This window comes from Pholis gunnellus (genome assembly GCF_910591455.1).
Source record: "Pholis gunnellus genome assembly, chromosome: 16".
Taxonomy (NCBI): Eukaryota; Metazoa; Chordata; class Actinopteri; order Perciformes; family Pholidae; genus Pholis; species Pholis gunnellus.
Window position 1 is genome coordinate 9487941 of NC_136543.1, and position 53777 is coordinate 9541717.

Genomic DNA, 53777 nt, shown 5'->3' on the forward strand with positions numbered 1-53777 from the left:
AGCTGGCACCCGGACGGACGGACGGAGCGAAACACCACAGCGCAGTGTGCTCTCCACCGCCGAGTGAGTTAAAACGCCAGAAGAGGAGCTCCGGTTTTTCTTCACTTTTTGCTTTGAACAGAGGTACGAATTAGTCCAGTGACGGGGTGTAAACCTCTTTTTTTGATGGGAACGCGGCGAGGAGCTCCGGTAGCTGTCCATATCCGCCCTCGATAGACTTGAGATCCGCACGGAGCTTTCCGCCAGTTTTTGGTGTTTTTTTTTTTTTTTCTTCCACCGACCCAGCCCGCGATGAGTTTCTGCGATCGGGAGAAGTTAACGGACGAGCCCCCCTTTTTTGTGCTTTAAATGATTTGTAATCTTCGTTTTCTCACCGGACACACCGATTATAAACAATGATCCGTAGAGATTAAACCTCGCCTTGCACCGACAAAACAGAGACTTCTTCGCCCTCCCCTGCGAGGGATCTACACTTTATTTCTACCATCCCCGCCAGAGGAAGCGCCGCTGGCTTTGGGTTTCCTCTCCAGCTCGTCCGCTCGTTTTGATCTCTGCATGAAAAGTCAAGCGGAAAGTCTCGCAGCAGCATGCCGAGGAGAAAGCAGCAAGCACCGCGGCGGTCAGCAGGTAAGCCCCGGCTCTCCATAAACAAACAGAAACACACGCACTTTATTCTCACAGTCACGACAAAAAAAACAGCCAGGAAATCACGCTCTGTATGCGGACAAGTTTACTCCGCCGTTGTTGTGCCTCATGCAGGACACGGTATAAGGCTAGCAGACTTCGAGGCGGTGCGAGTATTCGGTGTAGAGGGCAAAGCCGAATCTCTCATCAGCCCCGCAATACGTTTATTTCTCCTAATCTAAGGCGTGTTTTGACTGGCGCACAGTGTTCTTTCTTTTACGCAGCCATGCCTGCGATGCCCGTTCTGCCTCTTGGAGGAATGAATGCGCTCATGCTGCACTTCAGTTCCAACGCTTTGAAAGCGGACCCTCCACTAGGTTTCCAGCATCCAAGTTCTCCAAACAAACAAAGCTCATTTTTTTTTTACAGGCTAACGGGATTTTGATGTGTTGGTGCCAGTCAAACAAAAAAAGAAAGAGAGAGAGAGAGAGAAAAGCAAGAAAGAGAAAGAAAAGTGGCATATTTTCAGTTCCGCTCTGGGATTGCCTTCCTTGATTTGATGCTTGATTGATCGCCTGTCATGCGACTGCCTTTGATCTATTCATTCCTGATAAACATCAGTAAATCACTCGCCAGAGAGAGAGAGAGAGAGAGAGACGCATGCGCCCCGGCAGCTGGACTCCCTCAAAGGATAACTTTTTGCCCCCGCCGAGGAGCAAAGAAAAGACAAATTGAAAGAAAAGTTCTCAAGCGGGATAAATACTTTGCGATTAATACCCAAGGGGGAGGGAACAAGGGAGGAGGGGTGCTGGGGCGTAGCGAGATCACAGAGAGGCATCTCGCACAGGACTAGCCCCCCCAAAAACACTGCAGGGTGAAGTGGGGAGGTTACCTCCTAATGGTCACTTCAAGCTCTTGACCTGACCTCTGTGTTTATCTCTTAAGAAAAGGAAGTGTTGTTAATCTGCCGTAAATGTTTTAAGAGGCAGGATGCAGCAGCAACGTTACATGCACCTAAACATTAGAAGGCTATACTAAGTATGTTACAAATCACTGTTTGGTACCACAAACTTGCTTGGCACTAAATAAAACGTTTTAAAGTGCGTTTCAGACGAGCATCTGTCATAATAAGAGCATAGAGTTACGACTTAGGCTCTAATTTGTATTTAACTGGCTTTTTCTCTTCAGAAAAAAAGGACCTCAACCAAAGTAAATAATTACACATTTTCAGAGAAATTCAATGCCACAGTCTCTTTTCCAGCTCCCCACATATCGCCCCCTGACAGTCCTGTCTCCATGTTGTCGTTAAGTTGACCAGACGTGAACTGTTCTGAGAGGGAATCACATGTTTGCCTGAATCCATTTGATGTCCCTGGGCGATGTGTGTGATTGACATGCATTTCCAAATGACGGGGGGAAAAAAGAGGAGCCTTTGAAGTTGGTGCAGTAATGACCAAAGCCGAATAAAACAGCTGTAGAATGTTAAGCAGGCGGTGGAAATGTGAGGTTAAGCAGACTTAATCAAGGTTGTGACAGAAAGACTTTGAACTCGGTGGGGCTGTAATTTCTAATTGACGCCAGGCTTTGGTGATGGATAGAGGGAAATGTGTTTGAAGAACAAGCCTGAGAGTGAATGGTGTCGGCTTATACCTCTGCCACAAGCAGTGGTGAAATCCCCCAAAAGGGAGCATGAAACAGAAAGTGTTTTCCTGTTTTTCCAGCCTCTTCTTCTGGTCCCTCAGCCTGAGCTGTGAAGGGGCCCCCATTCAGGCTCAGCTTTTGAATATTGATTTTATTGTCTGCTTTTGTGACAGACGCATACATCACAGGCAGTAATGGTTAATCCCAACTTGGCAGCCTGTGTCTCTACATTATTTCCAGTGCATGACATATGGTCAATCTAAAAACTTGAACACCTCTACTGAAGTGTGTGTGTGTGTGTGTGTGTGTGTGTGTGTGTGTGTGTGTGTGTGTGTGTGTGTGATCGAGACGGTTCCCTCTGTGAAATTGTGTACACACCTTTTAAACACAGGCTATTTTTACAATGCATTACCAGATATTTCCACAACCTGGATTTGTCACTTAGGAGTTGCACTAAAGCAAAATGTTGCATACGCTCCTCAGAGAGAGAGAGGGAGAGAGAGAGAGAGAGAGAGGGAGGATTCAATGGCTCTTTGTATGCCATTTTAAATGGGCTCTGTTTCATCAGTCACAGTGATGATTTTAGACCCTGTAATGGCGCTGTACCCTATCTAGTTTATGACCAGTGACAATACATCAGTGTTCTTTCATTTGGAACCACATTACTGCATCTGTTAGTTTTGGCAGTTGAGTTCAGTGCAGTGCAATTTGAGCAGCAGAGACTTTTGCTGCAGTCATTTGTTGTCATTTCCTGTTTTTTTTTTTTTTTTTCTCTCCTCTCACTGAAGTGCTGTTGTGTTGCGAGGTATTTCTCACAGGACCTCGAGGTAAACAATGCAGTAAAATCTTGTAAGCTAATTATAATGAGAATTCAAATGTAGTGGGAGGTGAAGTATAAAAAGTGAGGTTCTTCAAGCGAGGTTTTGTTTCTCTCTTTCTGTGATGAATTTTCTTTGTTTATCTCGTGTTGACCATTCCAGGTTAAGGCAACAACGAGGTGTACAACTCATGTTAATGCCTTTGACTGTGTGCAAAGTTAGTGCTGAAATTATTACTCAATCCACAGAAAATGTATCTGCAACAGTTTTGGTTGTAAATGTATCGTTTACGTAACATATCCCGCAAAGACATTATCGTGTTCTAGCTTATCAGATGTGAGGATTATGCAGCTTTAACGTTAAAACATTCTATTTTTGTTTTTTCTATGAATCAAAAACAGTTGTAACTGCTGTAATCAGCACCTATTTGTACTGCTGTGCTTAGAAAACATGTGCATGATATCGGGCTGCTTGCATCGGTAGCATTAGCATGTTTACATATGGCAACATGCATTTGCAGCTAGATAACCAGTGATTAGTTGACTTCATGTTGTATACAAGATATACAACGAAGCCATAATTCTGTATTTGCTTTGATACCGAGGTCACAGGTTTGATCGTTGTTGGGAAATCACTGGCATTGCTGCACTCTCGCTTTTAGTTTGCCTGCTACAATATCTTAAATCAAACACCGTCACTCCGAGTAATGAATCTGTCAACTAATCATTCACCACGTCGGTGTGATTACAGTGTGACTTTGCGTTGAATTTATTCCAGAGGAGTTAAAAAGGTCTACCTGCCAAAAAAAAAAAAAAAAAATACAATTTTTTTTGATTACCTATCCTGCACAACATTTAGTTTTACTGACACAGAGGAAGAGGCGGGGCAAACTGTGGCTGACCAATCCACAAGGGGATGGATCAGCATACCGCTCCATTGGAGTGTATAGACTTACCAGAACTCACTCTTCTTAGGTTGAATTAAGCAGGGAATCTGAAATTCACTCAGTTTCTTTTCACTCTTGGGTGTTTAAGTTCAGAAATGTTTGATCCTGTGCTGGATTCTCATCTCCGCTGACAGCAGAGAGAGCCGTTTCTACACTGACAGAATTAGCGCAGGCCATGAAGGCAGAGAAAGTGACACGCTGTGATACTGTTAAACATGACCATGTGGAAATGTGTTCCTTCCCAGCTGAAGACCGTAATTAGCTTGCCTTTGTCTCCTCTCTTGATAGAAATGTGAGGCAACTGGCTGGGTTTGGGCCGCTCACACACACACACCGATGCCACTAATTAAAAAAAAAGTTTAGCGCTCTAAACATAAATCAAGCGTTCTGGTTACAGTCGGGGGGCCGTGGATGCTGTTAATTTCTTTAATACGTGTGATTCAGTGTCTCCAATAAACGGACTTCAGCTCTACATTTTAATGATCTGTCTGTGTAGCTTAGCTCAGCAGGTTTAATTAAAGCGCTCTGCAATATTTGCCCAGATTGAAGCCACAATGAGGTACACACTGAGCGGTGCCTTGCCTTATGAGCCCGCCCCCCCCATTTACTGCTGCTATAGCTACCTCAATGCAAAAAGGAGTCTCTTAATTATGACTTGTGAGTGGGGGAGAAGTTGAGCTTCCCTTCTTTCCCGACGGCGTCGTTAGCCACGCTCCCTAATTATCCAGGTAGCTGACGGATCAGTGACAGGGCCCCACCGATTAATGCTTACAAATTCAGCAAGGTGTCAAGTCTGCAAGCTGCCTTGATATAATCAACTCGGCGTTAGCCACTTCTCATACACCCCCCCCCCCCAGTCGTTCCAGTGTACACTTAACAGCAGTGTTTGCCTGCAGTGTGACGTGAGGAATCAAAACGTGGGACGTGTGAAGCCGACGCCGTGCTGGACACAAACACGCCTGTGACGAGGTTATGAGTGGTTGTAGCCTCAAGTCTGGATGTAAGCTTATGTTTAGTACATGAACTGGTGCTGTAAGTAAGACGTACCGTGTATGCAGTGGGAGTAGTTTGTCATAGTGGAAGACGAGCTGAATATGGGGGGCTTCCATTGAATGTGAAATATTTTGTCCATACCTCTCCTCTGACCTTTCTGCTAACCGCTTTTGGGCTTGTTTGACAGAAAAGGAACAAAGTCCTAAGCCAAGCAGCATTAGTACATTTTGTTGTTGTTGTTGTTACTTTGCATTGTATTTACTCTACAGAAATTTAGCTCACGGCACCTGTCGGCTAAGAACCCCATCGAATTGGAACCTGGCGTTGGTTTTATCGGGATTTTTCCGATAAAGTATTTAATGACATTTGTCAGGAGCTGAAGCTGCGCTGTGAGAAAAAAAATGGTGTTATTTGAAGTGAAAAGTCTGTAGATGAAAACTGTGTGTGTGTGTGTGTGTGTGTGTGTGTGTGTGTGTGTGTGTGTGTGTGTGTGTGTGTGTGTGTGTGTGTGTGTGTGTGTGTGTGTGTGTGTGTGTGTGTGTGTGTGTGTGTGTGTGCAAGTCACTGAGCAAGGCGAGTTTGTGCAACCCTGTGCGTGCGTGCGTGCGTGTGTGTGTGTGTATGAATGTGAAACATTGTGATCCTGTGATAAGGCAGTGTATGTAAAGTGCCATTAACAGGTGACATTGACTGAAGGAGTCGGTGGATATATTTGCTATCCCACACTCCGCTACACCCGCAGTTTCATTTGCATGTGGTGTCACAGCCAGCAGGCCTTCAGGAAATCAAAGACACACGCTAATGCACACACTCGCACAACTACACTCTATGTCCTCATCTTCGTGGAGGTTAAGTGACAAATGAAGATCGATGACTGCTCTTATGGAAAAGAGAGGGCCGGATTGAAAATATGTGGGAATTAGGCTCGGCAGCAGGGTGACGATGTGAAGGCATTCAGCGCCGCAGCAGCGAGGTAAAACTATCCCACAGCTTAATGAGGTTCAGAGGAAGCAGGAAAGCCTGGATTTTCACTCAAGCGCGACACAAGGAGCCTTTACAAAGAAGTAAAGAAAACAAGGAATGAAACTCGCTCGCACCCTCGCTCTTAAAACACATCCTGCGTGTATTTATTGTCTCTGACTTTCAGTGAGTGTGTTTTCCATTCACAAAGATGTCTTGGCTTTGATTCAGAACAGCTGCACAACAACCGCCACAATCTGCAGTGGGGTTGGAAAATAAAAACAAGAATTATAACAAGAATGAAATCATCCACATGATTAACCCTTGAGGGGTTTACGGCCACCGGTTGCTTATTTTTGAGTAAAATTCAGCTTTATACGTTTACACGAGCGGAAAACTATTTCACACTTGTATCCAACCATATGTGACTGTGCGCTTTCATTTCAATCAATCAATTTCTTCCTCAATTAATCAAGACTTGCTTTGTTCATAGAATGTCAGAAGATAGTAAAAATATTATAACTTCCCGAAGCCAGAGATGACATATTTAGACGTTTTGTGCATATATTCAGTTTATCGTCATGTATGATGTAGAAATCATCACACTTGAGTCTTAAAAAGTAACAAATATTTATTAAATAATCAAAATAGTTGCTGATTAATTTTCTGATGATTGACTTATCGATTATTCAACTAATAATTGCTCCATATAGAGATTTAAACATAGACCGTTCTTAATTTTCCACATGTTAAGAAAATGAAAATTCGCCGTGATGCAACTCAAACTATTCTTGAAGCTGCTTGTAATATTTTCACTATTTCTGTAGGCTGGAGCAAGGCAGCAAGGGATTGTGGGCAACCAAACATTCCAAAGAGGCTGCGTTTGCTCCTTCACACAAACATTTATCTGACAGTTTTCTGATAATTCAAGCTGTTTAAGACTCAGACGAGGGAAGACACGGCGAATTAGGCTAAGAGTGAAAGAAAAGAATGCAGAAAATAAGGATATAAAATGGGAAGCGATGATTTAAGGCAAGGAGACAGGAGGTCCATGGTACACTCAGAGGTCAGTGTGTCCTCGGGGAAGCCTCCAGTCTGGAGTGTGTTTTCTGTTGTTTTCCCATGTTTCCTTTGCAATACAGCCGTTTTATATGTCTGTCATCCAAGTACTTTCGCATAAATCCACTTTATGGTTTTAGTCTGTATGTATCGTGTGTGTCCCTGCGTGATTGATGCTTTATACGGCAGACAGACGCCACTATTGGAGAGACAGAGTTAGCCATTGTTGGTGTGCTGTGATCTAATTCGTCCAAAGGCTAAAAGTCTGCATTTTCCTTGGGTGGAAGTACTCGCCATCATTTTTTCTTTTCTTTTTAGTGCTACACTTGATGTTTTAGCAATTGCCACTGAGGCGGCGCCTGTTGCGGTAATCGTGGTGATCATACTAGAGATAAAGCTGGAGATACACAGCCTCCATAGCCGGCGCAGTGAGGTTTGAATTACTCCCCGTACTCCTTTTATATTGAATCTCTCGCTGATACTTGGGTCAAGAGCTCAGCCAGTTAAGCTAAGTCTGAAAACCTGCCTTTGATCCACAAAGTACACATAATAAAAAAAACAGTGTTGAGGTAAGTGAGCTGCCACCGGAGGCCGTACACGACCCGGCCCGGAAGTTGCGCCGCTTCTGTTAACCAGCCTTGAACATCTGGGTTGAAGCACGGCTGGGTACGAGAGGGTGTGGGTGAGGGGAAGAAGACAACAGAGGGAGAGAAAGAAGGGTGCTGTGAAGAAAAGGTATTAAAAGTGACAGATGAACAGGACTTGGGTAGACGTTCTCCCGCAGCAGCTGTGACTGCTGCCATTGCTCTGACAGGTGTCAATTAAGAATTACTGCCGAGGCCCTGCAGTCATTGCCCAGCTGTCTGTCTCTGTGCCTTTTTGAGAAATAACACTTTACCCTTGTCACTGCTTTAGCGCTTAGCCGCGGTCGCCCCCAGAAAATGAGAGCATGGCGGGCACGCTAATCGATAACCAGTGTATTAGCAATTATTTTGCCCATTGATTTACTGTGGGGCAGCGACTCCCATCGTGTTATTAGCCGCTGATTACATGCGCCTGTGTTGTACTGCAGAGCACCGCACTTGCTTTGCTGTTGCCATCCTTGGAGCGAAGTACACATGGAGTGCCAAAAAGGAAACGCATATTTCATTCTTTATTATATATTTTACAATGAAGAACAATGTCATTAATTTTCTTTATCAACAGTTAAATTGGGTGTATTAAGTTGTACCAAGTCTGGTTACAGAAACCACTTTCACCACTAAAGTGTCATGTGACTGCCACAGTAATACAGAATGTATCTCAACGCGTAGCTCTCTGGCTGAAAGTATTGTACGTGTAATTCATGCTTTCTAGTGATTTGAAGCACTTTCCTCTTGTACGCATCCTGTCGGCTTCCCATAATCCCAGCAAAAGAAACCTGCAAACAATTTTACAGCTTTAGAAACCACCGACTTGTCAGCTTGTTGCTTAAAGACAACTTCATAGGCTCCTGAATAAACAGAACACATGCTGTTTTAGCTACAGAAGCGCCAATCCAATTGGCATTGTAACCTGCTATACTGACCTAAATAAGCAGATCAGTTATCGGCCGGACGGGACAAATCCACGTTAAACAGTTTTCTCATCGATGGTATCGGGAGAGGAAAAAGTTGGATCAGGGCATCCCTAGTTTTAACAATGTCAACTTTCCATTTACTTTTTAATTCTTTAACAGTTCTCTCTATATGGGATTCAGAGCAATAATACAGCAGCAAACCGCTGTTTGCCACGTAAAGACAGAGTAATGTCTTTGAGCAGAGAACTAAGTCTTTCTCCCTCTGTGTGTGTTGTAATCGGCGCACTTTTGTAACTTTTGCTGCCAGCTAAGCAGTCACCATGTTGAGAGCCGTGTAGAGGCAATGCTTTTATTTCAAGTGAAAGAGGCTAGCAATATGTAGAAACTGTCTAGTGAAGAGAAATAAGAGTCATTTCAAGGCACTAACTGCTGCAGTACCTTTTGGCTGAGGATTGTGTCTCAGCAGAAATTCCATTAAAGTTCAGAGCAGGAAAATGAAAACTTTGTAATGGAGAGTTGCATCAATTCTTCACACCAAACTATAAAGCAACCCTCCAAAGGCTGGAGGCTTACAAATAGAATTTGTGTATTTTCTTTTTTTGTGGTTGCCAAGGCGAAAGCTGGAATATTTCTGTACATGATAGCTGTACGCCGATGGTGTTTTGAATATAATCCCCCTTTAAATATCAGGAGTGCATAAACATTAATCAAACGAATGCAAACTGAGCAGCAGCTAGTGGTAATGTTTTCCTTTATAGCTCTAAAGAAAGCCTTTGCTTTTTGCATGTTGCGCATGTTGGCAAGAACCAGTATCATATATCATGAAAAGAAAGATACTTGTTTTTATTAGGTGGATTAAAGGCCTCAGGATATCCAAACTGCAAGTGGACAAAAGTCGGAGGGGGGGGGTCGCAAATATTTCTATCCCCAAAAGGAGTGTTTCTTTAACTGATAAGGTGGGTTTAGAAGCAATGAATATCATTTTTAGACACTAGATTGCTGCAGATAAGCCATCTGGGAGTGGATACAGTTAACAGATGACACTTTGTCCTCGAGAGCGGACGCGGAGGAAGGTCATGCTGCAGCCTGGTCTAGTGTCACTGCCACCCTCCCCTCTTCATCTTCATATCAGCCTACTCCTTTTTGGGGATTACTGGCCCCCTTTCTCTCTCTCTCTCTCTCTCTCTCTCTCTCTCTCTCTCTCTCCCTGTAAGCCTTTTCTCATCTTCCTATCTGTCATCAATCTCTATCTTACTGACTCAATTCTCCTCTACCCTGCTCATATTTTCTTTCATCTTCCTCCCTGTCTCTCGCCCTCATCTATCGTTCTCTCTCTCTCTCACTGGATGCTCAAGAGTCAGTGAACTGGTTACAAGAACATGAACTCGACATCTGAAAAGGAGAGCGTAATATATATACCATTTCAGGCCCGCTGGCCTCGTTCTCACATTTCCAGAGCCTCTTTTTTTTTGTAATAGTTTGATTTCAGCGACATCCAGCAGTCACACGTCTTGTTGTTGTAAAAAATCTCAACGGTCACAGGGCAGTTAAATCTTGTGTCATCTGCTTTGAAGTCCAAACACATGACTGTCACACATTTCCATCCCCATGAAGTATGTTGCACGGGAAAAGAATCAAATCATATTGTGTGCTGTTCAGTTCTGTTTGACTCGTACATTTATAAGAAACCCACTGACCACAATTTCCTCGGGGTTGCACAAAGTAATTACTTAACAGTTGTCGGCTTGACGGGCAGTTGAAAAGGGATGTAATGTCTCCGGATCCCAGTCGATTCAACAACACCACATGCTGCCTCCAAAAGTTCCTCCCAAATCCTTCCCTGAGCCGCCGCGTCGTCTCAGACGGTGCCAATCACAGGGGGGTATAAGCTCAGCTCCGTCCCTCTAAGTCGTCTGTCTCAGAGAGAACAGCGGGAGGTCTCTTGTACACCCGAAACGTCTCCTCTGTCAGCGCGTCTCTCTCGTCACTCTCAGCCCCTCGCGCAGCAAACGAGCTCTTTCCGTGGAACTCGCTGTCCACCTGAGCATCTGTTTCTAATCACCTGTCTCTGGCTGTCTGAGACTGTTGTCCTGTTTACTTTGTCTATCCCCGGTCCATCTCCCTCTATCTCATCATCATAAAACCAACGAGACATGACGTGTTGATTATTGAGCTTGAGAGGTGCTCGTAGATGTATTTTGTTACCATCGAACAGAGCCATGCTAGCTGTTTCTAGACCTAATGCTAAGCTAAGCTAACCACCTGCTGGCTGTCACTTCATATTTACCGTACAGACAGGAGACCTTTTTGAAGCGCCAGTGAAATGGAAGTTGGAGCGTGTTTTAACTTCTGTACTGTGAGTGTTTCCCCCGTGAAACGGAATATTTGAACGCTGTACAGTTACAAAAGGGATTTTGAAATCAAATCCTTTGCATTTGATTGGACCCCTAAAAAATGGGCGGGCTTAGAGCGTCGCGGGATAAGGAGCTACAGAGAACTGTGGCTCCACACATACCTCCCTTGTCGCTAAAATTTGCAGATTGATTGATGGATGGATGTCATATGATTGGTTGAACCATTAAAATGATGCTTACACATCAGTGAGATAGATATATATATATATATCTATCTCACTGATGGGGGCCTGCATCTTGAATACTTTTATTTTTCATACTTCAGCTTTTTTGACGCTTTGGTTGATGTGACTTTTTGACTGCAGTACTTTGAATTATGTAATGCATGATTATAATAATGCAGACATTTTACAATAGGCTATAACTACTTTTACTTTATTTACTACTTTTAAAAGAAAATTGAAAAGAATACTTTCGTTTACCACTTGTTCATAGCCACTACCTGCATTTTTTTGGACCCTAAACACTGTCTATCCATCTGTCTGTGTTTGCTCCCTCAAGCTAAATGTCGTCCATGAAAGGCTTCTGGATCGTGTCTAACTGGTCCATTTTTGTCCATTAAGTAGCATCTGTGTGTGCCGTTGACGATACCTTTTAGTTTGGGTACCGCTTGGTGTCTGAACTATGTGAAGGTCTGTGCAATATTTCTGTCAACTTGTTGATCACTGACAGTGTATTTGGCCCGTTCCCAGTGTGTGTGAGTCATTTCTAGGTGTGACGTACTTTTTTTTTTTTTACAAAACTACTCTGGTTTTCTTTTCCATTTCTCAGTTTGTCACTTCATTCCTTCCCTGCCTTGCCTCATAGTTGGAGCCTTGTACGTAAACATCTCTATTTTAACAATAACTGCTGATTTAGGAAACAGAAAAAATGAACCTAGAGAAAGTTATGCCATACACATTAAACTGGAAGTGATGACTCTGGTACAATATTTACATCAAACTGGGCAGAAACCATCAGCTGGAAATGTGCTTCACGTTTTCCAAAAATATGCTAATAGGGCGGCAAACCATCAATTGATTTGATTATGGATTTTTTGATTTATGTGTACAGCGTCCACATTAATAACAGCATATACAATATCCATTGTGAAAAGGGTCAGATGAATGCACTGATGAATTCACAATAATGAAGTATACAAACTGATTTAAAGTTTACGTTCCGGGTCAACATGAGTTCAATCATTGTTCTACGCAACAAACAGGAAGAAATGAGTGCAGCTTGCTTGAGGGTTCTCTGGCAGACCCAACAACAGGTTGTTTGTGATAGTTCAGTCTGAATAAGAACAGCTTTGGGCTCTGTCTGGACTTTTTCTTTAATCAAAAAAAAACCGTATCCGTGTGAGAAACAGGAGCTGCAGCATCGGTGTTTATGATTCGAGTTCGCTGTTTAAAAAGAGACTCTCGAGGTGCATTGCAGGCCTGGAAAGGTTTGGACCGGCTGTAAAATGACAACAGCGTAATTAACAACCATGTTAATTTGTCTCGTTACTTTATTTACACAGGAAGCGCCGAACAATATCCGTAACGTTAAGTTCCCTTTGTGTGCACAGGGCGCAGCGTTTGTCAGTGGGGAGACTGTGCATGTCAGGATCGGTTAATTAAACTCGGTCTAACTAAACAAGATCAAGGAGCAGAATGGCTCGCGCTGATTAACATCAAGTTGATCAAGTTCAGTCAATTATCTCCTTCCGTTTTCTCCTCCAGTAACTTCACCACGATGTATAACCGGCCGAGAGAGAATACTCTACATTTCATTTTTAAATTGGACTTCCGTGCATAGATGCTGACCTGTTTTATAGCAATCTGAATTGAATACAAAAAGAAACCTGTTTTCTGTATTTTCTTTCTGAGGGACAGAGTGTTACAATGTATTACAAGGCTGCATTTCTTTTTTTTGTCCAGGACACTTGCAGCTTACTGCCATTTCCAAAAAAAGACAAGATGTGACATTGTGCTTTGAGGTTCAATTATAAAAGTGCAGAACACCTACAGTAAGAGCCTGAAAACTTGTGCTAAGCCGTTAAAAGTGCCCTCCTTGGGACAGGAAATTAACACACACGACTGGACAGGCCTGTCTGAACAGAAGTTGGTTAAAAGAGACATTTTCACATATTCATTAAAACTATTTTAAAACTAGAGTCGGCCTCGCGGTGCCAGACAGTGGAGCCACTGTGGAAGCGGTGCTGATGGCACAATCCTGAGCGGGTGATAATGTGAACCCCCTCCTCTGGATATTTGGGATCTATTATGTATGGAGGAGCTGAGTGTCTACATGACCGGGACCAGAGAGCTAGACAAGACTGAGTGAGGCACTATTGTGTGTGTGTGTGTGTGTGTGTGTGTGAGGAGGGGCATTAAGGGGTGAAAAAAAGGGGAGAAGAAGAGAGTGACAGCAGACAAAAAAGAACCAGGGAGAGAAGAGGAGGAGGCGGGGGGGGGCGAATGAGGGAGGGATGAGGGAGTGGAAAAAGAGGAGGCAAAGCAACAGAGGAGTGAAAGAGAAATGACTTGAGGGGTTGAGGGATGGAGAGAGAGAGGTGAATAAAGCGAGAGAGAAAAGTATCAAGGCAATGGAGAAGAAAAAAAGAGAGAGAGGGAGAGACAGTGAAAGCAGTTGGATAGTGGAGGAGAGAGAGAGAGAGAGGGAGAGAGGGGAGGATGTCACCCATGGCTGCCACTCATCACTCACAGCTTAATGACGCTGTTTTTTTCCCCTTCTCCCGCTTCTTTTCCGTGGGAGAGGAGGGGGAGGGAGGGAGGGAGTTCGGCCCAATCAAACAGGGTCATGCAGAGTTCACAACCTCCAGGTGGGACTGTCCTCCACCAGGGAGGCGTCTGTGCATATGTGTGCTGTGTAGCTGTAAGGATCGTCTGGACCTTGAGATAGTTTAGCGAGAACCTTTTTTAAGAATTTGTTACCAACGATACTGGCGACGTTTGGTATAACGTCTTTAAACATGGTTATGGTTTTGTTTTGCCTGCCTGTCCGCTTTTTTTTTAATGTTGGTTAAGGTGCAAATGCCTTGTCCAAAGTTTGTGTTCGTGTGTTTACATGTGTGTACGTCTGAAGCATGTGTGTTTACGTGTGTGTACGCACATGTTTGTTTTCAAGAAATCCACTCCGGCTGTCTGTTGCTTCCTTCTGGGATTGGCTTGATTCCTATTGGAGTTTTGATTCAGTGTGTGTGTGTGTGTGTGTGTGTGCGTGTGCGCTCTCAGCTCCACTTGTCCTCTCACTCCGTCCCGTTTCTGGGAAGCATCAGTCGTTTAAAACTCAAACGGCAGGATTTTATCCCTCGCTCTCCTCCTCGCACCAAATTTGGGGAACAGCTGGGGCGGCCATGACGATGATTTGTCTCCCTCTGCCCGTCCGCCTGACAGGTTGAGAGCAAAGCGCACGCACGCACACATGCACGTGTACACAGACACTCACTAATAGGCACACACACACACACACACACACACAATTAAACATGCACTCAGTATCACAGACAGACAGGCACAAACACACAGACGCATACCCCTTATAAGAGGCCATGTTCTCAGGGCGCTGCCAAAACACTCTGATTTCCTTTAGCCCAGGCGGCCATACATCAGCTCGGGGCCTCCCAGCCCGGATGGCAGGGGCTGACAGAATGACATGTGTCATTTATCAAACGAGGGGCGCCAGGCCTCAGGAAAAGAACAGACCGCCGCGTGACAAAGCCCCCCGAGAGCTCTCCTCCACTCGCAACGAGGGGAGTGTGTCAAGGGATAGACACTGACAAATCTGCGGAGATAGAGCACACATGGATACACGCTGACACAAACACACAGGCAGAGGAAACACACACTGAGAGGCACTTCCAGCACAGATACAAACCCAGCGATAACTCATTATATCCAAGCTGCATTGTGGCTTTAAAAAGCTTTTTGTTTGCTTGTCTTTTAAAGAAAGAAGAGTCAACTAAAGCAAAGAAGTATATTTTCTTGATTTCTTTTTTTTTTTTAACGTGCTGGCCGTGGACCCACAAACACACATACCCACACATACACCCACATATACGTTTCCCTTGCAGGCAGAGAAGCCGCATGCCAAAGCTTCTCCTGTTGCCAGCAGCAGGCCTGTCTGTGTGCCCGTCCTTCTTAATGAACGGTCACTGGCTGCCGAAAGGAACTCTCTCTTAGTTGGCAACGCCGCTCCATCTCCTTCCTTTCATATCCATGCCACCACGTACTCACAATATCCTTCTTTTCTCCTTCATTATGTCTCCCTCCTCTTCATTCCTTCCCTTCCCTTCGCTCTGCGCTCTCTCTCTCTCTCTCTCTCTCTCTCTCTCTCTCTCTCTCTCTGTCGTGATCCCCCTCCACCCCCGTTTACTCTTTCCATAGCCTGTTCATTTGTCTTCATAAGCCTAATTTATTTTCTCTGCCAGATGCAAGCTGACAGCCATCAGTCTCTCTCCCACACACACCGACGCACACACAAACACACACCTGACCCCCTGACATGCAGACAAATACACAACCGTACGCTCAAATGCACGCAGCTCTTTTCTCGCTTTTTATTCATTTACTCTGTCTCTATTACACACACACACAGCCCGTATTACCTCACACTGCTCTGAGGTCAGCCCTGCAGTCGCATACCCTCTGTTTTACCCCTGTCCTCCACCCCCTTCCAACCACCAAAACCCTCCCATTAACATTACTGGAGATGGATGTGTCTTCATAGCCCAGATTGATTGCGGATATAGAGTTATGGTGCCATTTATGTGTGCGTGTGTGTGTGTGTGTGTGCGTGTTAGTGTTAGATGGAGGGCACTTTGGGAGGCGGCGTTTGGAGCTGAAATGTGAGGGAGGCAGGCTTCTCTCGTTTTCCAGAACCTTCCAGCCGTTAGTTGTCTGTCCGCAGTCTGATATTGTGTTCTGTTGAAGGATTGCTTCCTCTCTTCCTGCCTCTCTCTCTCTCTGACTGTGAAGCTGTTCATAGCCATTGTTCGCTCTCACACACACACACACACACACAGGCATGCATAGTCGCACACAGACGCAATCAGGCTGAGATGGCTACTGATACTAGTCCACTTTGAGAGCCCAGTACATAATTTACTGACTTTCTCCAGGGACCCTTTTTTTTTTCAGCTCCTAATCCCTCCTCCCTCCCATCATTTCTTCTTTTGTGACTTTATTGCCGTGGTCATCAGGAAAGGGAGAAGAAGAAAAAAGGTCCACACACAGCACCGATACACACTCCAAACTATGGTGCGGTTCAGCTTATGCTTTTGTTATTTCTTTTTTTGTTACACCCCTATGCTATTCATCAGGCTTTAAATCCTAAACTAGTGTTGAAACGAAACAGTGGAACTTTGTTTAATGGAGCGCCAGACTCGGGCACTAACTCGTCACTTAAGCGGGCAGAATGAAAAAAGAAAATGTGGCGATGCATAAAGGATAACAGTTTTGATGGCGCACAATTGCTGGAATTTCCCTGGCGACACGTGCAGTTAAAAGCACTAAAATGTTTGAGGACATTTGCTTGTCCTGAGCAGCTTCTTGCCCTGAAGGGTTTGCGGTTCTATTTAATTTCCCTGAAGTGACTTTATGGTTTTTAAAGTTCTGATTTCTTTGTCTGTCTCTGAGGTCATGTTCTCACAAGGTCCTCTGCATTCTTGTGTTCAGTCTTGTGTTGCTTATCTGGTTTGTGGTTTGTTTTGAATGTCTTACCGAGAAGTAGATAAGGGTGGAGCAGGAGCTGATGAAATGTTTTGATCCAGAAAGACAAAAAAACGTGTGTGTGCGTGTGTATGTGTGAGTGTGCCACCCCTCTGTCGTAAATCAGACTGCCCAGTAGTCACACTAGCTTTTTTTTTTAAAGGCAAACTTCCAACAGCAAAACCAGTCAGTAGAGTTGCAAAATGTTATTTATTAATTTATTAAATGAAATTATGAAAAATGCCAGAGGGAGTAAACGGCCTATTGTAGAGAAAGTAGAAAGAAGCCCTGAGAGCTATTGTTACTGACTAGCATTAGCATTTTAGCATTAGGCTGGCTAGCTTGTGAGAGGTCACCAACTAACCCTGCACGTGTTCAGCCGGTCAACAAGCTCCTCGAACCGCACGTTTTGCAAAGACGTGGATGAATTTCACCGAGTCGTTTTTCAGTGTAAGTGGGTCGTTAAGGTGCCTCCTTCCCTCAGAGAGTAAAGGATCAGATTCGTAGAACTGTGTACTATGTATGTGTGTGTTTTTTTTCTCTCTCCCTCTGTCTGTTTTCCTTCTTTATGTTTTGTTCCTCAGCAGTGTACAAAGTGGATGGCCTCTGTGAATTGAGGGGAGGTCTGACAGCGTGGAGAAGGTTGATTGATGGCTTATTGTGCAGCCGGACTCGGCTAGACCGAACCGGTTGGGTTGTGACCCTGTTTTGGCCCCGCGCCCTCTCATTTTCTCCTTTTTTTTTTCCGTTTTTTATTCTCTCCTTTTCCCCTGTATCTCACAGACTACCTCCGTCCCCTCCAACACACTCACTCACACACACTGCGCATAAATAAACACGTATGTTCAGACTGTAAACACACTTCCCCTTTGTGCCTCTTCTCCTCCTCCCCTCCCCCTGTCCCCCTGTCCCCCCGTCCCCCGTCCTCGTCTTCTTTGCGGCGCTAAACTCATCATTGTTGCCATCATTCATTCTTCGCTGTTTCCTTTCTTCCTTCCTCTGCCCACTTTGTTTTCTTTGTCCCTACTCCTTCAGGACAGGTTTAGTCCCATGAGTCATTTCATCAGGTTTCATTTTACAAACCCTATTCATACAGTCTGAAACACTGGCCACTCTGAAGAAAAGCTCAAAACGACCCCAATAGACAAATCCAGTGCCACTTTTGATGTGGTTCACCGGCCGGTGCTTGCCAACTGGGGAATCTACAGCCGACTATAATTCAACGAATGCATGAGAGACAAAGTTAGCCTCAACACCAGGCACACTAGTTTAAACTGTGGCTCAGCCTGTTTTTTTCCTACAATGATTTTCTGCTTCTATTCTCCACACAACCATAGTGATTTATGGTAATTATCCATCTTTGGGGTCATCCATCAACTGGTTGTTGCTAGGCGATGGGAGCAGCTGTTGTTTAGTCGGAGGAAGCTCCACTGTCAGGGGCAATGCAGGTGAATATAAAAGACGGCGTCTATGAAACGAGGACTCTGTGTTGTGTCGGTAGCTGGTTAGTTTCGTGATTCATCCCCTTCCGATTTAAATAGAGCAACGTTCTGTCGTGTAACGACCACCCTTGATTGAACCAAAATAGAACAACTTAAATAACTTAATACTCCCATTTAAATCTTAAATTCCATAAGGCTCACTCCTTATGGATGGTAAAGAAACTGACAATATTTTCTCTAAAAGAAGCTGTTTAACAAACGGCATCTGTCTGATGCAGCCTACATTGAATCAGCGCTTGGCATTGGGTTTGTGTAAATCTCACTCGCATCATCTTTAATTAGCATTAGTAATGCATTATCTGATTCTGTACTTTGCCTGAAAACAAACCAGATGGTGTGTGTGTGTGCAGCACCAGAGAAATGTTCGATTGTTGGGCGTAGGGGGGGGGGGGGGGGTTTTGGCTGAAAAGCAGAGCAGAAAAGGCTGGAATCTGCCGCGCCGATGATCTAATGGCTGTTGTTTCATCTCAGAGCAAGCAGGCAGTGACAGTTCAGGGAAAAGGTGATTTATAGACCACAGTCACTGTCATGGCGTGTCGAAACCGGCTCACGGGAGATCTGAACAAACAGGGCCGGGAAAAAAAAGGAAAGAGGGAAAAAAAAAAAGAAGAGGAGAAACTCGCACAACATTTCAAGAAAAGAACTGGAAATCGTTTTCTTTAGAAGAAAATGGCTGCGGTTCTCCAGATTGGTTGTTTTCTTTAATCGCTGGTCTGTTCTGTGAGCAGCTATCGTTTGCTCTTACTCAGTCACACGGAGCACACATACACATATTACGCACTCGTAGTGGTCTAATGAAGCTGAGCCAGAGGTAAAATGCACTGTCTATGTGACCTATTTAAAAAGGCTATTAGCATAATATGAGTTCAAGTAATTGCAAATTACTTGGAAACATATGTGAAAGCCCTCAGGACAGTCGAAAGTTTCACGAAAGGTCATTTTTCTTCATTCATATTTTATAAAGAATCCAAAGCAGTGACACAAAGTCTGCAGTCACAGTTAAAAAAATATAATCAAATTCAAAACGATGTCTGCAGATAGCTACCAGCAGGAAGAGCAGACTTTACCAGCTGGGTTTTTTTTTCATTTATTTTCCCAACCGGAAGAGTCGTGGAAGCTGAGAAGGTGGATTTGTACGACACACAAGCTATTAGAAGCCCTGGAGCTATTGTGCCATATGGTGGACTATTCCATGTGGGTTAGCGGAGGGTGGGGCCGCGGGAGGGGAGCTGTTAGGTAGGCTTTTTCATGTCTGGTCACACAAGCTGCGGGTTAAATTATAGCTCATACATGGTAACCGTGGCTTCACTTATCGATGGAGCTCCAGCTTCATCAATTTAAGCAACAAAGTGAAATCCTCTAGTTTATAATTTCACCAACTTTCTAATCATTTTGACAATGTGGATCTGAAATGATTCCTCCGATGGCAACTTGTTCTGCAGAATCGCATGAAAAGCTCCGTTCGTGGGGTAGTTGTCTTGAAGCTGAGAGGAGGCTGTTGCTCTGTGCCAGTTTGCCTCCACGTACATTGTCGGCAGAGTAGTCCAAAGACTGTCAGGTCCTATGAAACCACATCCACGACTATCCCGGAGGAAGAGAGGAGAAAAAAAGAAGAGGAAGAATGAAGAGGACGGGGGGAGAGCAGAGAGAGACAGAGATTGCCTGACATACTAAGCATTACCATAATTGGCTTTTCTACATGATAGGACAGAGGAAATAATAATGTCATTTTATTTACAGCCTTCTCTCTGCTGAAACACACACACACTCATGCACGTCGTCCAGGTCAATGACACACACTGATCAGGCCTGTCCAAAGCCATCAGAGGTGAGTGGCAGGGAATGGAGGGGCCGGTGACAAAGCGAAACGGGAGAGAGAAATAAGACTGCCACACCGGAGCTCCCATTTTGAAGGGCCACTAAACGGTGTGAGCCTCGCCGGCCGCCCCGCTCTGGATGCAGCGCCCGGCTACGCGGGGTAAATCAGCAGGGTGAAAGCTGGCGGAATTGGACATTAGCACTGCAAATGAGAGCCGGGATTGCCCTCTTCTCCTAGACAACATGAATAAATGAAGAAGGTTTAGAGGGGAAAGTGTGCGCTTTGTGTGGTTGTGTATGAAAAACAACGTGGGGGTAAAAAGAAAAAAAGTGCCCAGTGCCCAGTCATACTCGAGTTATCTCACCCAGTCTCGTGTTCTCTCTGAGAACTGGTCGGTGTGTCTGACACCAACCAAGTGTTGCTGGATTTGTCGTTATAATAAAAACTTATTTTAACATTTTGTGATATTGGGCAGTCGGAGACATATGTAGCTTTAAATTGAAAGCTGTTAATTCTTTCAGTTGTGGGCTGTGTTGTTTTGACATTTTAGATAATATTGGTGATGAAATACCAAATTTTCTTTTTTGATACCTTACTTTGAGGATTTATTTATTTATTTAAAAGGAAAATCTTTTTTTTGCCAAACTTGACTCAAATGTTACATTTCTTAACAAAAGCAGCCCCTCAAAAACTTCACTTGAATAAAGTTCAGTGCCAAATTATTTAAATCAATAACTAGCCAATTAGAGAATGAAAAAGCAAGCTTATGAATATGACCAGATATTCAATGCCAACTTTTGGAACTCGTTGCTATGGACACATTTTCAGTTGGAAAGTATTGAGGTTCTGTATCAAGGCCTAGTCCAGGCATGTGTACATGTTTGCATGATCCTTGCACGTGTGTTGCATGTGCTTTGGTAGCAAGGAATTTGTTTTCTCGACCCAGTCGCATTTGTTCTTTCAAATGAGTATGAAAAGCAAGGTGTAGTGTGTGTGTGTGTGTGTGTGTGTGTGTGTGTGTGTGTGTGTGTGTGTGTGTGTGTGTGTGTGTGTGTGGGGACCTCACACAGCTTCCTGCCTTGGGGGAGGGATGTAGTTTGGGGGACAGGTGTGTGTGTGTGACTGGGGGGGGCTGTCCTACTGTGGTGTCACCTGTCTGCTGCAAGAAATCCTGGACTCTGGGCACAACAATAGTGACAGGCTCCTCTCCAGACGCAGATGGCTTCGCCTTCCCCCCGCCAGCGACATTGCATCCCTGCATGCACCTGACACACTGTAACACTTGACACACACAGATAAGTGATCAGCCACGCCTATAATATGCACACCTATAAACTCGCGCACATAGCATAAATTGCACCACTTTCTCTCTCCTGATCTTGTACTTAGTTTGTTGGATGTAGTTCAACATGTTTCTCTGTCTTTGTTTTTTTTCTGTTAAATATGCGCACACACACTCTCTCACACACACCTCTTGTTCGCTGGCCTAAACACATCTTTTCTCCTCTCTTTTCAAAACTTCCCCTCTTTTCCCGATCCTCCTTGACAGCACAAAGTGGGCTTACGTTTTTGACTGACAACCACAACAGACACCTTCCCCCACTCCTCCCCTCCACCCCCGTTTTAATCCCCTCCCTATCCCTCGCTCCCTCCCTCTCCTCTTCCTCTTTTGTTCTGAGTGACGCTCGAAAGCCGCCGTGTCAGCATCTTTTCCATCTCTGATTGCCTTATTAGCCGGCGGTGGCACCCGCAGCTTTTCTGACACAGATGGTGAAGGAGGAGGCTTCGTGCGAGGGGTTGAGAAAAAAAAAAAAAAAAAAATGGCTGACTTGTGTTTGTTGTTGTTACTTTCCCCTCCCACCTCTTCTCTGGCTTGTTTGCGTGGACACTGACACCCCGGGCTGACACTGACACACTCCTGACACTGATGCCTGTCAAGGCAACATATGGAGGATGGCAGGGAAAGACTAGAATTTAGTGTCAGTGTGCTTTCGGTGTGTACATGTGTGTGTGTGTGTGTGTGTGTGTGTGTTTGTACTGCTGTCAGGTTTCTCTGGCTGCTTTGTCTTTAACTACTCTCACCGCATTGATTTTGAATAGGTTCGGTTTTGCATTTATTTCAATACAGTGGGGCTGCATCTTGACGGGGAGGACGAGACAGGTTGAAAGAAAGCTGTGCAGCTGCATTTGCAAAAGGTTCAAATCTTCTAATTTAGTGACCGGTTTTCAGTGGAGCCTGTGTATAATTACAAGCTTGCAGTTCAGAGAAAAACTAGCACAGGAATAGTTTAATTAAGAAGAGGAAGGTTGTACATTTCGACATTCTCTCACATAGACTTTTACACACGTACAATGCTGAGAGTTGCAGCTGTTGGACCTCCAGCTTTTCCCAGGCAGCAGTAACTGGCACCTCACAAACATCAGGTATTATGTCCATTCCGATTATGGGATAGAGAGATACATGCTGTTTGAAGCTGACAGCACATCTGCCTCCTCACTGGAGACTGATTCTGGCACCTCAGACAAGCATCTTACGAGGAATGGATTGGGGGAGCTGCCTTAGCATATTTAACCCTCCAGTTCTCCCTCTCCCTTCTTCTCTGTAATGTTTCTCTCTTAATGTGGTTCCAGGATCATATGTAAACCTTTTCATCTTTCTGCTGTTGTAGAGAATTATTCCTTTAAATGTCTATTATTTTGATTTGGTTCATCTGATTTAATCATTTTAGAAACAAATGATTTGTGAAGATTGTTGACAGTTACTGAGAGTGGGCAGCCATTTTCCACCGATACTATAACTCTCTCTCTCTCTCACACCTCTTTTTAAAATGGCACACTTGAAGCTGTGAGTACTCTGGGAGCATAGGCAGCAACAACACGGCTTGTCATGTCCAATGGCCGTTTCCTTGCATCACGCTGTGAGGACTTCCACAGCCGATGCCAAGTTGACTCCAGCCAACCATGGCTTGGCAAGGCTGATGCAGCTGGCATTTCTCTCCACTATCTCTTACTTGTGAATCCATAGTATGTGTGGCATGTTGGAAGAAAAGAGCAAATCAATGTCAGACACAGACCTGTGGTCACTATACAGCAGCAAAATAGACAATGAAATACTCTACACAGAGGCTGATTGCTGCTCTGGCTTTATACACACATATATATATACTGAAATGTTGTGAAGGAAGCACCAAAGTGAGTCGTTAACAGAGCAATCAGAGAGGCATATTTGCCATATGCATATTAGGCATATTTGTGAAGAGACACAAATGTCTGTATTTGCATTGGGAGGTAACAGATCTCATTTATATGATTAATAAGTATCATCTTCGCCGAGCATTTGTTCTTTGTATGATTTTAAAATTTTGCTTGTGTACAGTTTTTAAACTAAGCAGAAACATTTCTGTGGCTCATCTCTGCTCTCTACCCTTGCTGAGCTGTAGTGTTCAATAGCTTCATTAGGCAGCGCAGTGAAGAGGACTATTTGTCATTGTCAAGATATGGATGTTTGCCACTTTATTATTGCAAAATTGTGTCCTCTGCTGGGAAAATTGACAAAAATCTCTTTAGGATTATTGCACATCCCTTCATATAGTAAAGGGCGGTAGATGCATAGTTGGTGTTATTCTAATGTATCAAAAATGTGTGTATAAACAATATCTAATTAACTTTCCGCTCTTTTTGTGTTTTCTAGCTTATGGATCTGAGGACGAGTTTAAAGGGGATAAGATCGATGAAGAGGAACATCTGCAAGATGACGGCCTTTCCCTGGATGGCCAAGAAGACGCAGACTATCTTTTCAATGATGACGAGGACGCAGGTGATCGTTATAGCTGCCAAAACTCTCCACTCAGCAATGGCACTAACCCAGACGCTGGGTATGCCTCTCCACTCAGCACCACCAGTGATCATCTGGTGGACCTTAAGACCACGCCGTCCCTCATTGATCAGGACAAGGTAGAGGAGAAGCAAGGGGAGAGCACAGAGCCCATCAATGGCGTCTCGCTACAGGACAGTCTGACCAAAATGAAAACGGTCTATGCAAACCTGATCTCGGATGCCTCCTGGTCCAGCATTGCTATGGACATGCTAAAAAGTAAACAAGGGAACAATTACGCAGCCAGCAATGACAATGGAAGCAATCACAAAGGGAGCAATGGGTTCCTGAACAGTCACAGCCCAGGCAACATCCATCTGAAGAGCAGATGTAGCACTAGCAATGCCTCAGCCACCACTAATATTACCATCAGCAGTACCAACACCAGAGCACTGTCAAGCAACAGTGGCAACAGTGTAAACTCTGGAGGATTAGCTTATGACTGGCACCAGGCAGCGTTGGCCAAAACCCTACGGCATACCCCATACCAACTGCTTCCTGAGCCAAGCCTTTTCAGCACCGTGCAGCTTTACAGGCAAAACAATAAGCTCTATGGCCCTGTGTTTACGGGTGCCAGCAAGTTCAGGTGCAAGGACTGTAGTGGTGCCTATGACACGTTGGTTGGCCTGACGGTGCACATGAACGAGACGGGCCACTACCGTGATGACAATAAGGATTCCGAGGATGATCGCAGCAGGAGGTGGTCCAAGCCACGGAAGCGTTCTCTGCTGGAGATGGAAGGCAAAGAAGATGCCCAAAAAGTTCTTAAATGCATGTACTGTGGGCATTCTTTCGAATCCTTGCAAGACCTCAGTGTTCATATGATCAAAACAAAACACTATCAGAAAGTGCCTCTAAAAGAACCAATGTCAGCTCTCACCTCAAAGCTGGTACCCCCAACCAAAAAAAGAGCATTTCAAGACTTAATGTCTCCGAGCTCGCCAGAGTCTGTCTCATCTGGCATCCTCTTGGGAGAGTCTCGCAAAGACCAAAAAGTGGCCAATCCTTATGTCACTCCAAACAATCGATACGGTTACCAAAACGGTGCCAGTTATACTTGGCAGTTTGAGGCACGCAAGGCTCAAATTCTCAAATGCATGGAATGCGGTAGTTCACATGACACCTTGCAGCAACTGACAGCCCATATGATGGTCACAGGGCACTTTCTCAAAGTAACCAATTCAGCCTCTAAAAAGGGTAAGCAGTTAGTTTTCGATCCTGTCATTGAGGAGAAATTTCAGTCAATTCCTCTGCCACCGACTACAACACGACTCCCAGCACCCAATGGGAAGTCGCAGCCGGACTCCCCATTGCAGCCCACTAGCCCTGAGGAGAAAAACGAAGAAACGAAAGATGAAGAGGCAGAGGAGGAGAAAATGGAAGGGATGGAACCAGAGAAAAAAATAAAAGAGGAGAAAGAAGATCCTCCTGAAAAAGCTGACAAACCTAGAAAGGCCAGATCTTACCAATATCTGAGAGAAGAAGACTTGGAAGAGACACCTAAAGGTGGCTTGGACATCCTGAAGTCTTTAGAGAATACAGTTTCAAGTGCAATCAGCAAGGCCCAAACAGGCTCACCAACCTGGGGTGGATATCCCAGCATTCATGCTGCCTATCAACTCCATGGATCCTTCAAGTCCTCCTTTCCGTCATGTGCACAAGTTCTACCTTTGTTCAGCAGCAAGAGTTTGAAGGTACTGTCCTCTGAATTAAGCAATCTGATCCATTCACCAAATAGCCCCTCTCCACCACCAAGCCACAAGAGCAATGTGTTGGCAATGGAGGAGCTAGTTGAGAAAGTGACAGGGAAAAGTTCAGTAAAAAATGAAAAGGAGGAAAAACCTGTACAGCGTAAGGGTAGGTCTCTAAAGTCTCCATTGCCAAATCCGAAGGACAAACAGGTTTCACCCAATCCAGAAAACAGCTCAAGGGCAGCGAAAAAAATAGTAGTCGAGGACCAGACTGAGTTGAGAGGCAAAGAAGGCGAGCAGACAGCGAGTAAAATAGAGAGACAGATAAAAAGTGAAGTTGATTCACCAAAAAAGCCTGTAAGCAATGGCTGCAATAACCTGAGCATCATTACGGATCACTCACCTGAACAACCACTAGTCAACCCTCTCAGTGCTTTGCAGTCTATCATGAACAACCACTTGGGCAAAGCTGCAAAAGTGGCCACTCCGTTCGTAGACCCCTTTGCGATGCTTTATAAGATCAACAGCAGCTCTGCTCAGGTTAAGTCAGCAGAGCCTGTGAGTCAGTACTGCGATGATGATGATGATCAGCCCATTGACTTGACAAAGTCCAAAAACACCAATGGCAGTACACCTACGGGTGCTTCTACACCAAACAACAATGGCAGCGTAAACAACAGCAAACCAGCTTTCAAAGATTTCTCACAGTCCTCATCTCCGCTCCTTCGGGAGAATGCGTTGATGGATATTTCAGACATGGTTAAAAACCTGACGGGCCGTTTGACACCAAAGTCTACGACCCCGTCTTCCATCTCTGAGAAATCCGACCTCGATGGCTGTACTTTTGAGGACAGTTTGGAGGAGTTGTCTCCCATCCAAAGACGGAAGGGCCGACAGTCAAACTGGAATCCCCAGCACCTCCTGGTTCTCCAGGCCCAGTTTGTCTCTAGTCTTAGAGAGACTGCTGACGGAAAGTTGGTGGTCAGTGACTTGGGACCCCAGGAACGCGTCCACATCTGTAAATTCACTGGTCTCTCCATGACTACTATCTCACATTGGCTGGCCAATGTAAAATACCAGTTAAAGCGGACAGGGGGAACAAAGTTCCTTAAAAATATTGAGTCTGGCCAACCTCTGTTTTTGTGCAGTGACTGTGCTTCCCAGTTTAGGACTCCCTCCTCCTACATTCACCATTTGGAGTCCCACCTCGGGTTTACCCTGAAGGACCTCTCAAAGCTTTCCATAGATTTAATCGAGCAGCAAGCAGTCAGCAGAATAGAGGATAAGACTTTTAGTACCTCTGGACTTACAGAAGAAGACACTGGCTCAATATATCAGTGCAAACTGTGCAATCGGACATTTGTGAGCAAACATGCAATCAAATTGCACCTTTGCAAAACACATGGGAAGTCGCCTGAGGACCATCTTATCTTTGTGAAAGAGTTGGAAAAGTTTGAGAAACAATGAAGAAGCTGATAGCATGACAGATTACTGTTGCACTATAACTCTAAGCTACAATCTGTCATAACAGATGGTGCCACAACTGTATTGACACATATCGTAATGACGACATGGTTGATACTGTAGTTATTCAGCTATCCATAAATGACAGGAGCTTGCGCTGCAGAGGCTCGAAGCTAAGTTGTAAAAGTAGCATTTTCTGGTGACATAAACGTACCAAATTGGTGCAGCAGCCATGGCACTGATTGTTGCTTTCCTAATGCACTGCATCTAATCTGAGCCTTTGGGAAAAGTCCATCCGTTGATTTAAAACTGGACCACGCTCTTATTTTGATCACTGATTTTGAATGATTTTTTTTTTCAAAATGAATATATTTCAACACAACTTGCATATTATTTATGAGACAGTTTGTGCATGTGTTTGTGTAAAACAGTGAGCATATTATGTCTAATGAAATTTCAACCATGATTACAAAACTGATATCCCTGTTTGTTTTTTTTCAAATTGCAGGCTTAGCTTTTAAAATGAAGGTAAATGGTTATGAAAGTAACCGTGTGAAAGGTGATGTTTTAAAATATTAAGATGATTTCAGCACTTTAAGGAAGTGTAAATTGAAGAAATGTGTGGGTAAAAATTACACATCACCTTTTTCATTATGAATCTCTTGATCAACATTGCAATTTGGGGGATTTAACTATATTGTTTTTGTGTCATTAAATCCCAGAAATTCTTACAAAATATTTAGAATATTGTTTTTTCGAGTAAAATATGATTTCCTGGTTGTTTCAACATGTACAGTATTTGCGTTAGTGGGCTACCAATTTTATTATTGTGAAGCTACAGTTGTAAAATTAATGAAGTTTAAAGTTATTGTATGAATAATCAGCAAGTATGTATACATGTGTGTCAGCATATCTTGCTCTTTACAGTTCAACATTATTTGTACTGTGTGCATTTTTATAATGTTATTTTCTAGAAAAATATGGGGGGAAATGTATAAAACTACAGAATATTGTCGGACCACAATGTCCTTTTTCAGTGAAAAGTAGGTCCTTTGATGAGGTTTACATAAAATGACAGACTTTTAATGGCATCTGCTCTGATGCATGGTCCTGTACATAACATTGAAGAAATAAATTCTCACCCAATGATAGATTTTCAGGTTTTATCATCAACCCGATTATTCAGAATGGCATTCTTTTATCCTCAGTTGTAAAATAAACTCCATGTCATGGATTAAATTGTGGTGTGGATTGAGTGTTTTTGGGAGAGTGTGAAATCCAGACAGACTGAACCTGAAACACAAAATCAGGCCGCTAACTCTTGCCAATATTTTTTTCAATAATGTACTAATAGTATTTCTCTGCCGCATTTATAGATTTTAAGAAAGACGATGGTAAATGGACTGCATTCATATTGTGTTTTTTTCTACTTTATCAAGAAAGCGCATTACAATTTGTAATCTCATTCACCCATTCACACACACATTCATACACCGATAGGGGCAGAGCTGCCACGCAAGGCCGTTTGGAGCGACTCGGTTCAGTGTCTTGCTCAATGACACTTTGACATGCGTATAGGAGGAGCCAACCGGCAACCTTGAGATTAAAGGAAGTCCTGCGCTATCTCTTGAGATATAGCCACCCCTCTCTCCAAAGTAAATTATGTGAAGCTGAAAAAAAACAGATATTTAAAGGATAGTTTTGCATTAGATTTGCACAACACAAAATTGGGGAAATACCCTCCAGTTCACTATAAGATGGATGTGTGGAGCTTCTATTTTTGAAACTGACGAAGCTCTGATTTGAGGATGCCGGCTGCTGCTTGGACAGAACAAAGTGATTCACTGAAGTGGTCACCACACTACAAGTAGTTCTGGAATAAGTCCCTATTCCAAATCGCACTGAAATGTCCATCCAACCATCTACTTTACTGTCAGGATCATAAATACAATGCAGTGTGACAGCCTGGATTTTGACAGCGCTCTGACAGACGCGGTACTCCGGCTTCAAGCAGACAGTCAGCTGGTCTGACTTTTTCTGGATGTATGCATAAATGAACTGTTCCAGAGGGATTGAGGGGCTCAAAGGGGCGTCGGGTTTGAACAACTCCGGGCACTTTAAGGGAGGAACACTAGGTTCAAATCCGGCACTCACCACCTCCCATTTTTGTGGCAGGATTCATTATAATGCACCAAGCGAGCCACTTTCTTGGCTGGCTTTAGTTAGACAAATACAGAGACAGTACTATAACATTTTTGTCCTACAAAGGGGGCTTGCTGCAACACTCTCTGGACCATCTCCAGGTCACACCAAGGGAGCAGCAGCTTTCCCACTGTGAGCCACAGCTCTTCTTAATCTGAGGATCTTCTATGAGAACTGAAGTGTTTGAAACTATATGCGCTGCAACAAGTTTCAAAGATCACTCTGCAGAGTCGTGATATCTGACTGACATGGCTTCAAGCTCAGTCTCCTCAGGTGCCAGACAGAGCTTGAGTCCCTTGGGGTGAGGATGATAGAGGATCCTTCCAGACTGCACTCCCTCATTTCTTTTTAAGGGATAGCAGGAGGCTGAATAGGGGAAGCAGCCTGCAGGGTTTGAGTCCACTGCTGTGTCGTCGAATCAAAGCTGAGGAGGGAGCGAGGTGAGCCAGCTCAGAGCTCCAAGAATGTTCCTCGTCCTTTGGCTGACATACAATTAACATTACCTAACGAGCAGAGTCCTTATCCATAAATACAATCTGTTTAAATTCTTCACCAAAAATTGACACAAATCCATTTATTTCAGGCCTCTCAATTGTTGATGAATCTTACAGCATCTGTAACTATCAAGTAATTTACAAGACATACAGCGTATAATCAGCCTACTCATGTTCCTGGACGTCAAATATCTACGTTTCGTTGCAGCCCTCTGAGCCTGATACCGACGCTCATGGAACATTTTAGCATCAGAGGCACCGGGCTTCCGATTAACTCCAACGTTAACTAATCAGCTCAGAGCAAATGCTCCTGAAGTAAAGTGGCGTGTTATGACGTAGGGCGGAGGTTGGGGTGGTTGGATGTGTAAAAAAAAAACAACAGCACTTTCACCCAGGAGACCTTTGTTTGTGTCCCGTGTGGAACGAAAAGTAAATGTTGACTTATTTGAAGTTATGCAAGCGTAATTTAGTACTTAACTAAAGTCATGTAAGTAATGTAGGCTACGTAAAAAACACTTATTTTAATCGCGCTGTTTCACTACATCTAACCAAATAGTGTTGTTGCCTAAGTGACACCAAGGTGTCCTGACTAAGTGTCCATATGTGACAACAAGAACAGGTTGGTATGCTGGGTAATTAAATCTTTATCTTTTCACTTTTCAAAAACAAACCCACTTTTAACTTCAACATTAAAATATAACAAAAACAGTTGCGTGCTGACCTTTTACTCGTCGAGACACAGTAACTTCCTGGAGTCCTGTTGTTACAGTGTGGTTGCCGGGCCAGCTAAGTAATCCGTCACATAACATCTCGTAAAAACCACAACTTCCAGTGTTTACACCTGAGTTTTTGTGCAGATTAAACCAATACGGCTTGTGTTAATTAGAAAGCTTTGGAGGTTTTGTTATTATCGGACAGAGCCAGGAATTCCAGTCTTAATGCTAAACTAAGCTCACCAGCAGCTGTAGCTTCATAATTATCGTGCATACATGAGAGTGGTATCCATCTTCTCATCCAACTGTCAGAAAGAAAGCTAATAAACGTATTCCTCAAAATGCCAAACTATTCCTCTTTGGTAGCTGCTTCGTGTTTCCAGTTACAGTTATGTACCAGCAGGTGTTACGAAAAGAAAGCCCACGTTGGAAGGTTGTGAAGCAGACATGGTTTGAGTCGGTTTAATCAATAAACAAAATGTTTCCATTTTGGCTTTTATATTTAAGGTTTGAGCAAAAGGTCTGGTTCAACTGGCTGGTAGGATGACGGTCAAACATTCTCTGTCGCATACAGTGTACCCCTCCTGAGTGAAAATTCAGCACACATTTTCTCATGAAGTCTGGTGGCTCGTGAGCACATCTTTGAGCGTTTCTTTTGCTACACGGCACCTTGTTAGTATGACGCATTTTCATATAGCGTTAAATGAATGTGAGGTTTTTCCAATTCAGACGCCTCGATGAGCGCAAATCAGTGAATGTGTACGAGCAATTTCAAATAGAGACATAATCCCTTTTAGGGGGGAAAAAAAGTGAATAAAACATTGTCATAAAAAAAACAGGATTTGACTTTGTGGTTTAACATAGAGCTAAGCTTTATAGTTCAGCTAGTGAGACACCTGATAAAAGAGGCCATGGCATGTCTCCACTGAAGGTATTTAAGTCGACATGCTCCCACCCCACGCAGCTCTTGAACACTAGCCTGAGGCTTTTTTTCCCCAAGAAACAATAGAGTTCCAGTGCCTCGCTGTGTGCTCTGTGTGGCGGGGAAACATAAGAAGCAGCAGGGAGAAATACAGAGAGGGTGACATAGAATCGAATAGACGGCAGCATGCAGGTGCTAATGTACAGAAAGTTAAATCATATTAACAGTAACACATAATTAGGATATAAAAACTATTTGGAAGGACCTTCGACTTATTTTTTATAAAAAGAATGGACTCTATTAAGACACTTTTAAGTTTACAAAGACTTCATACAGTCAGAAAAGAGCACGATAGACTTTTAACTATTCACAGTTTACTTTGTGTGCAAGACATTGTCTTCAAAATAAGCTGTAGGCTTATATTACGAGATTTAAGGAATGTCTGAAGGGGACGTTCTCCAAAATTGAGTTCAAACGTCCACCTGGACTCAAGGATGAACTGATCAGACTTTAGTGGACATGGATGTGAACTGCTACTGACCCTGAGGCTGTAAGTTCTAGTTTGCCTTTATAATCAGCCCAAAAAAGGAGAGTACCTCCATCGAGGTGTCCCATTCAGGATCAATGCATGTGTTATGATGTTGTTGATGTCTCATCCATGGTCTCTAACACAAGCCATCTTTGTCTTGTCACGGCGGGTACAAAAGCTCCTCGCACGACTTTGTCAGCCAGTCGATTTGTTTTGTTCGTCTTCTGGTGACTCTCGTTTGCTTTAAAGCAAACACGAAATAAATTGGCTCCATGTCATCGCCATTACCAGGTGAGCAGAGAGCTCACGAGACAGCAGCACAAATCCGATGTTAAACAAAAGGGTGTTCATGACAAGTGGTGTCGTGATGCAGCCTGTTATCCATTTATAATAATCACGATGGAGAGCTTTGAGTCACAGTAAGCTGCTCTGTTACTGAGTGCTAGCATCTGTACATGCATGAAGTATTACGCGTCAGCGAGATACACACACACACACGACGGTGCGAGCAGTGAGTCCTTGTGACGTGCGTATCATGTGTACTCATGCCGACAGCATGGATTTGGTGAATTAACCTCGTGCTCTCTTGTCTCCCCTCGCTGCTTTCTGGGCAACCTTCTGTTGATCACAGCTCTGTACGACAAGACCTCGCTTTCAAAACACATGTGCTCTCTCTCGAGGGAAGAATATCTAGAAAAAGCCCCGTCCTCCACCGTGATGTGGAGGAACATGCGGATGAATGCAATGCCTTCATGAAAGCAGTTTCAGATGGTGAACAGTTACTGGAACCACATTTCTGTTCTTCTAGTTCATTTCAGGTAGGTTTGATTTCAGAAGTAGGGGAACAGAAATGACACGTAAACTACTGTATTCTGGGGAGGATGTTACCTTTGAATCAATATGTAAATATGTATTGTTTATAATGTCCAAACCATGCAGAGAAGATCTTTGTCTCAAGCTGTCGATGGCCCTAAAAGACAAGACAAGGCTACAAAGTCAACTCACTGCTGTTTTAAGGCTTATTGCTGTGAGTGTGCGCCAATAATCAAAAGCCACCTATCTGACCTTATTAACATGTTTATCTACTTTGAGCTTCACTCACCTGGACTATGACAGCTGTACACTAAGACGATACTTTTACACAAACTTTCGTGAGTAAATCAAACTGAAACACTTGAAATGGATTTAGGATTGGTACCACTTGTTTATAAGTTGTTGCTAATGGCTTTAGCAATGGTTAACAAATGATGTTCTAATGCTTTATCAATCAGCTAGCCATTAATGAGAAAAGAAAACCTTGGTTGCCAAGTTGAGAAATTACCTTTGGTTGCTATTTTTTTCCTTTATATTTGCTAATAATGTTGTTATAAATTATGGTAATTAATCAATAAATGTGTGGATTGGGGTTCAGATCTTCAACTGCTCTTTTCTCTGAAGTCTATTCAGTCCAAGAGCTCTTTCACAACCCAAAGGTTGTTCTTACCATTGGCTTATAACTGATCTATAAAGCTTGAGTAAACGATTAACCAGTAATATTCATGATGTATGTCACGTTGTAATATTATGGATTAATCAAACAATCGTCAGAACTAGTTCATTTTTTAAATATAGATATAAATATATCCTCATCATTCAACAGTTCTAATGATATCTTATTGTCAGCGTTCATTGTTCTTACTTGTGCTGGTTGCTTCCCTAAAAATAGTCTGATGCTAAAGGTGTTGTTCACATCCATGATTATTAGTATGAATCACTTCATCCCAGATGATGATGACTCCTCCTTGATGGTGTCTGAAGTTGTAAAACATCAATCAGAAGTGAACTCACTTGTTTCTCACATAACAAATAAAAGTGAAGTGGCAGACTCATTTCTTTCTGCCGCTGCCATTCTGACAGCGAAACAATATAGCACCTTAAATATTTGTAAAAACATTAAGCCTCAACGCAGGATTTGAAGAGAAGCTGAAGGTTTAAAATCACCCGAGACATCTCATCATGGACAGAGAGTTCAATCCGATTGCTTGCTGCCACGTTTGTCCCCGTTGAGATCTGCAGGCAGTCAAAACCATCGTGTTAAGTGTTGTGTACCTGTCAGGAATGAGCCTTGTTTTGGAAGATACGGACGACATAATTCATCAGGCCGAGGGAGAGGCTCTTGAAGAATGGAGAAGTGACAAAGTCGATTCTTTCGAGAATAATGACGGCTGCCAGCCTGCTGAATGGATGGAGAGTCTTTTAGGATCTATCAAAGCCCGTCTCCCTGGCTGTAAAGCCCACAGGTGTGATGTGAAGAGCCATCCGGTATCTGAAATATGAAGACATTTATATAAAAATAAATAGATGTAAATATCAACGAAGAATGTCACCATTATATTATTTAATTTATTCGATGCGGAGTGGGCCTACTGCAAAAGAAATTAGCACACAATAAGAAAGCGCTTGAGAAAAGAGCATTCAAATGGTTTACTGAAGCTGAAGTAGCAATACTCATGCTGATGGGTCCCTGTCAGTGTCATATTATGCAGATCCATACAATTGGATCATACTAAAAAAACAACAATGGATGAATCAGCTCTTGTAAATAAAGGGTGACTCTCTTTAAACTGGAAAACAAATCTTTTGCCACTAGTAGCAGTTTTTGTGTGTGTGTGTGTGTGTGTGTGTGTGTGTGTGTGTGTGTGTTTAAGAACAGACTCTGCATGTTCATACTGGACTTTGGATATGTGCTGTTTAGTACCTAAGAAACGGTAAATAGGTTACATTCGTTGTGCTGTGCTTCCTCTCACAAATCCCTCATTATTTTGAACTATTCCTGGTGTTGGTTGCCAGGTTTGAATGTCAAATGTCGTATTTATTTAATCTTGAGCTGTGGGAGAAACCACTGTCATGCGGTTGGGTTTAGACCCTTGGACAGTGTGACGAGTCTCATTCACATTCCGTCCAAACCTGACATCATTTGCATGAGAATAAGCCCAAACTCTGCAAACGTGACACGTCCCAGACAAGGGATCACAACTTGGCTGTCATATTAGGCCGGTAAATTCAGGTGACACGGATCCTGTGTCCTCATCTGGGCCAACCTGACAGTGGTTCATGTTCCCTGCTGTCTTTTTCTGAGGGGCTTTGTGAGGGGGGGGTTGCTTTTAATCAGCATGACGATCCCTGGCACCCCCTGCGCGCACACACACACACACACACACACACACACACTCACTCTCTCACACTCATGTGTGAGAGTGGGCATATGCTGAGGGGCAGTGGGCTGGCCGTTGTGCCATCATTAGTCCAAGCCTACACGGCAAGCTTCTGACACATGTCGAAGGAGCTTCATTCGACCTACAGAAGGTGCATCCGCATTATGCAAAGGTAGCAGTGTCTTTATGTGCAGCACTACTGTCAGAGGCTTGAAGGAAGAACTGAGGAAGGAAGTGCAGGGGCCTGGGGGGGAGAGAGGGAGGGAGGGAGGGGGGGGGGGGGGGGGGGGGCGGGGGGGGTTAGACGTGGAGAGAGGGAAGCTGAAAATCAATGAGAGACGTGGAGGAATCTGTTTTAAGTAATAATTAGCCGCTGCACAGTTGTATTTTTTAAAATTAAAATATCTTAAAAAAAATATTGTTGAATTCAGTGAAACAACACTGATAACTTATTCTGGGATTATATTCATTTAAACTGCTCATAGGGTGATCCATCCTCATTGTCTCAAATAAATTGTTGTTTTAGAGAACACAGAATGTTTCGACTCGACATTAGTCAGAGGTTTTTGTGACGATGCAGTGAGAGGCGTTTGCGGTGGTGAAGTGACGTTTGTATCGTGACAGTAGGTTGTTTTTTTTCTCACCTGTGCCTACTGGCATTTTGATGACTCACTCTGAATTGGACTGTGTTCAAGTTAGAGGCACAGTAGGACACGTGTCAGTGATGATCAAGTGCTGCAGTGCAGCAACGTTAGTGTCGTGGACTACGGGACGCCTGCTGCTCTCACCAGAGTGCACAGTGTTGTGTTTATTTGGTATTTTTGTGGATTTAGTGTTTGACGCTGAGACATGCATGAAGCAATCTTATTGAACTGCTTCCAGTACACACTGTGGTCTGTTACCTTTGATACATATCTGACTCTTCAGCAGTAAAAATATTACCTTTCTTATTGCAAATCTAAACATATGTGGCCGTGACTTAAATATTTACCACCGTCTGAGATTTTCATTGAATTGTTTCTTATATCATCGCGTATGAACGTTGTGGAATGTGCATTTACTCAAGTAGAAGTAAGTCAAATTTGATGGTACTTTCGTTGAGTATTTCCATTTTATACATTTACTCCACTACATTTAATTGACAGCATTAGTTACAAGTTACTTTGCCGATTTTTATTATTAATACAAAATACAAATCAACATGTAAATTATGATATATTGTGTTAGATATAGCTACCCAGCTGCAACATTAAAGTGATGAACACATCAATAATTACAAACCAATTATATAATATATAAATTATTCTGAAATGGGCCAAACTTTTACTTTTTGTGCTTTGATGCAAATACTTTTATACTTGAGTGAGATTTTGAATGCAAGATTCTTACTTATAACTTTAAACTGTAGTATTTTTACTTTCAATAAAGTAAAAGATCTGAATACTTCTTCCACCCCTACACGACCAACTATTGATTTCCTTTGTTCAGAGAAACAGGAGTCCAATTGAATAGAAGGTACTCTGATTAAAGTGCACCCTGTGCTGCAACTTGAGTGTCTCAAACTATGGACTGCACTTTGCACCATTTCCAACTCATCCACATATATACATAAGAATATTTATTATTTATTAATGTCACGACACAATGTGCAAACACTGTCCCTTCAAAGCTCCTTTCCAATTCAATGTACAGTTTTAAGGCAGCTACTATATTTATATGTTCCGACTGTTCTGTTTACTCACAAACAACTTTGCTTACCAATGAGTACCTTTTTTAAAAAGTACAATGAATACGTGCTCAGTGTCACAGAAGTGAGGCTGCCTTTGTTGCAGTGGACACTCATAATTACAAAGTCTCTTTAACTTTTAATTTGTTTTTATTGAAGGTTAACTGCCTGATGCTCACTCAAAATGCTGACGCAGGGGAAAGTTTGAAAGCGTTATGAAGCAAATGAGTCGCAAATGATCACGTCATCTCTGCTCAACGCGTCTTTAAGAGATGTGTGAATAGAAGAACCAACAGTCCACTTAATGCCCAAAGTGAAGGGTAGAGTCATTTTTGCAAGTCCAGAGATGAGATTCTGCTTTCATTGCCCACGTCACTACGATGATTTAGCACCAGGCCCTGCCAGTCCTTTGTCACTTGGGCACAGCAATCTTTCTCTGTCAGTTGCCAGGGGGGAAGGACTGAGATTCAGTTTTTCCAATAACGCTTAATGCATCGCCAACAGCGCATGGTCCAATGGCTCATGAATATGAATATACATATAAATAGACAAGTTGAGGAGGCGGATGGATGTTGGCCTGTCACTCGTGCCTTGCCTAACATCTCCACTGAGGGTAAGTTGTGTCCTGGATCCACGGCACCAACCAACTTCCTGCAGAGTCAAACCAGGCTTCCCTCTTTCTCTCTCGCTGCGCCTTTAACCGTGTTTAACAGTGTTAAAGGCGCTATTTTCTAGCCCCAAATTAAGTCCCTATCATTAGCAGTGAGTTAGTCATCTCTTTAATTAACAGTTATCCAGCAATCATGATGACAGTCGGAATAGCGTGACGGAGAAATGACAGGAGGGCGGTGGAGGAGCGGCAGCATGGTGACAAGTGTGCACTTTCTACTGAACTGTATTAATATGATGAGTTAGCTTGATGAGCTAAACACACCCAAACAGATGTTTTCATCTCATTTTCAGTTGCATCTGGGTAGATCTAATCTCAGTCCATGACAACTAAGCTGAGAGACTGCATTTGAGATGTTTATCTTGCGACTTAAATGAATAACTCCGCTTTATTACAGAATGAGAAGTGACAACTGTGTGTGTGTATGTGGACTAGATTAATTACTGTGTTGTACTTTCTATGGGCAATTCATGTTAATCTCACACTGGGGATTTCTTTCCACTTCACATGAGAGACAATGTTACCAATTTGTTACTTTTGTCAATCCGATTTCCTCTTCACTGTACTAACTCATTGTACAACACCTCATGTTCATGGTATCTCATCTTCTTATGATATGTAATCAATATCAGTTTAACGAATGCTTCCATTGAAGACTTCTCAAAGGACAGCTCCTCTCTTCAGGCTTTATTGGTAGTGTGTTTAGCACACTACCAATGTGTGTTCTGCATAGCTATGCACTTGGGCGAAGCTGCAGTGATTTAATTTCCATTTACCTGATTTTATGAAATGTAAAATATCACAAAGGAAGTTTTTATGCTTAACTGAGGTAGAGAAGTTGGGGTATCGATAAAAACTAATTGAAAACAGACTAAGCAGTTAAATCATGACATACATAATGAATGTGACTGAAACATCCACTGAAGTTTATGCTTCACTGGAGAGACAGAAGACAGCAGCGGGCCATAAACCCCAAATAAGAACTTCTGGAAATGTTACATTTGTGCTACATTTGGAAGGAAAACTGGCTATTGTAACAAAACACGTGTTTGTTAGATCAGTGAAGCTCAGTCAGTTTCTTCAATCACGACCTGCCTAGCTCTTTGTATCCCCCAAAACTGCCGCTGTATGTCATTTGATGAATGAAAGGAAAAGGTCATTTGAAGCTCTTTAAACAACTTTCTTCAATGCAGTGTGGGACACACTCAAATTCAGACCCACGCTCTGAAATTCTTAATGTATCTTCTCAAAAACTGATGAATTCCTTGACCTTTGCCAGGACGTTCGTTGAAAAATGTGCACATTAATTCCATACTTTGTTCCAAAACTATGCTGGATGAAAGGATAGAAGATGATTAATTCAGAAAACGAAGTACTAAACATGCAAATTGCAGAACAACTGCATGGTTTCTCCTAAGATCACCTGTAAGCTCTGTTTAAATCCTTTATATGGCATCCAATAGTCTTAAAACCACTCCATCCTCTAAATACAAAAGGAACTTTATTGTGAAATGTATTTGTTGGTGCACCATTCGAGGCTTTTGGTTTGAGCATCCTTCGAGTGGAACTACACGTATTGCTCTTGTCATACCTGTCCAGCACACAATGCAAGGAGACGCTCTGCTTTGTTTGTCAAGACACTCGCCAAACTCGGCTCTCCAACTCCTGGTTTAACTCCCACACTGTCACTATCTGGCTCGCTTCCCCACCGCCGAGATAGTATTAACGTGTGACATCTACAATGGCCTTAACGCAACGCGCCGAGATTGAGTTCCTCATTCTGCCTCCACGCGTCTCCTCTTACCTTCACTCTGAGCTAAACCAACCCCACCGCCGGGAAAGAGATGTGACAAAACCCGGGGGAAGGGAAGTGGAAAATAAGGAAGCGCCAAAGCCGAGCTGCCACTCAACGACAGGCATTTTGACAATCATAGGCTGTCATCACTTTCTGATCAGACCTGTCAGCAAGAAATGCGGCAACAAGACAGCGCTGCAGAAAGAACATTCGCATGTCTCCCTCCTTAGCCTACTGTACACACACAGATATTCAGAGTTGTGTTATTTATGTACACCAAATCACACCGAGACACGCAAACACATCAAACATGTCAGAAGGTGCTACGTACCAACCCCAGGAATAAAACAAGTTTGGTTGCACAGTGAATTGGCTGCGCATCCTGCCAGTGCTGCAGGGATTACCCCCTCCCCCCCTAGAAATACCCTGAGAAGCATCATGCAGTGGCTTTGTAAACTGAATAAAAGTATTTTTGATCAAATTAAAAAGATCATTTTGGTGTTGAGCATTATTTGTGTGCCACTAGGACCAAGCAATCAGCTCCCATGAATCCTGTAGGTGCAGCTTTCTTAACTGAAGACATTTAGAGTTGAGAGTGAGTCACATTGAAACACTCACTTCTCCTTGTGATTGCCCTGTTTGAGCCCAAAAGTGTTTAATCCTACAATTGAAAGAGTAGCTAAAAATCTGCAGCAGTTTGATTGCAACATAGAGCTAACACAGACAGGAAAGTCTCCCGAAGTTCAATTCCATAGATCCAATTATCGTTCTCCGTCCAAACAGAGAAAAAAACAAGACACAGAGAAATGAAGTAACATCTGTCATGTCATCTGAGTCTAACTGCCAGTCAGAGGAGCCAAGCTGCCATCTGCATGAATAATAGAAATAAAAGAGGATCTCTGAAGCATTATTTATTTTTATTTCTTATTAAAAGTGGTAGGAGGACATTGTCTCACTTGCTTCTACATTTTTGAAGAAAAATGTTTTGGATATTCGAGTAACATTATATTTGATAAGCTTTAATCTAAGTTTGTTGTATCTAATGTTACCCAGCTGCTCCACATAAAGTGACCTACATTTTCGTTAAGTTGACAGATTTAATATTTTTGCGTGTGCAAAATTAGGTAAAGACCCAAAACAAAGCTCACCTGGTTATTACTTAGTTTAAATTGATATTTATTACAAACTTACTCAATACCAGGGTTAAAAAAAAATAGAGAAGAGTCTGCAATGGTGCTCAAACTCATGATACACGCATATAAAAACATTAACTGACTGTGACTAACGTATTTAGTCCCGTACGTTGTGCTGAAAAGGTTTTGTTGGATTTGTTGGGTTTCGCTGTGTTCAAGTGTTGTTAATAACAGGAAGCATCAATCAGCTGTAAGACGGCGTGTCTAGCTTCATATCGTTTGCTGTCTTTGTCTGTTTATCTGTGGGCATCAACATGTGAAGAGTCCACCGTCACACTGCGGCGCTTTATTGAAACCAATGATGACATCAAAAGATACTCCAGCGTGCCTCATGTTGTATATGTATTTGTGAGCTGCTGCTGTTCATTAGCTGCACATCTGTCACTGCTGATGATCATTATAACACTAACTGCCACTAGAGCTGGAAAATTACTCTGGAGCTCAGAGAGACATCAGAGAGGCCTGAGTGGCAGCTGTCAACCCCAAAACGATGCCTGAAGTGAAATAATACTGACTGGTCTTAACCCGCAAGTCACGTCATTGTAAAGTGGTTTAGTCAATGAATAAAAGACGAGAAGTATCTCATGTTTGGATCCACAGTGTGCCTCAATATTTCATCTCAGCATTCGTTTTTGAAATGACAAATTCAATTTAATTTCAACTTTTAAGATTAACTCATTTAATGTATCATTTATACTGCATACCAAATATGTGTCGCAAAATCAAGTGCAAGTAGAGATTCAATCTTTTATCAAATCTAGTCATACATAAAACCTCAAACAAAAGTTAATCCAGTAATAAAACCTGATAGCAGGAGCAAGATTGTCAGTTTTTACTTCTTATTTTCACGTAACATTTATTGTCAGTCAACACCAGTAAATCAAGCGGTCATTTCTACATCAAAATCCTTTCAAAATTAACCAAATCTACACAGCAGAACTAAACCTGTAAGCCATCCTTTCTTTATTTTCCGCATCATACTACATCTTCTTTTTTTAAAGATATAAACCTTAAGTAACATGAATAAGATTCAAACAGAAATGGTGCTCAATCACAAACACACATAAAACAGTATTTACAACATTGGAACACAGTTGTTTTCTTATTTTCTTTAACCTTTGATATTACACCGTTTCCATTCAGCCCTTCTGGCACAATGTCTGTTGTCACCTTATTATTTTGTGCCAATGTTATATTATTACCCGACTGATCTGCACCTGGTTCAACGTCGAAAATGGACCTTTATAAAATGCAAGTCTTTGTCCAATTGAAATGTGGAATAGTTAACGGAGATTAAATAGAAAGCATATTTCTAACCAGAGGTTAACAGGGGAAATCAAACCAAATAGCAGTGACGAGTTTGTTTTTAGACTATTTCAGTATACTTCATGGACTGCTGGTGGTTTGAGCTGAGACGCACAGATAGATCTTAAAGAACAGCTACACATTGGTCAGAAGGAGTCTGTTAATTGTATATAGTCACATCCACGGAGTATACAAGTTGGGACATTTACCACAGAGGAAAGGCAACATCAGAGCTCTCATCATGTTTCTGTTGGTAGTTTATTGCAGATGGTTTTATCTGTGTTACTGCAGCATCCTTTCTTCAAGAAACATTCTGCCCAATGCACTCGGATCACATTCTAAACGTACTTACACACACATATAGCACATATGTTTTCTTATTCGTTGCCCTCTTCGAGCTGCTGCAGCTATGTGGTGGGAAAATTGACTTTTCACTTGAAATCAAGGTGTTGGAAGAAAAATGAATTCTTGCTGCCAACTTCACATAATTAGAAGCATCTTTTCCTGGCCGCCACGAGCCTGCCTGGGCCCGCGGCTCCACACAGCCTTGCCCTGGATCACATTTTTTGATCCACACACCCCCATTCCCTCCAGGATGATTATGACAGAAAAAAAACAAGGAAACAGGGAGGGATGGTCCGGTGCTGTGGCAGGCGAGGACCAATAGTCTTCCTTGTTACTCTCTGAAGCAGAATAAACAAAAAGCAACAAACAAGACACTGGGATGATCTGAATCAGGGCTTTTGCAGCAGCGTCCTGTTTTGTAGCTTTTGCCTTGTTATTTTTTTTTTTGTTGTCCCTTAGTCTAACAACCAAACAAACAAACAAACACAGCTCCCACAACCTTGTGAGTGACTGTTAGCCTCCATCATGTTTCTTTTTTTTCCCATTCTGTTCCTCCCACTCAGACATCACTCCCGCACACATCAGTATTGTGTAACTTCCCCGCTGCTTGATGACCCTGTGTTAAGTGCGCGACGGCTGAGGACGTGTTTGTGGCAGCTCTCGGTGTCAAGGTGTTTGCAGATATTAAGTGATTGTTACATGCAGACTAATTAAAAACGGTGCATTTCAAAAGCAGTAAATGAATATGCAAATGGCCTGTGTCTGCGCCTCGTTGTCTGAAGTGGTGATAACAATGTGGCTCTAAGCTCTTCTCTTAACTGTAATTTTCTTGATCCACCGTGACAAACAAACAGAAACGATAATCCTATTATATTTTTAATGGCACAGATTTGTTTTCTCCAGGCAGTCTGTGAGAGATGTTTTTTTTTGTGTGTGTGTGTGTGTGTGTGTGTGTGTGTGTGTGTGTGCAGTTGTTTTGTTCACCATCACTGACAGAACTTGAAATCAATTTTCAGCCACTTCTGTTTCAGTCTGTGCAATTTCTTCAGCTTATTCCTGCTTCTTTTTGTCTTCATTGTTGTGATGCGTGTACGTCCTTGTACCGGTCAACTAAAGAGAGCACGGTTTTCTTCTCCAGGGCAGAATTTACATGAAGTAGTTTAGCATCACCCTGGGTTGTTATATGCTGCCAACTTTCATTACTGATACGTCCATTTGTTTTGGATGCTTTTCCAAACATTGACGTGTGGAATATTCTGTTGTCTTTCTTATTAAAGCATTTGAATTAATGACTCTTCAGTGAAATGTGGTATCCACATGAAGCACTCTGCTTTATTAACCTCAAGCATAACAGGATGTGTTGTGTACTTGTGGCTGACAAGAAAGTCAAACCAGATATAATTCAATTGCCTCTCATCTCTATACATTAGAGGCAGAAATATGCCATCTGTTATTAGTGGCGGAGTAATATAATTTACATTTTTGAAACTGTACGGACTGTAAATCATCTACTTAAACCGCCTAATTGCTTTGTCTGAAAATGTGTTTGAGGCACAACATTTAAGTATGTGGGCAAATTATTTAAATTGAGGATGTGAAATATATGAATATGCAGACTGTAGATATTAGACGAAAATATTTAGTCTTGATCCAGTCAAAACAGTCAAAGCATCCCAATGTGCACTGAGTCATTTCCATGACATTTTCAAAATCAAATGCATGTCTTTCCTTATGAATTATGGTGTAAGCAATTAAATTATCTACTATATATCTACTATAAGTAAGAAAATAAAAACGAGAAATGTAAAAGAAAATGTAAGAATTACTTTGAAAGAACCACTAAAATTAAACCCAAATAAAGGTGAATATCTTATTCATTTTTAATAAAAACATTATTCCTTTTATCATATTTTTGTGTCAGTATTTTACCCATAATTAGTACCAAATTACATAATTCTTTGCGGGAAATGTCTGAAGAAATGATTGGTAAACTAGTGTTGTCTAGAATTCTTTAATGTGGTAATGCTGATAAGTTTGAAGAAAAAATAAACCTTTAAAAAATGCCGTCGGTCCCAGTATCCAGTACCAACAATCATTGCATTCTACATATATAGTAGTAACATTATGCACAAATTGTTCAGACATAAGTCATGCTTTTACATAACTTAGCGGAGAAACTGTGCAAATATTGAATGCAAGCAACTCTATGACTGTCTAAAATACCAGCCCAGTAGAGGAATTACATCTCGCAATTTACATTCAATGCCAATTTTTTTTGTGACAGCGGAGGAAGTAGTCTCAATCTCAAGGTCCACTTACAATCTAGTTCCAGAGCTTTCAACACCAGTGCGTTGCCTTCATCAGCAGATGGAGTTTGCTCAGATGTTGTGATAAGGCTGAAGAGGACCTTGAGTTGAGATTGTTCTGTCAGACTGTTGTTTCAAAAGTCAAGATAATGTCAAAACACGGTGAATTGCCGTCACTATTTGGCTGTTTTTTCCCCCCTGAAGAACTTTTCTCCACCGTATGTGCGTCTCTCTCTCTCTCTCTCCTCAAACCAGGTTTTGACAGTCACCTCTCAGCCTGCCAAGTTCATACAAATGGCCACTCATGTTTGCATTCAGCAGCACCGGTCACAGCTGCTTGGACGTCTGACAGGCCCATCTAGAGTTCAGCCACCCTGACTGTGTTGACAGCTTCTGCTATTAAGGACGCCAGAAGTCCACGGCTTCCCACTGAGCTACTGACTGGTTTAGAGAACACAGTGTGGGAGTATGTTTTCCCTCAAAAGTCCCCAGCTTTTAAAGTCTTAAACATGAAAGTTGAGTGCAGAAATAATTAAATAATAATTGCCTATCTGCAGCGAGGTTAAATGTCATGGCTGGATGAGGGATTTTGTTTGCTGTAAGACACAACAGCAAGAAAAAGAAGAAGAAAGAGAAAAATTGGCTCCTTCAGATATGGTACAGTCAAAAATAACTTTTAGTGCATTTGTGTGTGTGTGTGTGTTAAGCCCACGAAAGAGCTGAAAACTGCAAATTGAGCACAAAATGTCAACGCTATAAGCAGGAAACCTTAAAGAAATAACGTTGACAACCAATGGCACATTCATTTCCTCACTAATACCTGAACTAAATACCTCATTCCTCTTGAACTCCAAAGGCTCGTAAATGTGCTGGCATTATGTTTTCTATGCCATGTGCCCTAATCAGTGAATAATAGTCTCAACAAAAATATATCAACTTGAATAAACAGCTCTGGGTACTTATGCTGACATTGTAGGGGTTTCATTTGAAAATGCTTTACCTTCTCCTCTAGCAATGAAGAAAAGTCAACTTGTAATTATTGTGGAAGTGTTTGTTTGAATCTTAGTCGACAGAGGTATTTAAGAGTCTGAGCCAAATCCTCATGCAGTCTCCCTTGAACCCGACAGAAGACACCGAGACCCCTTTAATCTTGGCGGTAATGCACTGACAAGCTCTTCTGACGCACCTTTCATTTGAAATGTTTTAATGTCTCTTCACATTCGGCTCCTGTCGTCTCCCTCTACTTTGCTTCTTCAGTCTCCTCATCCCTCTTTCTGGAGGTAGGCGTTATAAAAATAAAAAAAAAAAGTAAGTTTGAACTAACTTCTGAGGAACATCAGTCGAGCTTTAATCAGAATTTTAGTGCAGCGTTTTTAAGGAGAAGTTCATTTATTAAAGTGATGGCATTTGTAACATCTTGCTCTGCACCTGTTTCCGCATTCCCAAGGGAGGACAAACCCAATCATTCCCAGTCCTCATGCGTAAGAAGCAGGCACGTACAGTGTGGTATCCATCCCGCTAACATCCATTTAGCCAGGCACGGTGCTGTGCATGGACTGATTATGAGACAATGGGCCTCTGGGCACAGACATGCAAAAGGCCCTATCATCTCTCCTATACTGTAGAAGCAAGACACAAAGACTTTGTGATGCTTTGCCTCTTTTTTGTATGGTATTTTGCATCACACATCACTGTGTTTTCTTTGTTTGTCTTTTTGTGTCTCTATTTAGTCATTTTGTGAGTGACTCTTTGTAGTTGTTTTGTGTCTATTAGTTGTTGTCTGTTTCTGTTGTTTTGTGGTCATTTTGCTTCTCTTCCTGGTTTGTATATGTGTCTCTTCGAGTGGATTTTTGCAGGTAGAGGCCAAGGGGGCCCCTGACACTTTGGGTCCCTAGGCTTGTGTCTGGTAGGTTCAGTAATCCATCAATGGGGCTGCTGAGTGTCAGGAAACTGATGTTTTTTTGTGATGCTCAACCTCATTTCTAGATGTACGTCTGGCATTGCTTTGATGCAATGCAGCCACAGATGTATCACCATTTCCATGATTGAGGCTTATCATGTAGGGGTGTGATAATGGCTTTTGTTTGGCCATTACAATCTTCTGTCTGTTTCCAGTTATACTTATGTGAAAGACTCAGTCCAGAAAGAAGCTTTGAAGAGGATTAGGTTGCTCTATGATGAAACTCTGAGCAAAAGAAACATTTCAAGATTTCCTTTTCTCTTGTCAAGCTATAAAATAGAGCGATAGCATTATTTACCTGTCTCTGTTTCCTCCCCGAGGCGACATAGTGGACGTATTAAACAGTGATCCTTAATCTCATGCACTTTGTTAATTGGAGCTTTTTAATTGTCTGCTTCTTTTCAGACATCAGACTTGTGTAAGAGGATTGAAAGGCTTCACATACTGTACTTTTGAAACTTGTCTTAATGCCACACTAGACGGCTGAAAGATTTGAAGGCTGTCTAGCTGAAGGTATGAGGGGTTATGGGGTTGAAACTGTCAGCGTCCCACTGGGTCCACCACAGGAGTGCACAACTTACCATATGGAGAGGAATTCAGATGTCTTAACATGAGAGATTTGGATGCTGCTTTAATCCAAAGTACATCACAGTATCATAGATATATGGAGTGTGCATAGCTGCAAGGAGAACCTGGGTTCATTCCCCTTTTACTCTGTATGAGCACCTCCATTAAAGCCACACTTGTAAACCTCTCACTAACACTTTCATTTACAGGACCTCAATTTCTGAATACTTTATTACTATTTTCCAAGAAGTATCCTGTACAGAAGGAAATTAGAATGAATTAATATTTACTTGGGGTGTAAGTGGAGCTTTTCTTTCAAGGGCATTGCTATTTTCTCTGTTATTAATGCCAAATCCTTCCAGGAAACTACCCAGGAAATTCTGCAACCCTGTCTCTTAGGAATTATGTTTATATAGTACAAAATAGTTTTCCCAATTACGTTGCAATGAAAGATATAATCGCTGCCTCTATTTTATTCCGAGGCAACATTCTTGAGTGTTTAGGTAACAAAAGCACTTTAATGAAGGTTGTGGAAAGCTTGTGGTTTCAGTTAAATGTTAATAAACTTGTCGTATCTCAAGATACTGCATACGTTTTCTGAATTAAACCAAGACCATGATCTTTTCCCAACCTTCCCTATCTCTTACCAAGGGCTGCCAGTTTACAAAAAATACTGTATCTACGTTAAGTATAGTTCTGCATCACTACGAGCAGATATTGTAAGATCGAATATTTGGGCGGGAAACGAATGAGATGCATTGTCAATGTATATTTTATTGATGCGTTCGATACATATCAGATAATTAATTAACAACACATCCTCATTATGCTGATGAAAACGTAATTCAGCATTACAATGTTTCCTCCACAAAATATTTTCTGTTGCAAAATAGTTGATTGTTAACATAATTTCCATGAGACAGGGTTGACACACAACCACCATACTGTATTATCATGACTGTTATCTGACAGCTCAGGATTTATTTTTCTTCTTTTTTTCATCAATCATTACAAATGTTATACAGAATATACAGAATCAGATCCTAAGTCGTACACAGAGCAATGCAATTACTAGAAGACGTGCTTTGTGCTCGTAGACATCAAATTGCTGCAGATTATAGCTGGTCAACCACTACAATGTGTGCCTTATCAGCTCTGACATGAGGAGCAAATTGTACTGCAAATATCGAGGTTTATACCCAGTTTGTAAAAGTAAAGATAACAATCTTAGTTAAAACAATTACACTGTTCTTCAAGTGTCTTTTTAAATACTGAAAATAATCAACATGTAGGTAGTTTCTTGCGTCTACAAGTTACAAAAACATGAATGATTAAAAAATGATCCACACAGCTGAAACATCCAGTAGAGCTGTCTTAATTAATACGCTGTTAGAATTGTGACTATATGAAGTATTACATCATGACACATCTAATAAACTAGATGACCTGATATAAATACCTAAACGGCCAAAACACCAAAACAAAAAACGGAACCGTCAAACAGACAGATAATGAAATGTATTTATTTACAGCACACTAAAGCCAAAACTGATGTGTTAAAACTTTTACGCTAAAAAAAGTTTTGTTCTAGTTTGCCAAGACATTTTTAACCGACGAATCCTGACTGAAGAATCTGAAGATGTTTGAAAAAGTGAGATCTGTGAGCATGTATTTGCACAGTAGTTTATCTGTTAGTGTATCCTTACTGTGGGAAGCAAAACACCGCTGAGATGAGGCCTTCAATACTGCTCGATAAAACTTGTTCAAACTAAGTTTTTACAACGCTCCCTGTCTTGAGAAGTTTAAAAATATACAATTTTATAGCCTGAAGACAAATACTGATTGTAGTGCTGCTATAATTCAGTAGCCATTAAAGGCCATAACCTCTTGGCCTCCTCTGCAAACACACACAAACGCTCGTACGCACACACACTCACACACGCATCATTAATGTGTTTCACTTCAAAGTCTTGGCAATTTTCTGATGACATTCACACTCCTCCAGGGTCAAACAACATCTCACTGCCTCCGTATCAATTATTAAATATTTTAAGCAGCATCCACCGCCTCCACCTCCGTCACCCCCTGGAGACCGATGCCGTTATCATTTTTGTCAGAGTCAGTTTCCATCTGCATTTGTCATCCCCGCACACATTTACGAGTTATCAATCGCTGTGTCAGGATGCAAAATAACTGATGTTCTTCGGGGCGGGATTGGATGGGACTATCTGGGGCTTTCAATCAATGCATATTCTCCCTCTCTCTCTCTCTCTCCTATGCCACTACTCCCTCATAAATCTCAAAGCATTGTGGGGCTGTAATGTATTTGTGGGGGGGGGGGGGGCTCGGCTGTGGGTGCAGATGGGTTGGGGGGTCCTGGTGACAGAAGCAGTAGTTATATTATCAAACATTACACCTTAGGGCGAACACGGTATCAAGGGCTTTCAGACTGTGTAAGCTCGCCGCGGTGGCAAAGGAGGAGGCACGACTACAGCACGCAGGACAAGAAGGGATTACTTTCTGTCGTCCATAAATCAACTCTCCAGCTAAACTAATCTCTCTGGCTGGATGGCAGAGTAAATACTCAGGGTATAGGGATGTAATGTGTGCTTGATGCATCTGGTTAAGGCTGCCTGGCTGCACACAGGAAGGGTGAGAGGCACTCTGCTAGCAGTTACAAGTTTGTTAATGTATACTTTCCTGCCTGCTAGATCCTTCTCTATCTTGTTTGAGAGGATTGTGTGTGTCGGCCAGCTGCGCGGTGTTGATAGTGTGAGTGTACAGATGTGTGTGTGTGTGTGTGTCATCTCCAATAACTGAATATTGGCAATAATAATAATGATAAATATTGAAGCTGCAAGCTGAGCAATTTTGTCCTTTGACAGGGCAACCAGATGACTGGATGATGATGAATGAAATTAAAGTAATTTACAGAAATGAACCATGTGAGGAAGGTTCCAGTTTTTGCATTTATTCTTATTTAATTAAGTAATTCCAACACGTCATTAATGGAGAAAACAATGAGTGAAAGCACATGTAGTGTACTTGTAATGAAATACACTGTAAATTGTAAAAAAAATATCTTACCATTAGTCATTTTTTAAAATATGTTTATCCGCTTTTTTTGCTGATAGTTCGATGACAAGATAGATACCACTCTCATGTCTGTCTGCCAAGTAGCTACAGTCAGGAACTGGTTAGCTTAGCTTAGCATAAAGACTGGAAACAGGGGGGAACAGCTAGCTTGGCTCTGCCTTAAGGTAACAACATTTTCTTGCCAGCACCTCCAAAGGTCACTAGTTAACACATATTTCATGCTCACTACCGAGTGTCTTTTATATAGGGAGTAGTGGTCAATGGGCGAACAAGGGAGTGATTGCAGACACTTAATGCAAAGATTATAACATCTGCAAGTTCATATAGTTTCCCAGACGTTCATTTACATCAAGTCAAATGGTAGCCTGTTACTGTGTTAATGTTAGTTCAGATGAAATGAGACTGACCGCAATGTTTTGTATCATGTCATCTGCATGTGGATGATGTTTAAAATGTATTTCACCCATAATGTAGCCATTTTTATCAAATTTAAAACACTGTGCCTTTCTCTTGGTGATGACCTGGGATATAAGACGTATAAGACTTCCTCGGCAGTTTGACAGATGGTTGCATAGTGGTAACGAATGAGGGCATTACCATTTGAGGATACAGTACAGCACAGTACATCAGGCTCCTTAATGTTTGAGCAGAAGGAGGGGCAAAATAATGAGAAGCCAAGCCGAGTCTTCACGGAAGCAATTTAGGTTCAAATCAGACCTCAGGGAAACAAAGAAAGCCCTGGTGACATGTAGCCCGCTCAGAGTAAATCACCTCTTACATTGTGTCTGGGCTCACCTGATAACTTGGTAGGTTTCTACATTTCCCTTTGAAAAGGATTTTGTCACTCAGGTTGAGGACACCACTGGGTCCTCGGGCCCCATAATGACTATTTAAAATTGCAGCGCAGACAATTGTGCATCATTTTTTGCACTCCCTTTGGAAAACATTATTTGACCCAGAAGATGCATAAATTACTGTAAAATTGTTCCAAGGCATGTTTTTTGTTAGAAATCTTTGGATATTGTGTCTTATTGTAAGAGGCAGAGATGAAAGAATTAGTCTTTTAATCCATCAGATGATCAAAAGAAAATTAAATGTCACATTTCAGCAAATACTGCCAAAACGTTGCAGGTTTCAGCTTCTTTTCTGTCATACATAATTATCTTTAATATTAATATCTTTGGGTTTTGGACTTCTAGCTGGGAGTCACCTCAGCCTCTGAGAAAGTCCTCTATTCATATGTCCTCTCAATGTATCTAGACAAATTGATCAATCAAGATTAATTGGAAGATTAATTGATAAGAAAAAATGTCTCCAATAAGATAAAATTGGCTGTTTTTATTTCTCTATATTTTTGTGGTTAGAGTATGTGGCGTTAGTGCAAACATTATATTTCACGTACACATTTTAACATGTTTTCTTCAGGTGCCTCTTCCTGGCTGATTAGGTTAAAGGTGATGAGCCTTTGGTGACAGCAGAGAGCCGAGAAGGCAGGTTTAGCTTGTCAGCATGCAAACATTTGCTAATTGGCAAAAAACACAAAGTAGATCTGAAGCTGATGGGAATGCCGTTAGTTTTTGGACCAACTACAATGAAAGGAAATGTCAGAGGACTACCAAAGTCAATAGATCCTTAAGATTTCAATCCTGGTTGATTTTTAATTTGTATTTGATTGAAAACAGTAGAAGTTTGCCCGGAGTAGCAGTTTCGTTCAGTCTTTTTGTTGATGCATTAGCTTCAAGTTTTTAGTATAAAATGGAGAAAAACTGTTCTGCAGTTTGTTTTTTTTGGCAGCAGTGATTTCGGGGAGATATGGAAACTACAGCTACGCTCCCCTTTTTCTTGCTCTGCTGTCTGTAAAGTGAGCCGATTTAACCGTTCAGAATACACTGAAGTGATAAAATAGACCCGGAAACCCTAATAGGGTCTGTTGACCTTCCTTGTGAATGCTAACATGTATTCACCTCCTTTTATTCCAGCAAACAGAGCAGTTTGCTTGTATGTTGACTTCTGCATGTCTGAACGTCCAGATTCAACTGGCCAGTCGCAATATTGCATTATTCATAAAACATAAACACGCAAAATGGATTCCACCGGTCCACTCCCCACCAAAGTCAGAAGATTAATGAGTCACTCTTTAGGTTATAATTCAAAGTTCATCCTCACATACATCATATTTTGAAGCACATAGATTATAAGAGAGAGAACATTTATCATATGACAAGGCATACACAAGCTCTCCTGCACACATAACACACGCACACACACACACACACACACACACACACACACACACACACACACACACACACACACACACACACACACACACACACAGGACTCCTGTCTCCTGCTACACATACGCACACACTCAAGCACACACAATTTGTTTTAACACCAGGCCTCACCAGAGTGAGCCTCCTCTTTCACATCCGGTTATTCTAATTTTATTCAGACACATCTCCTCTGAAGCATTAAAGTGCCGTTTGCACACACAGATGAAAGATAATAGTCTAAGAAACTGGTCATTCCTATACTCTGTTGCCCTGTGAGAGCAAGAAAGATGATAATCATTCATCACAATAATCAAACCATGAGACACACTCGGGATTTCATGCAGCTCCCTGCAACATCTGACTAAAAGAAAATAGGTTATTTTAGGTTAAGAATGTACATAACAGAAAGCTGTGGTGCGCTTGTGGAAGAATTTCAAGTAAAACTAAGATTCTTTGCTGAATCTTAGTTTAGTTTTCATTGTTTTTTTTTTTTTTTGTAAGAAGCCTTTATAAGACAGCATATTGTAAAGGCATATTTGTTATAGGAATAGTTAAGACATTTTTTGAAATAATCTTATTTGCTTTCTTGCTGAGAGTTAGATGAGACGATAAATGCCACTCTCATGTCCGTGCAGTGAATGGTGAATTCTGTTATGTTTGACCAGAGCCAGGCTGACTGTTTCCCCCTGTTTACAGTCTTTATGCTAAGCTGCAGCTGCTAGCTGAAGCTTCATATTTACGTACAAACATGAACGTGGCATCGATATCCTCAGCCAATCCTTGGGAAGAAAGCCATTAAGAGTATTTCCCACAATGAACTATTCCTTTAAGGTTGCATCTACTCAGTATATTTGCAATAAAATTAGTATGAAATATAGAAGCATTGTGTGAAAAAGGGTATCATCGTATTTGTAATAATGCATATACTGTATATTTTTGGAACAAAACTTAATGGTAGGAGACATTGAGAAAAAATGGCGAAACCCTGACAGTGACAGTTACATTTATGGACCGTATAAACATGCATGAAAAATGACAAGAAAAGGGATGACCGGCTCATCAAAAAAAATTCATCCCAGAATACAAATCTGGTACATTGGATTAACTGCTGGACACAAATGAAACACAGGCTTCATCAACTTTCTAGCAATTTGTGCTGACAGCTGATAACCTCTCAGACATCCGAGCAAACATTAACCCTGCCTCTCAAAATGATAGGCTGCATTATGTTCTAATCTTCCCTCAAATACTTGATAAGAAAGGCTAATTTGAGTGCTGATGGAGTTGAGAATACAGCTGAAGCTCCAGAATAAATACAGATATCGTATCATAATCACAAAGAGGCTTGGCTGCACACATATAGAAACGAATTGGTCTCTTCACAAGTCCAATCACAGTTTTAGAGAGTTGATGCCGGCAGATTGA

General features: G+C 42.2%; 1 protein-coding gene across 1 annotated transcript; it reads left to right on the forward strand.

Annotated features, from left to right (window-relative positions):
* The first annotated feature begins 337 nt into the window (after positions 1–337).
* Positions 338–28278, forward strand: tshz1 (teashirt zinc finger homeobox 1). The gene is made up of 2 exons (XM_079175577.1): positions 338–627; positions 23722–28278. The coding sequence occupies exons 1-2, from the start codon at positions 588–590 to the stop codon at positions 27060–27062; spliced, it is 3381 nt and encodes a 1126-aa protein (XP_079031703.1). The 5' UTR covers positions 338–587; the 3' UTR covers positions 27063–28278.
* The last annotated feature ends 25499 nt before the right edge of the window (positions 28279–53777 follow it).

Excerpts from the sequence above, each read along its gene's own strand:
- tshz1 (XM_079175577.1), top strand. The coding sequence starts at position 588 with ATGCCGAGGAGAAAGCAGCAAGCACCGCGGCGGTCAGCAG. Across the intron at positions 628-23,721 it reads AGCACCGCGGCGGTCAGCAG|CTTATGGATCTGAGGACGAG; the intron begins GTAAGCCCCGGC and ends TGTGTTTTCTAG.